The sequence below is a fragment of the Zea mays genome, chromosome 8 (genome assembly GCF_902167145.1).
Source record: "Zea mays cultivar B73 chromosome 8, Zm-B73-REFERENCE-NAM-5.0, whole genome shotgun sequence".
Lineage (NCBI taxonomy): Eukaryota > Viridiplantae > Streptophyta > Magnoliopsida > Poales > Poaceae > Zea > Zea mays.
The window spans coordinates 168,995,240-169,051,169 of record NC_050103.1 but is presented as its reverse complement, the minus strand read 5'-3'; the positions used below and the strand labels follow the sequence as shown (position 1 = coordinate 169,051,169).

Here is a 55,930-nt window from a genome sequence, read left to right as displayed (position 1 = left end):
GTGATCCCTAAGAAAGTGATACCGAATGGCTATGTGCTTAGTGCGACTATGCTCGACGGGATTGTCGGCCATCTTAATTGCACTCTCATTATCACATAGCAAAGGGACTTTGGTTAATTTGTAACCGTAGTCCCGCAGGGTTTGCCTCATCCAAAGCAATTGCGCGCAACAATGGCCTGCGGCAATGTACTCGGCTTCGGCGGTGGAAAGAGCAACCGAATTTTGCTTCTTTGAAGCCCAAGACACCAAGGATCTTCCCAAGAACTGGCAAGTCCCCGATGTGCTCTTCCTATTGATTTTGCACCTTGCCCAATCGGCATCCGAATAACCAATTAAATCAAATGTGGATCCCCTAGGATACCAAAGCCCAAACTTAGGAGTATAAGCCAAATATCTCAAGATTCGTTTTACGGCCGTAAGGTGGGATTCCTTAGGGTCGGATTGGAATCTTGCACACATGCATACGGAAAGCATAATATCCGGTCGAGATGCACATAAATAGAGTAGAGAACCTATCATTGACCGATATACCTTTTGATCCACGGACTTACCTCCCGTGTCGAGGTCGAGATGCCCATTAGTTCCCATGGGTGTCTTGATGGGTTTGGCGTCCTTCATTCCAAACTTGCTAAGAATATCTTGAGTGTACTTCGTTTGGCTTATGAAGGTGCCCTCTTGGAGTTATTTGACTTGGAATCCTAGAAAATACTTCAACTCCCCCATCATAGACATCTCGAATTTCTGTGTCATGATCCTACTAAACTCTTCACAAGTAGACTCGTTAGTAGACCCAAATATAATGTCATCAACATAAATTTGGCATACAAACAAGTCATTTTCAAGAGTTTTAGTAAAGAGTGTAGGATCGGCTTTACCGACTTTGAAGCCATTAGCAATAAGGAAATCTCTAAGGCATTCATACCATGCTCTTGGGGCTTGCTTGAGCCCATAAAGCGCCTTAGAGAGCTTATAGACATGGTTAGGATACTCACTGTCTTCAAAGCCGGGAGGTTGCTCAACATAGACCTCTTCTTTGATTGGTCCATTGAGGAAGGCACTTTTCACGTCCATTTGATAAAGCTTAAAGCCATGGTAAGTAGCATAGGCCAATAATATGCGAATTGACTCAAGCCTAGCTACGGGTGCATAGGTTTCACCAAAATCCAAACGTTCGACTTGGGAGTATCCCTTGGCCACAAGTCGAGCTTTGTTCCTTGTCACCACACCATGCTCATCTTGCTTGTTGCGGAAGACCCATTTGGTTCCTACAACATTTTGCTTAGGACGTGGAACTAAATGCCATACCTCATTCCTAGTGAAGTTGTTGAGCTCCTCTTGCATCGCCACCACCCAATCCGAATCTTGAAGTGCTTCCTCTACCCTGTGTGGCTCAATAGAGGAAACAAAAGAGTAATGTTCACAAAAATGAGCAACACGAGACCTAGTGGTTACCCCCTTATGAATATCGCCGAGGATGGTGTCGACGGGGTGATCTCGTTGGATTGCTTGGTGGACTCTTGGGTGTGGCGGTCTTTGCTCTTCATCCTCCTTGTCTTGATCATTTGCACCTCCCCCTTGATCTATGCCATCATCTTGAGGTGGCTCATTTGATTGATCTTCTTCTTCATCAACTTGAGCCTCTTCCTCATTTTGAGTTGGTGGAAATGCTTGCGTGGAGGAGGATGGTTGATCTTGTGCACTTGGAGGCTCTTCGGATTCCTTAGGACACACATCCCCAATGGACATGTTCCTTAGCGCAATGCATGGAGCCTCTTCTTCACCTATCTCATCAAGATCAACTTGCTCTACTTGAGAGCCGTTAGTTTCATCAAACACAACGTCACATGAGACTTCAACTAGTCCAGTTGACTTGTTAAAGACCCTATATGCCCTTGTGTTTGAGTCATAACCAAGTAAAAAGCCTTCTACAGTCTTAGGAGCAAATTTAGATTTTCTACCTCTTTTAACAAGAATAAAGCATTTGCTACCAAAGACTCTAAAATATGAAATGTTGGGCTTTTTACCGGTTAGGAGTTCATATGATGTCTTCTTGAGGATTCGGTGTAGATACAACCGGTTGATGGCGTAGCAAGCGGTGTTGACCGCCTCGGCCCAAAACCGATCCGAAGTCTTGTACTCATCAAGCATGGTCCTTGCCATGTCTAATAGAGTTCTATTCTTCCTCTCCACTACACCATTTTGTTGTGGCGTGTAGGGAGAAGAGAACTCATGCTTGATGCCCTCCTCCTCAAGGAAGCCTTCGATTTGAGAGTTCTTGAACTCCGTCCCGTTGTCGCTTCTTATTTTCTTGATCCTTAAGCCGAACTCATTTTGAGCCCGTCTCAAGAATCCCTTTAAGGTTTCTTGGGTTTGAGATTTTTCCTGCAAAAAGAATACCCAAGTGAAGCGAGAATAATCATCCACAATAACTAGACAGTACTTACTCCCGCCGATGCTTATGTAAGCAATCGGGCCGAATAGATCCATGTGTAGGAGCTCCAGTGGCCTGTCGGTCGTCATTATGTTCTTATGCGGATGATGAGTGCCAACTTGCTTCCCTGCTTGGCATGCGCTACAAATCCTGTCTTTCTCAAAATGAACATTTGTTAATCCTAAAATGTGTTCTCCCTTCAGAAGCTTGTGAAGATTCTTCATCCCAACATGTGCTAGTCGGCGATGCCAGAGCCAGCCCATGTTAGTCTTAGCAATTAAGCATGTGTCGAGTTCAGCTCTATTAAAATCTACTAAGTACAGCTGACCCTCTAACACACCCTTAAATGCTATTGAGTCATCACTTCTTCTAAAGACAGTGACACCTACATCAGTAAAAAGACAGTTGTAGCCCATTTGACATAATTGAGATACAGAAAGCAAGTTGTAATCTAAAGAATCAACAAGAAAAACATTGGAAATAGAGTGGTCAGGAGATATAGCAATTTTACCCAAACCTTTGACCAAACCTTGATTTCCATCCCCGAATGTAATCGCTCTTTGGGGATCTTGGTTTTTCTCATATGAGGAGAACATCTGTTTCTCCCCTGTCATGTGGTTTGTGCACCCGTTGTCGAGTATCCAACTTGAGCCCCCGGATGCATAAACCTACAAAACAAGTTTAGTTCTTGACTTTAGGTACCCAAATGGTTTTGGGTCCTTTGGCATTAGACACAAGAACTTTGGGTACCCAAACACAAGTCTTGGAGCCCTTGTGCTTGCCCCCAACATATTTGGCAACTACCTTGCCGGATTTGTTAGTCAAAACATAAGATGCATCAAAAGTTTTAAATGAAATATCATGATCATTTGATGCACTAGGAGTTTTCTTTCTAGGCAACTTAGCACGGGTTGGTTGCCTAGAACTAGATGTCTCACCCTTATACATAAAAGCATGGTTTGGGCCAGAGTGAGACTTCCTAGAGTGAATTCTCCTAATTTTGCTCTCGGGATAACCGGCAGGGTACAAAATGTAACCCTCGTTATCCTGAGGCATGGGAGCCTTGCCCTTTACAAAGTTGGACAATCTTTTAGGAGGGGCACTAATTTTGACATTGTCTCCCCTTTGGAAGCCAATGCCATCCTTAATGCCCGGGCGTCTCCCATTATAAAGCATGCTACGAGCAAATTTGAATTTCTCATTTTCTAAGTTGTGCTCGGCAATTTTAGCATCTAGTTTTGCTATATGATCATTTTGTTGTTTAATCAAAGCCATATGATCATGAATAGCATTGACATCAACATTTCTACATCTAGTACAAATAGAGACATGTTCAACAATAGATGTAGAGGGTTTGCAAGAATTAAGTTCAACAATCTTAGCATGAAGAATATCATTTTTATCTCTAAGATCGGAAATTGTAACTTTGCAAACATCAAAATCTTTAGCTTTAGCAATTAAATTTACATTTTCTATTCTAAGGCTAGCAAGAGAAATGTTTAACTCTTCAATCCTAGCAAGCAAATCATCATTATTATCTCTAGGATTGGGAATTGAAACATTACAAACATGTGAATCAACCTTAGCATTTAAACTAGCATTTTCATGTCTAAGGTTGTCAATCATCTCACGGCAAGTGCTTAGCTCACTAGATAATTTTTCACATTTCTCAATTTCTAAAGCATAAGCCTTTTTAACCTTAACATGTTTCTTGTTTTCTTTAATTAGACAATCCTCTTGGGAATCCAAAAGGTCATCCTTTTCATGAATAGCACTGACTAATTCATTTAATTTTTCCTTTTGAGCTATGTTAAGGTTGGCAAAAAGGGAACGCAAACTATCCTCCTCATCACTAGCATTATCATCACTAGAAGATTCATATTTAGTGGAGGAGTTAGATTTAACCTTTTTCCTTTTGCCGTCCTTTGCCATGAGGCACTTGTGGCCGACGTTGGGGAAGAGAAGTCCCTTGGTGACGGCGATGTTGGCGGCGTCCTCGTCGTCGGAGGAGTCGCTTGAGCTTTCGTCGGAATCCCATTCCCGACAAACATGGGCATCGCCGCCCTTCTTCTTGTAGTACCTCTTCTTCTCCTTTCTTCTCCCCTTCTTGTCGTCGCCTCGGTCACTGTCACTTGATATAGGACATTTAGCAATAAAATGACCGGGCTTACCACATTTGTAGCAAACCTTCTTGGAGCGGGACTTGTAGTCTTTCCCCCTCCTTTGCTTGAGGATTTGGCGGAAACTCTTGATGACGAGCGCCATTTCCTCATTGTCGAGCTTGGAGGCGTCTATTGGTTGTCGACTTGGTGTAGACTCCTCCTTCTTTTCTTCCGTCGCCTTGAATGCGACGGGTTGAACTTCGGATGTGGTGGGTTCGTCAAGCTCGTTGATCTTCCTCGAGCCTTCGATCATGCACTCAAAACTTACAAAATGCCCGATAACTTCCTCGGGGGTCATTTTAGTATATCTAGGATTACCACGAATTAATTGAACTTGAGTAGGGTTAAGGAAAATAAGAGATCTTAGAATAACCTTAACCACTTCATGGTCATCCCATTTTACGCTCCCGAGGTTGCGCACTTGGTTCACCAAGGTCTTGAGCCGGTTGTACATGTGTTGTGGCTCCTCTCCTTTGCGAAGCCGAAACAGACCGAGCTCCCCCTCGATCGTTTCCCGCTTGGTGATCTTTGTAAGCTCGTCTCCCTCGTGCGCGGTTTTGAGCACATCCCAAACCTCCTTGGCGCTCTTCAACCCTTGAACTTTGTTATACTCCTCTCTACTTAAAGAGGCGAGGAGTATTGTTGTCGCTTGAGAGTTGAAGTGCTCGATTTGGGCCACCTCATCCTCATCATAATCCTTATCCCCTACTGATGGTACCTCTGCACCAAACTCAACAACATCCCATATACTTTTGTGGAGTGAGGTTAGATGAAATCGCATTAAATCACTCCACCTAGCATAATCTTCACCATCAAAAGTTGGTGGTTTGCCTAACGGGACGGAAAGTAAAGGTGCATGTTTAGAAATGCGAGGGTAATGTAGGGGGATCTTACTAAACTTCTTACGCTCTTGGCGTTTAGAAGTTACGGAGGGTGCGTCGGAGCCGGAGGTTGATGTTGATGAAGTGTCGGTCTCGTAGTAGACCACTTTCCTCATCCTCTTTTGTTTGTCCCCACTCCGATGCGGTTTGTGGGAAGAAGATTTTTCCTTCTTCTCTTTGTGGTGAGAAGAAGATTTCTTCTCCTTCCCTTTGTTGGAGGAGCTCTTCTTCTTCTCCCTCCGTTTGGTGCGGGACTCTTCCGATGAAGTGCTCCCGTTGCTTGTAGTGGGCTTTTCGCCGGTCTCCATCTCCTTCTTGGCGTGATCTCCCGACATCACTTCGAGCGGTTAGGCTCTAATGAAGCACCGGGCTCCGATACCAATTGATAGTCGCCTAGAGGGGGGTGAATAGGGCGAAACTAAAATTTACAACTATAAACACAACTACAAGCCGGGTTAGCGTTAGTAATAAAGAAACGAGTCCGCGAGAGAGGGCGCAAAACAAATCCCAAGCGAATAAGCAAGTGAGACACAGAGATTTGTTTTACCGAGGTTCGGTTCTTGCAAACCTACTCCCCGTTGAGGAGGCCACAAAGGCCAGGTCTCTTTCAACCCTTCCCTCTCTCAAACGATCCACGGATCGAGTGAGCTTTTTCTTCTCAATCACTTGGAACACAAAGTTCCCGCAAGGACCACCACAAGATTGGTGTCTCTTGCCTCAATTACAAGTGAGTTTGATTGCAAAGAAAGGATCAAGAAAGAAGAAAGCAATCCAAGCGCAAGAGCTCGAAAGAACACAAGCAAATCACTCTCTCTAGTCACTATGGCGTTGTGTGGAATTTGGAGAGGATTTTGAAAGTCGCCTAGAGGGGGGGTGAATAGGGCGAAACTGAAATTTACAAATATAAACACAACTACAAGCCAAGGTTAGCGTTAGTAATAAGAAACGAGTCCGCAAGAGAGGGCGCAAAACAAATCCCAAGCGAATAAGCAAGTGAGACACGGAGATTTGTTTTACCGAGGTTCGGTTCTTGCAAACCTACTCCCCGTTGAGGAGGCCACAAAGGCCGGGTCCCTTTCAACTCTTCCCTCTCTCAAACGATCCACGGATCGAGTGAGCTTTCTCTTCTCAATCACTTGGAACACAAAGTTCCCACAAGGACCACCACAAGATTGGTGTCTCTTGCCTCAATTACAAGTGAGTTTGATTGCAAAGAAAGGATCAAGAAAGAAGAAAGCAATCCAAGCGCAAGAGCTCGAAAGAACATAAGCAAATCTCTCTCTCTAATCACTATGGCGTAGTGTGGAATTTGGAGAGGATTTGATCTCTTTGGTGTGTCTAGAATTGAATGCTAGAGCTCTTGTAGTAGTTAGGAAGTGGAAAACTTGGATGCAATGAATGGTGGGGTGGTTGGGGTATTTATAGCCCCAACCACCAAACTTGACCGTTGGCTGGGTTGTCTGTTCGATGGCGCACCGGACAGTCCGGTGCACACCGGACAGTCCGGTGCCCCTGCCACGTCATCACTGCCGTTGGATTCTAGCCGTTGAAGCTTCTGACTTGTGGGCCCGCTTGGGTGTCCGGTGCACACCGGACATCTACTGTTCCTTGTCCGGTGTGCCGGAGTGGGCGCGCCTGACATCTGCGCGTGCAGAGCGCGCATTAAATGCGCGGCAGAGAGCCGTTGGCGCGGAAATAGCCGTTGCTCTGGAGTCGCACCGGACAGTCCGGTGCACACCGGACAGTCCGGTGAATTATAGTGGACGAGCTGTTGGCTTTTCCCGAAGCTGGCGAGTTCCTGAGGCCGACCTCCCTTGGCGCACCGGACACTGTCCGGTGTACACCGGACAGTCCGGTGAATTATAGCCGAGTCGCCTCCGGAAATTCCCGAAGGTGGCGAGTTCGAGTCTGAGTCCCCCTGGAACACCGGACATGTCCGGTGGCACACCGGACAGTCCGGTGCGCCAGACCAGGGGTGCCTTCGGTTGCCCCTTTGCTCCTTTGTTGAATCCAGGACTTGGTCCTTTTATTGGCTGAGTGTGAACCTTTTACACCTGTATAATCTATACACTTGGGCAAACTAGTTAGTCCAATTATTTGTGTTGGGCAATTCAACCACCAAAATTAATTAGGGGCTAGGTGTAAGCCTAATTCCCTTTCAATCTCCCCCTTTTTGGTGATTGATGCCAACACAAACCAAAGCAAATATAGAAGTGTATAATTGAACTAGTTTGCATAATGTAAGTGTAAAGGTTGCTTGGAATTGAGCCAATATGAATACTTACAAGATATGCATGGATTGTTTCTTTATTTATATAACATTTTGGACCACGCTTGCACCACGAGTTTTGTTTTTGCAAATTATTTTGTAAATCCTTTTCAAAGTTCTTTTGCAAATAGTCAAAGGTAAATGAATATGATTTTTGCAAAGCATTCTCAAGATTTGAAATTTTCTCCCCCTGTTTCAAATGCTTTTCCTTTGACTTAAACAAGACTCCCCCTAAAAGAGATCCTCCTTTTAGTATTCAAGAGGGTTTTTGATATATCATTTTAAAATACTACTTTCTCCCCCTTTTGAACACAATAAGATACCAATTGAAAATAAGATACAAATTGAAAAATATTCAACACTAAGTTTTTGAAATTGGTGGTGGTGCGGTCCTTTTGCTTTGGGCTCATTTCTCCCCCTTTTTGGCATGAATCGCCAAAAACGGAATTATTAGAGCCCTCGAAGTGCTATTTTCCCTTTTGGTCATAAATAAATGAGTTAAGATTATACCAAAGACGAAGTCCGGTCCTTTGGCTTTGGGCTCATTTCTCCCCCAAAGTCCTTTTCTTTGATGCTCATGCTTATCTCCCCCGAGAACGGAGAGTTGCTTGAAGTGATGGCGAAGGATGAGGTACGGAGTGGAAGCCTTTGTCTTCGCCGAAAACTCCAATTCCCTTTCAATATACCTATGACTTGGTTTGAAATAGACTTGAAAACACATTAGTCATAGCATATAAAAGAGATATGATCAAAGGTATATAAAAGAGCAATGTGTGCAATTTAACAAAAGAGGTTCCTAGAATCAAGAATATTGAGCTCATGCCTAAGTTTGTTAAAAGATTGTTCATCAAGAGGCTTGGTAAAGATATCGGCTAATTGATCGTTAGTATTAATGTATGAAATCTCGATATCTCCCTTTTGTTGGTGATCCCTCAAAAAGTGATACCGAATGGCTATGTGCTTAGTGCGGCTATGCTCGACGGGATTGTCAGCCATTTTGATTGCACTCTCATTATCACATAGCAAAGGGACCTTGGTTAGTTTGTAACCATAGTCCCGCAGGGTTTGCCTCATCCAAAGCAGTTGCGCGCAACAGTGGCCTGTGGCAATATACTCGGCTTCGGCGGTGGAAAGAGCGACCGAATTTTGCTTCTTTGAAGCCCAAGACACCAAGGATCTTCCCAAGAACTGGCAAGTCCCGGATGTGCTCTTCCTATTGATTTTGCACCCTGCCCAATCGGCATCCGAATAACCAATCAAATCAAATGTGGATCCCCTAGGATACCAAAGCCCAAACTTAGGAGTATAAGCCAAATATCTCAAGATTCGTTTTACGGCCGTAAGGTGAGCTTCCTTAGGGTCGGCTTGGAATCTTGCACACATGCATACGGAAAGCATAATATCCGGTCGAGATGCACATAAATAGAGTAAAGAACCTATCATCGACCGGTATACCTTTTGATCCACGGACTTACCTCCCGTGTCGAGGTCGAGATGCCCATTAGTTCCCATGGGTGTCTTGATGGGCTTGGCATCCTTCATTCCAAACTTGCTTAGAATTTCTTGAGTGTATTTTGTTTGGCTAATGAAGGTGCCCTCTTGGAGTTGCTTGACTTGGAATCCTAGAAAATACTTCAACTCCCCCATCATAGACATCTCGAATTTCTGTGTCATGATCCTACTAAACTCTTCACAAGTGGACTCGTTAGTAGATCCAAATATAATATCATCAACATAAATTTGGCATACAAACAAGTCATTTTCAAGAGTTTTAGTAAAGAGTGTAGGATCGGCTTTACCGACTTTGAAGCCATTAGCAATAAGGAAATCTCTAAGGCATTCATACCATGCTCTTGGGGCTTGCTTGAGCCCATAAAGCGCCTTAGAGAGCTTATAGACATGATTAGGATACTCACTGTCTTCAAAGCCGGGAGGTTGCTCAACATAGACCTCTTCCTTGATTGGTCCATTGAGGAAGGCACTTTTCACGTCCATTTGATAAAGCTTAAAGCCATGGTAAGTAGCATAGGCTAATAATATGCGAATTGACTCAAGCCTAGCTACGGGTGCATAGGTTTCACCGAAATCCAAACCTTCGACTTGGGAGTATCCCTTGGCCACAAGTCGAGCTTTGTTCCTTGTCACCACACCATGCTCGTCTTGCTTGTTGCGGAAAACCCATTTGGTTCCTACAACATTTTGGTTAGGACGTGTAACTAAATGCCATACCTCATTCCTAGTGAAGTTGTTGAGCTCCTCTTGCATCGCCACCACCCAATCCGAATCTTGAAGTGCTTCCTCTAACCTGTGTGGCTCAATAGAGGAAACAAAAGAGTAATGTTCACAAAAATGAGCAACCCGAGATCTAGTAGTTACCCCCTTATGAATGTCGCCGAGGATGGTGTCGACGGGGTGGTCTCGTTGGATTGCTTGGTGGACTCTTGGGTGTGGCGGGCGTTGCTCTTCTTCCTCCTTGTCTTGATCATTTGCATCTCCCCCTTGATCTATGCCGTCATCTAGAGGTGGCTCATTTGATTGATCTTCTTCTTCATCAACTTGAGCTTCATCCTCATTTTGAGTCGGTGGAGATGCTTGCATGGAGGAGGACGGTTGATCTTGTGTATTTGGAGGCTCTTCGGATTCCTTAGGACACACATCCCCAATGGACATGTTCCTTAGCGCGATGCATGGAGCCTCTTCATCACCTATCTCATCAAGATCAACTTGCTCTACTTGAGAGCCGTTAGTTTCATCAAACACAACGTCACATGAGACTTCAACTAGTCCAGTGGACTTGTTAAAGACCCTATATGCCCTTGTGTTTGAGTCATAACCAAGTAAAAAGCCTTCTACAGTCTTAGGAGCAAATTTAGATTTTCTACCTCTTTTAACAAGAATAAAGCATTTGCTACCAAAAACTCTAAAATATGAAATATTGGGCTTTTTACCGGTGAGGAGTTCGTATGATGTCTTCTTGAGGATTCGGTGTAGATATAACCGGTTGATGGCGTAGCAAGCGGTGTTGACTGCCTCGGCCCAAAACCGATCCGAAGTTTTGTACTCATCAAGCATGGTTCTTGCCATGTCCAATAGAGTTCGATTCTTCCTCTCCACTACACCATTTTGTTGTGGCGTGTAGGGTGAAGAGAACTCATGCTTGATGCCCTCCTCCTCAAGAAAGCCTTCGATTTGAGAGTTCTTGAACTCCGTCCCGTTGTCGCTTCTAATTTTCTTGATCCTTAAGCCGAACTCATTTTGAGCCCGTCTTAAGAATCCCTTTAAGGTCTCTTGGGTTTGAGATTTTTCCTGTAAAAAGAATACCCAAGTGAAACGAGAATAATCATCCACAATAACTAGACAGTACTTACTCCCGCCGATGCTTATGTAAGCGATCGGGCCGAATAGATCCATGTGTAGGAGCTCCAGTGGCCTGTCGGTCGTCATTATGTTCTTATGCGGATGATGAGAGCCAACTTGCTTCCCTGCTTGGCATGCGCTACAAATCCTGTCTTTCTCAAAATAAACATTTGTCAATCCTAAAATGTGTTCTCCCTTTAGAAGCTTGTGAAGATTCTTCATCCCAACATGTGCAAGTCGGCGATGCCAGAGCCAACCCATGTTAGTCTTAGCAATTAAGCAAGTGTCGAGTTCAGCTCTATCGAAATCTACCAAGTATAGCTGACCCTCTAACACTCCTTTAAATGCTATTGAATCATCACTTCTTCTAAAGACAGTGACACCAACATCAGTAAAAAGACAGTTGTAGCCCATTTGACACAATTGGGATACGGAAAGCAAATTGTAATCTAAAGAATCTACAAGAAAAACATTGGAAATAGAATGGTCAGGAGATATAGCAATTTTACCCAATCCTTTGACCAAACCTTGATTTCCATCCCCGAATGTGATCGCTCTTTGGGGATCTTGGTTTTTCTCATATGAGCAGAACATCTTTTTCTCCCCAGTCATGTGGTTTGTGCACCCGCTGTCGAGTATCCAGCTTGAGCCCCCGGATGCATAAACCTACAAAATAATTTTAGTTCTTGATTTTAGGTACCCAAATGGTTTTGGGTCCTTTGGCATTAGACACAAGAACTTTGGGTACCCAAACACAAGTCTTGGAGCCCTTGTGCTTGCCCCCAACATATTTGGCAACTACCTTGCCGGATTTGTTAGTCAACACATAAGATGCATCAAAAGTTTTGAATGAAATGTCATGATCATTTGATGCACTAGGAGTTTTCTTTCTAGGCAACTTGGCACGGGTTGGTTGCCTAGAGCTAGATGTCTCACCCTTATACATAAAAGCATGATTAGGACCAGAGTGAGACTTCCTAGAATGAATTCTCCTAATTTTGTTCTCGGGATAACCGACAGGGTATAAAATGTAACCCTCGTTATCCTGAGGCATGGGAGCCTTGCCCTTAACAAAGTTGGACAATCTTTTAGGAGGGGCACTGATTTTGACATTGTTTCCCCTTTGGAAGCCAATGCCATCTTTAATGCTCGGGCGTCTCCCATTATAAAGCATGCTACGAGCAAATTTAAATTTCTCATTTTCTAAGTTGTGCTCGGCAATTTTAGCATCTAGTTTTGCTATATGATCATTTTGTTGTTTAATTAAGGTCATATGATCATGAATAGCATTAACATCAACATCTCTACATCTAGTACAAATAGATACATGCTCAACAGTAGATGTAGAGGGTTTGCAAGAATTAAGTTCAACAATCTTAGCATGAAGAATATCATTTTTATCCCTAAGATCGGAAATTGTAGTTTTGCAAACATCAAAATCTTTAGCCTTAGCAATTAAATTTTCATTTTCTGTTCTAAGGCTAGTAAGAGAAATTTTTAATTCTTCAATCCTAGCAAGCAAATCATCATTATTATCTTTAGAATTGGGAATTGAAACATTACAAACATGTGAATCAACCTTAGCATTTAAACTAGTATTTTCATGTCTAAGGTTGTCAATCATCTCATGGCAAGTGCTTAGCTCACTAGATAGTTTTTGACATTTTTCTACTTCTAGGGCGTAAGCATTTTTAACCTTAACATGTTTCTTGTTTTCCTTAATAAGACAATCCTCTTGGGAATCCAAAAGGTCATCTTTTTCATGAATAGCACTAATTAATTCATTTAATTTTTCCTTTTGTTCCATGTTAAGATTGGCAAAAAGGGTACGCAAGTTATCCTCCTCATCACTAGCATTTTCATCACTAGAGGTTTCATATTTAGTGGAGGATCTTGATTTTACCTTCTTCCTTTTGCCGTCCTTTGCCATGAGGCACTTGTGGCCGACGTTGGGGAAGAGGAGTCCCTTGGTGACGGCGATGTTGGTGGCGTCCTCGTCGTCGGAGGAGTCGCTTGAGCTTTCGTCGGAATCCCACTCCCGACAAACATGGGCATCGCCGCCCTTCTTCTTGTAGTACCTCTTCTCCTTTCTTCTCCCCTTCTTGTCGTCGCCACGGTCACTGTCACTAGATATGGGACATTTAGCAATAAAATGACCGGGCTTACCACATTTGTAGCAAACCTTCTTGGAGCGGGACTTGTAGTCTTTCCCCCTCCTTTGTTTGAGGATTTGGCGGAAGCTCTTGATGACGAGCGCCATTTCCTCATTGTCGAGCTTGGAGGCGTCTATTGGTTGTCGACTTGGTGTAGCCTCCTCCTTCTTTTCTTCCGTTGCCTTGAATGCGACGGGTTGAGCTTCGGATGTGGTGGGTTCGTCAAGCTCGTTGATCTTTCTCGAGCCTTCGATCATGCACTCAAAACTTACAAAATGCCCGATAACTTCCTCGGGGGTCATTTTAGTATATCTAGGATTACCACGAATTAATTGAACTTGAGTAGGGTTAAGGAAAATAAGTGATCTTAGAATAACCTTAACCACCTCGTGGTCGTCCCACTTTATGTTCCCGAGGTTGCGCACTTGGTTCACCAAGGTCTTGAGCCGGTTGTACATGTGTTGTGGCTCCTCCCCTTTGCGAAGCCGGAACCGACCGAGCTCCCCCTCGATCGTTTCCCGCTTGGTGATCTTTGTGAGCTCGTCTCCCTCGTGCGCGGTTTTGAGCACATCCCAAACCTCCTTGGCGCTCTTCAACCCTTGAACTTTGTTATACTCCTCTCTACTTAAAGAGGCGAGGAGTATTGTTGTCGCTTGAGAGTTGAAGTGCTCGATTTGGGCCACCTCATCCTCATCATAATCCTTATCCCCTACGGATGGTACCTGTGCACCAAACTCAACAACATCCCATATACTTTTGTGGAGTGAGGTTAGATGAAATCGCATTAAATCACTCCACCTAGCATAATCTTCACCATCAAAAGTTGGTGGTTTGCCTAATGGGACGGAAAGTAAAGGTGCATGTTTAGAAATGCGAGGGTAGTGTAGGGGGATCTTACTAAACTTCTTACGCTCTTGGCGTTTAGAAGTTACGGAGGGCGCGTCGGAGCCGGAGGTCGATGTTGATGAAGTGTCGGTCTCGTAGTAGACCACTTTCCTCATCTTCTTTTGTTTGTCCCCACTCCGATGCGGCTTGTGGGAAGAAGATTTTTCCTTCTTCTCTTTGTGGTGAGAAGAAGATTTCTTCTCCTTCCCTTTGTTGGAGGAGCTCTTCTTCTTCTCCCTCCGTTTGGTGCGGGACTCTTCCGATGAAGTGCTCCCGTTGCTTGTAGTGGGCTTTTCGCCGGTCTCCATCTCCTTCTTGGCGTGATCTCCCGACATCACTTCGAGCGGTTAGGCTCTAATGAAGCTCCGGCTCCGATACCAATTGAAAGTCGCCTAGAGGGGGGGTGAATAGGGCGAAACTGAAATTTACAAATATAAACACAACTACAAGCCGAGGTTAGCGTTAGTAATAAGAAACGAGTCCGCAAGAGAGGGCGCAAAACAAATCCCAAGCGAATAAGCAAGTGAGACACGGAGATTTGTTTTACCGAGGTTCGGTTCTTGCAAACCTACTCCCCGTTGAGGAGGCCACAAAGGCCGGGTCCCTTTCAACCCTTCCCTCTCTCAAACGATCCACGGATCGAGTGAGCTTTCTCTTCTCAATCACTTGGAACACAAAGTTCCCACAAGGACCACCACAAGATTGGTGTCTCTTGCCTCAATTACAAGTGAGTTTGATTGCAAAGAAAGGATCAAGAAAGAAGAAAGCAATCCAAGCGCAAGAGCTCGAAAGAACACAAGCAAATCTCTCTCTCTAATCACTATGGCGTAGTGTGGAATTTGGAGAGGATTTGATCTCTTTGGTGTGTCTAGAATTGAATGCTAGAGCTCTTGTAGTAGTTAGGAAGTGGAAAACTTGGATGCAATGAATGGTGGGGTGGTTGGGGTATTTATAGCCCCAACCACCAAACTTGACCGTTGGCTGGGTTGTCTGTTCGATGGCGCACCGGACAGTCCGGTGCACACCGGACAGTCCGGTGCCCCTGCCACGTCATCACTGCCGTTGGATTCTAGCCGTTGAAGCTTCTGACTTGTGGACCCGCCTGGGTGTCCGGTGCACACCGGACATCTACTGTTCCTTGTCCGGTGTGCCGGAGTGGGCGCGCCTGACATCTGCGCGCGCAGAGCGCGCATTAAATGCGCGGCAGAGAGCCGTTGGCGCGGAAATAGTCGTTGCTCTGGAGTCGCACCGGACAGTCCGGTGCACACCGGACAGTCCGGTGCACACCGGACAGTCCGGTGCACACCGGACAGTCCGGTGAATTATAGTGGACGAGCCGTTGGCTTTTCCCGAAGCTGGCGAGTTCCTGAGGCCGACCTCCCTTGGCGCACCGGACACTGTCCGGTGTACACCGGACAGTCCGGTGAATTATAGCCGAGTCGCCTCCGGAAATTCCCGAAGGTGGCGAGTTCGAGTCTGAGTCCCCCTGGAACACCGGACATGTCCGGTGGCACACCGGACAGTCCGGTGCGCCAGACCAGGGGTGCCTTCGGTTGCCCCTTTGCTCCTTTGTTGAATCCAGGACTTGGTCCTTTTATTGGCTGAGTGTGAACCTTTTACACCTGTATAATCTATACACTTGGGCAAACTAGTTAGTCCAATTATTTGTGTTGGGCAATTCAACCACCAAAATTAATTAGGGGCTAGGTGTAAGCCTAATTCCCTTTCAGATTTGATCTCTTTGGTGTGTCTAGAATTGAATGCTAGAGCTCTTGTAGTAGTTGAGAAGTGGAAAACTTGGATGCAATGAATGGTGGGGTGGTTGGGGTATTTATAGCCCCAACCACCAAAAGTGGCCGTTGGGAACCTGTCTGTTCGATGGCGCACCGGACAGTCCGGTGCACACCGGACAGTCCGGTGCCCCTGCCACGTCATCACTGCCGTTGGATTCTGACCGTTGGAGCTTCTGACTTGTGGGCCCGCCTGGGTGTCCGGTGCACACCGGACAGCTACTGTTCCTTGTCCGGTGTGCCAGTATGGGCGCGCCTGACTTCTGCGCGCGTAGAGCGCGCATTAAATGCGCGGCAGAGAGCCGTTGGCGCGGAGATAGCCGTTGCTCCGGAGTCGCACCGGACAGTCCGGTGCACACCGGACAGTCCGGTGAATTATAGTGGACTAGCCGTTAGCGTTTTCCCGAAGCTGGTGAGTTCCTGAGGCCGCTCTCCTTTGGTGCACCGGACACTGTCCGGTGTACACCGGACAGTCCGGTGAATTATAGCGCGAGTGCCTCTGGAAATTCCCGAAGGTGGCGAGTTTGAGCTGGAGTCCTCTGGTGCACCGGACACTGTTCGGTGTACACCGGACAGTGTGCTCCCAGACCAGAGGGCCTTCGGTTCCCACTTTGCTCTTTTGTTGAATCCAAAACTTGGTCTTTTTATTGGCTGAGAGTGAACCTTTTATACCTGTATAATCTATACACTTGGGCAAACTAGTTAGTCCAATAAATTTGTGTCGGGCAATTCAACCACCAAAATTAATTAGGAACTAGGTGTAAGCCTAATCCCCTTTCAACCTCCCTAGGTGCCAACGACGTCCCTGATTCCTCTGTTGCCGCTCTTGGTGCACACCAAGTACACGGCCAGGAATGGGTCATAGTCCGGCCAAACAGAGTGGCCACCGACTAGGGGTGAAAACGGGCGAATACGGAAAAATAGTAGCTCATCATGTATCCTACCCTAATGTATTTAAAACGAATTCGGGATTGGATATGGATAGTTAGAAATGAGACAGATACAGATACAGGGACCAGATATTTTTCCGGGCGGATAAGTGACGGATACGAATATTATTTGGTCGGATATCGGATACTTGTCAGATAATGCATTAGTTGGTTATCATAAAATATTCTTGTTCGACCACGAAATTGCAAGTAAATTATCAAGACTAATAAACATTTTATAAGAAGATAATCTCAAGTTCCCACATAAAAATGGTAAAGTGAAGTATTGATTATGTTGAAACTTGGATACTTAGAGTAAAATCACGTGTAACTCACGCAATAAGTGGAAATAAAATAGAAGAAACGTCTACATAAAATCATCAAAATATAATTAAATTCATAAAATACACTAGTTTTGATCCATAATTGCAAAAATGATAAGTGAAGTATTGATTATGTTGAAACTTTGATACATGAAGTGATTTTACGTGTAACTCACGCAATAAGTAAGAGTGGAATGGAAGAAACACTAGCATCTTGTGGATTTTATAGTCCAAATGTTTTTGAGAACTATATGTGGATATGTGTTGTGTCTCCGTAAAAAATTATGAATTGTTTGGGCTATTTGTGTATTATTATTATTTTCTATAGAAAATTATCAAAATGCACTTAAATTCATAAAATATTCTATTTTCACTCAAAAATTGCAAATAAGTTAAAAAAAACTAATAAATATTCTATACGAAAATAACTCAAGTCCTCACATGAAAATGATAAAGTAAAGTACTGATTATGTTGAAACTTTGGATACTTAGAGTGGTTTCACATGTAGATAACCTTGAGTTCTCACATGGAGATAACCTTGAGTCTCCACATGAAAATGATAAAACCTATTAATTTGAAATAAAATTGGACACTATTTCTTTGATTTTGACCTAAAGATGTGTTTAAATAAAAATGTGATGTACTACAAAGTTATAGATCTCTTCGAGCTCTATAATTTTCATATAAATTGTATTTTCATCTGATTTCATATGTAAAAGTTATGATTTTATAACTATATTATTATGCAGAAAAAGAAAAACAGGTACCCGAATTCCGGCCCGAATATTCAGGTATTTACCGGGTAGTATTAGCTCCGTATCCGACCCGAATCTGAAGCTGCACTATACGGGTATTACCCGTATCTGTCCCAAATATAAAAATATCTGTATCTGTATCCGAAAAAACGGGTATTTGCACTATCCGTATCCGGTACCCAGCGGGTATACCCGACCCGTTTTCACCCCTACCACCGACCCTTAATGAGAGGCTCCTCGCCGTGCCTCGGCCTAGCGGTGGTGTAACCAAGAGCTAGAGCACCGCTTCACCTTCGTCGTCTAGCTCTCCGACGGCATGATGATGGTGGTGTCCCCAAGGCCTTCCGACTTGCCGGTGATGGTGGCAGGCTCCCATGAGAAGACCATGGCGGTAGGTCGCTTCAGCACGACTGCTAATTTCTCCTACTGCCCCATCGTTGCTTCGCTTCGTGCCAAGTAATCCACCGATCAGTCGTCCTATTTGTATATATTGGAATGGATTGTCCTTGTGTGTTTCTTGGTGTGAGAAGACCAAGATGTAGATGGAGCATAGGAAAATATGGTGGTTGGCGCTCAAGGGAGAGCAGAGGAACGTTGCCTAGGTCCGTGTCATTTTTGTTCCTGTGAATCTGCTATTTGCTTGCAGTTTGTGCACCATGGTTAAGGCCAATTTATGGTGTTGCACGTTCTTCTGATGATGTTTTGTTTCGTACGATGTGTTGATTAGTTCTCTGTTCTTGTGATCTGATTAGTGTCTCATGCCCCAGCAAACAACACCTCCTATGCTCTCTAGGCCTGGAGCAGAAGCTCGTCTTCTCAGGTAATTAGAAACTTGTCATCAATAGTTCCGTATCCATGATAGTATGTTTACTAAGTGAATGTTTTGCATGCAGCACAAAGCCGACAGTGATAGATGTTATCGATATTGATCTAGGCACAATAATCTGTAGTAGATTTCGTGCTTTTGTATATATTGAGAAAAAAGATACTAGGGGTGTTCTTGGCCCAGGTTGGCTTAAACTTATCCTCCGGTCCTGCATAATGATGAGCCAAACATATTCTACATCTGACATACCCGGTGTATAAGTATAACACAACATATTTTTACACCTCAATCCTCTGTTTTATAGGCTAATGATCCCACCATTGAACGTATTATGCCTTTAGGACAAATAGCATAATATTTAGCGTATGAATGTGGGAAGCTGCTTTCAGAACTGATAAAATCTGTAGAACCCCTCCCACTCCTCATGATGAAATGTGTGCTGGAATGAGTTATTTCCCTGAAACTATATGGAAGGGTGTCAAAATTTCTTGTGGCATATTGACACTTCTCTGAAAAATATTGGGATCAATGAACGTACAATGCTCCACTTATTCAGTTCTCTTCCTCAATGGGTGGTGGTCGTGATGGTTACTTCTTGCTTTCATATGCCATTGTATACAAGGCGTTTGTCTAAAAAAATATAATACTCTGTTGAATAGTTAGTACAAAAAATGTTTGAATAGTTCTAAAATGTTCCAGGCTCTGGTTGCATGTGTAACAAGAAATTATTGATATTGGCATTAAGATTCCCTTTTTGCACTCAAAACTATATTACAGATCCAAATATTTTGGGTACAACCTTATTGTTGTTTTGTTGACCAACTATAGAAAGAAAAGCTAAAACTTTCCATGTTGTATTGATTTTGTAGGAAATCCAAGAGTAATACCAAAGGTTACATGATATGTATGCTTGTTGGTGAGAATTATGGCTGCTAACTTGTACTTCTCTCATATCAAAGATCTAATGTTTCAGGTACTGCAATATAGGTACTTCCTTACATGTTAAGAACCGCGATATTGTTTGTTCTCTGGTGCTAAAACACAATATTCTATTCTAGCTCTCTATGTGGCACTGCAGTGATGAACTTTGGATCCGTGTTGATGAATCACATTGCTATTCAAGAAAAGCTGCAAAACACTATATAGGTAATAAAGTTGTAATCTAAGAAGGAAATTTGTATGAAACTACATATCTATTGATTACCTTATTATTATTATCTTTTTTTTGCTTTGGCCATGTGAAGTTAATCACTTAAATGGGAGTTCTGATCTAAAAACTTTATAAACAATTAACTAAGGATGCCATTTCTATGCCTATGCAAATAATAACCTTTAAAGTGTGTCATTTTGGTATTTTTATTCTTATTGTCCATGGTTCACCATAGGATTATGTATCTTCTGCAGCTGTTCGCAACCTTCAAACTGTTTTGTCAAGAGCTTAATTTATGAAGGGTATAACTTACTGCCAACTTCATTTTGGCCAGTTTAGTTATTGGACGTGCTATGCTAAATATTTCTCTTATATATAAATGTTATTTGTTTTCCTAACAGCTATTGTACTAACATATACTACCTTTTCCCCTGAAAGCAGTAATCCAAAAGTTCAGTGTAAATCTATCAAACCGAGGACAATTTTTTGGCCTCATTTATATGTTGTTCAACTATATATTGGGACTTTTGGTCATGGAAAGTATGATATGGTTTAAATTGAAACTGCAGTTGAGCTCCCCAAAAGGTGCGTGAACTACTTCTTAATTCTGTCAGACTAAATGTGGTTGAACTTTGTACTGCATTTTTTGTTTAAATTACAACAAATGTTTAAACAAATGAACTTATTTACAACGTCTGTTTACATAGACTGTTTAAATTACAACGACTGTTTTTGTTTGCAACGACTGTTGAAACAGACTGTTTAAAAACGACTGTTTACATAGACTGTTTAAATTACAACGATTGTTTTTGTTTAAAAACAGTAAACGACCAGGTGCACAAATGAACTTTGTCCTGCAACTCAAATGAACTTTGGCACAAATGAACTTTGGCACCTGGTAATGCAGTTTCTGTTTTACTGATAGTAACTCCTATTAGTATACGAATCAGTGACCAAAACATGTGAATTAAGAAGTCTGAAACATACAATCAGATTATCCCAATGGGAAAATTGAATTCATTTGATTGTATGCGAAGCAATGCTGATCTGTATTTTCCTGACCAAGTATGTGTAATTTTCCTTTCCATTGAGGTCGACTGTTCTGTATTTTCCTGACCAAGTATGGCACAAAACAGTATGTGTACTCTGTCAACAATTTCTGATTGTATGTGTTTTATAATATTAACTCCGTAGAATGTCTTGATCGAGAGGTCATCTTCCTTTCCATCGGCCCTTGTTTTTATTCAATTACTTTTGTTTCAATGACTAAAATGTATAGCAGCTAGCGATTCAATTTTTATTATTTCTTTATTCCAAATATGTTTGAAACATATAATACTGTTTTGTGCCATATGAATTGATTTGGGAATCATATCATGCATAAATTGATTTGTGAATCCTTTTGTTAGCCGAAGCATAAAGTTTTCTTTTGGATCTTGTCAAACCTAGACTTAGCACTAGAAACATTATGAGAAGAAGGCATATGAATTGGAATCCTATGACTGTTTTGTGCCAAAAACGCCCAAACGAAAATTTGGACCATATGTTCTTCCAGTGCCCCTCTGTTTCCTCAACTTCGCTAAGCATCTAATTGTCCTATAATTGTTTCTCTACATTTTCCATCTCGCAATTTCAGTTGTGTTGATTTGGAGCTGCTGGAGGAGCACGTCGTCACAGCGCTTTCAGTGGAGAGCTACTACAGGTACGAACTCCTGTAAAAGACCGGATTAGCTTGATTCACCAGTTTTGAGATTTTTTATGCCACATCTCAAATTAAAGTTACACTATGCACAACAGTAATCCAGTTTTTATGCCATTTTTATGTTACAACGACTGTTTTTGTTTGCAACGACTGTTTACACAGACTGTTTAAATTACAACGATTGTTTTTATTTGACGTTTTTGTTTAAAAACAGTAAACGACCAGGTGCACAAATGAACTTTGTCCTGTAACTCAAATGAACTTTGGCACCTGGTAATGCAGTTTCTGTTTTACTTATAGCAACTCCTGTTAGTATACGAATCAGTGACCAAAACATGTGAAAATTGAATTCATTTGATTGTATGCGAAGCAATGCTGATATGTATTTTCCTGACCAAGTATGTGTAATTTTCCTTTCCATTGAGGTTGACTGATTGAATTCATTGGATTGTATGCGAAGCAATGCTGATCTGTATTTTCCTGACCAAGTATGTGTAATTTTCCTTTCCATTGAGGTCGACTGATCTGTATTTTCCTGACCAAGTATGGCACAAAACAGTATGTGTACTCTGTCATCAATTTCTGATTGTATGTGTTTTATAATATTAACTCCGTAGAATGTCTTGATCGATAGGTCATCTTCCTTTCCATCGGCGCAAGATGGGGTACTGATGCTTTTTTTGCGCTGCCCAGGGAGATGACAGATAATGTTTTGATAGGTACTGAACCGAAGAAGAAGCATTACGTCCGGAGCCTGAATACGACGAGTACTTGATTCTGGCATGGATGCTCCTGATCCACCAGGCTGGATTCGTTCGCTGCGTTTAGATCCACTCCGTTTGAATTGACGTTGTCTCCGCCATTATTCTTGGTTCTCCGTTCTCCCTCTTCGCTTCCTTCTATTCTTTGTTTTCTCTGTTGAAAAGGGTTCCTTTTTTTTTCATTTCTATTTTACAAGAGGCTAGCTAGTAGAGGACTGGAGCCTAGAGGAGCATTTTGTACTTTAAAATGCTTGTTCAGGTTATGAACTAGTAATTTTGTTAGTAAATGGTTATCAATTTTGACATCTGAAGTATGAATGACCCCTATTCAAGTGCATAACTAATTGGTTGACCTATTGCTACAATGAATCTAAGAGACACACATGGATGTCAGACAGAAAATCCATATCAATCTGTTGTATTTTGGGTGCATAAGACGCCTACATCAAGCCATACTTGAGCCTCATGCACCAAGGTTGACGTTACTACAGCACTGAACCCATGGTCCACAAGCACCTATGTAGCTTGTTAGTGTTCATCATTGTTAACTCTGTTAAGATATAAGATTAAATTTCTAAGCTTGAGCATGCTTCTGTACAAGTAGCAAAGAGGACAGACCATTTCGATGTCTGACTCATGCTAGATTGACTAAAAAAATAGGATGCCAAGTCTAAGTACTCGTGCTGATGGTCAGCTAGTCAGGACTATACGCTTACAACAGACAGGCAATTTAGAAAGCAGACACTTTTCTGTTTTGAAGCCAAAGAACCCAAACAAGACATATTACAGAGTCTCAAATTATCAACTGTTATTCCCAGTATCAGGCATTTTTCATTTTGTAATCAGAAAACAAGAACACAGCTACAAAATGAAATGCAGAAAGTAGACAGAAGTAAGAAGCAGCATACAATCTTGAAATCTTCATTCTGAAATCTGAACTTCATGTATCTTCACTCTGATGAAGTGATGAAATAAAGAACAACGTACATAAGTGCAGACAGTTCTCAGTTAGAACTAAACCTGTTCTTCAAAGGCCAAAACCACTTTTAAATCCCACAATCCACAAGTGGCTACTCCACTGCACGATGCGTTTGAAAACTGACTAAAAGGAGTAAACAACTGCAGCCAAAAGTGTAAAGCCACCTACATTCACAAAACCCTCTGAGACCAAGCCAGCATGTGTGCAAAGCAGTCAGGATGGCAATTACACTAAGATCATCCACTGTAACCCTTTCTGCCTCCTTTGGATGAAACAGCATGACAGCATCCAGACCATAACCATGAGTTGCATGTCCAACAATAATCACATTCCAAGTGACCACACTCCTCTCAGCCATGCTTCCAAAGGCCAACATGGCAAGATCCAAGCGCCCACATTTCATGTACATGTCTATCAAAGCTGTCTGCGCCACAACACCAGATCTTCCTTGCTCCAAAGCACCCAGCTGAGCACAAGTAGTGACAACCCCCACCGCAGCGACCGCCACCGCCGCCGCATACTTTGAAAATACTCCAAACCAAAGCCTCATTGGCCTCCCCACACTTGACATGCCCTTCAATGAAAATGGTCCACAAGATCACTGTTTCCTCAAACAGCGGCCTCCCTTAATGCATCCTTCCTTGTCCGGCATCACCATCGATCATCAAGTTCCAGCACACGAAATTCCTCTTGGGCATTTGATCAGACAACTCGCGTGCACGGTCCACACCAGCACCACCTTGCTTCCAACCATACCCATCGATCGAGACTCCCAAGAGAACGCGTCTCTCTGTGGCATTTCGTCGAACAGCTCCTGCACGAGCCCCATCTCCCGGCACCCGACGTACCCAGCGACTATGCAGTTCCATGAGACCCCGCCTGCCTCGTAGAACACGTTGTCTCCCCAAGCGGTAGTCCAGGATCCTACAGTAGAAGCTGATGAGCGCGTTCACAGCGAAGACTGAAGGGGTCCGCGCCCAGACCTCCTCACGGCCTCGGCGTGAACCAGGAGTCCGGCGCTGCAGCCAGGGGCGCGGCCGCATGCCTTGGGGACAGCGAGGAACGTGTAGGCGTCCGGCCACACGCCGCAATGGCGCATCCGCGCGAAGTAGAGCAGCGCGACGCGGGAGCGTGGAGGCGGACCTACGTGTTCCAGGGGAATGGGTCGCGGGCGGTGGGCTCCGGGAGGCGCGCGAAGACGGCGCAAGCGAGCGCGGCGGCGCCGGGAGGGACGCGAGGCCGATGAGGTTGGAGAGCCGCAGCGCGGCAGCGGGGAGGCGGCGCGGTGGCCCGAATTGAGGAGGTGGGCGTGGGCGCGTGGCACAGGAACGCGTGGGAGGTGGACCTGCAGGCGCGGAGGAGGAGAGGGGCGTCCGCAGGCAGGGCGAAGGCGGGACGAAGAGGCCGCATCAATCAGGCCCGACGGATTCTTAGGTGGGCTAGCTATTGATGGGCCTTGGCGAGCACATTTCCACAGCGGTCCGCTGCCAAAATACTAGTAGTTCGCGACGTGCCTGCGCGTGTGCGTGGTGGTGACCGGTGAGTGGAGCTGGAGCGCGTCTCAGTTTAGTGCCACCCCGGAGGCTGTGGGCGAGTGGAGCCAGAGGAGGCTTATAAAAGAAGAAGCTGGACGCCTTAGCAAATCATACCTTTCTCGGCCTTTTGGCTAAGATCAAGTGTAGTATCTGTTCTTATCAGTTTAATATCTGATATGTGGACCATGTGTTCACTTTGATATTAAATTTATTTTTTGTGGGGGAGGGCTCACTACAGTAGCTTGCTACTGGGGTCCTCACGTGTCGCTTGGGCGTTGCACTATAGTCCAAGCCTGGCGCACCCCAACCCAAGTCAAAATTAAATTTTGCTACTGGGTTCCTTAAGTGTCGGTTGGGCCTTGCACTACAGCCCAATCGTTGCGCACCCCAACCAAGTCTAAATTATTTTTTTATCTTGTTTTGTTGATGGGCCTTGAAATGGTGTCTGAAATAATTTATACCTACAAATGATAAAGTCCGAGCACGTCAATCACACCCAAGTTGAAAATCTGTTTATCAGTTATAGAAAATATTATGCGGTGATTTATGTATAAAAAAATATTTGTAGAGCTAGTTTGAACCTCTATTTTCGTTTTCTATTTTTCCCACAGAAAGAAAATGAATTAATTTAGAAAATAGGTTGCCAAACTAGCCCTGTAGAATATGAAATTCCATACAGTTGTAGAAGATGAAACTCCATAGTAAGAATATGAAACTCCATACAGTTGTAGAAGATGAAACTCCATAGTAAGAATTTTTTGTGTCGCTTCTTTTCATTTGAGGTACCCTCACTTGGACATGTATAGAGTTCATTTAGACATGTATAGCGATAAAAATACTTATAATACTGGTAGTGCGTTCACTTGGACATGTATAGCGATAAAAAATACTTCTAATACTGGTAGTGCATGCCTACAACCCATCCTCGACACAGAGCGGAACTGCTTAACTAGAAATCTCGCAACACAACAACAAAACGACATAGCTAACGGCAATAAAAAAATCTGAACATATTTCTTTCTAAAGTTCTCCTAAAATTATAGAGCAAATGATAATAATAATAATAAAATTAAGATTTGAGCCGACCAAAAATGTCGGTCATGTCTGAAATTACTTAGGACGTGTTTGGGAACATATTATTTTCTTAGTCCCAAAACAATACCACGATATTTGAACATTCTATGGTATTTTAGGTTAAGAGCCGTTTGGGAGCACATCTAAAAACTCTATATTTAAACCATAGTTTTACTAATACCATGCTATTTTTGAGGTCAAAAAAAATTCTGGTCTAGATCACAGTTTTTTGTTTGCACATACCTGTAGTCTTATCTTCTACACTATAACTAAAATATTGTGTCTCCAAACAGGTGTTAGATTGGACTGATGTAAAATATACCATAGGTATGTCATGACATACAATAAACTATGGTTTTGAGAAACATAGTTCCCAATCAGGCCCTTATAGGTGAAGCATAGTTTTTATTACAAAGAAACATAATGCGAATTCGAGTACTGAAAATTCCATTGCATTTCCATCTAGCGTGACAATGTAAAACAAAAAACTTGTTAAAAGTGGATGTGATGTAGTTTGGTATTTAGAAACTCCACAATAAACCACCCATCCATAACTATAATAAAACTTGCATAAGCACCCGAGACGAGGTGGGCCTGCATGACACTCGAACGCATGCGAGGCGGTCCTACATGTGTAGAGGTGGGAAAGGAGCGTTTAAGGGATGATTAGGCATGGGCAAAAAGAACCGGAACCGAGGAACCGAACCGAAATAACCGAGAACCGAAACCGAACTAACCGAACCGAAGGAACCGTTATGAAATTCGGTTCTGGTTTTTTGAGAACCGAAATAAATAAGATATTTTCGGTTCTACACTCCAAAGAACCGAAAGAACCAAAAGTATTAGATTCAATTTGTTACATGTATTTGTAACTTCGGATGTTGTTTTATCGACTTATGTTGAACCTCTAATCATCCATGTATTATCTATGAAATTATGATCATTGTGCACTTGTGGTTGTTTGTGGGGAGATGTTGCTGAAATTTCTCACAAAAGTTGTCGTTATTCAGAATTTTAGAGTGGCTGTTACAGTTCGGTTAGAACCGAGGAACCGAACCGAAGAACCGAGAACCAGACTAGTCGGTTCTAGTTTCTTTATCTTGCTATTTCGGTTCTAGTTTTCGAATAACCGATTTTCTACAAGAACCGAGGAACCGAACCGAAGAACCGAACGCCCAGTCCTAGGGATGATGGCGGGACAAGGAGGCCACATCGATCAAGCATGGTCGCTTCAAACTCTAGCGAAGCCAAGTGTAGTAGGAAATTGAGTAAATTTCAGACATAAGGGATTCTTTGGTGGGCTAGCCATTGATGGACGTTGTGAGCGATTTTTTCAATGGTGTGGCTAGCACCGACGCCTTGATACCAAATAGAACATGTTGTGCCTACATTAGGGAGTTTGAACGAGCAGAGCCAAAAAGAACGTTATAATAAAAAAACCATGGGCATAAGTGTATCTCATACCTTTCTCGGCCTTTTAACTAAGATTAAGTGTATTATCTATTCTTATCTAATCTTTTCTATATTAAATTTATTTTTAGTAGGAAAAGGCTTAATACAACAACTTACTATTGAGGTTCTCGTGTGTCGACCGAAGTGTTGCACCGCTGCCCAATTCTTGTGCATCCCAACCGAATGAGAATAATAGTATCCTACATTTGAGATAAATAATCTTTACTACTCCTTAAGACCCTACCGTAGGCGTCCACAGTGATTTTGGTGCACGGATCTGCCCAGTCTGTCGCGCCGCGGATCCCCCCCTCTTCTCCTCTGCTCCCCGCCATCAACGCTGATCCGCCCTCCGCCCTCCCCCCTCCCGCCGGCCATCCATTCCGCCATCCTTGCTCTGCCTCCATCACAAATTCCTGGTTCTTTCCTCCTTCTTCCCCGTGTGTTTCGTGCACAGCGGAAACCGCTCCCTTCCCCTCGCCATCACCTGATCCTGGCTCCACCCCCACCGCCGCTCGCGCCCTCCCCCATGTCCTAGGGCCTAGGATCCCCACCGCTGCATCTCCCTCTTGCTCAACTGCTCCCACCCCGACCGTTCCTACTTGCTAGCCTTCGTCGACGCTGCCCACTTGAACCAGATCTAGCCCAGCTTGACCTCCCTAGGTGCCAACGACGTCCCTGATTCCTCTGTTGCCGCTCTTGGTGCACACCAAGTACACGACCAGGAATGGGTCATAGTCCGGCCAAACAGAGTGGCCACAGACTAGGGGTGAAAACGGGCGAATACGGAAAAATAGTAGCTCATCCTGTATCCTACCCTAATGTATTTAAAACGAATTCGGGATTGGATATGGATAGTTAGAAATGAGACAGATACAGATACAGGGACCGGATATTTTTCCGGGCGGATAAGTGACGGATACGAATATTATTTGGTCGGATATCGGATACTTGTCAGATAATGCATTAGTTGGTTATCATAAAATATTCTTGTTCGACCACGAAATTGCAAGTAAATTATCAAGACTAATAAACATTTTATAAGAAGATAATCTCAAGTTCCCACATAAAAATGGTAAAGTGAAGTATTGATTATGTTGAAACTTGGATACTTAGAGTAAAATCACGTGTAACTCACGCAATAAGTGGAAATAAAATAGAAGAAACGTCTACCTAAAATCATCAAAATATAATTAAATTCATAAAATACACTAGTTTTGATCCATAATTGCAAAAATGATAAGTGAAGTATTGATTATGTTGAAACTTTGATACATGAAGTGATTTTACGTGTAACTCACGCAATAAGTAAGAGTGGAATGGAAGAAACACTAGCATCTTGTGGATTTTATAGTCCAAATGTTTTTGAGAACTATATGTGGATATGTATTGTGTCTCCGTAAAAAATTATGAATTGTTTGGGCTATTTGTGTATTATTATTATTTTCTATAGAAAATTATCAAAATGCACTTAAATTCATAAAATATTCTATTTTCACTCAAAAATTGCAAATAAGTTAAAAAAACTAATAAATATTCTATACGAAAATAACTCAAGTCCTCACATGAAAATGATAAAGTAAAGTACTGATTATGTTGAAACTTTGGATACTTAGAGTGGTTTCACATGTAGATAACCTTGAGTTCTCACATGGAGATAACCTTGAGTCTCCACATGAAAATGATAAAACCTATTAATTTGAAATAAAATTGGACACTATTTCATTGATTTTGACCTAAAGATGTGTTTAAATAAAAATGTGATGTACTACAAAGTTATAGATCTCTTCGAGCTCTATAATTTTCATATAAATTGTATTTTCATCTGATTTCATATGTAAAAGTTATGATTTTATAACTATATTATTATGCAGAAAAAGAAAAACAGGTACCCGAATTCCGGCCCGAATATTCAGGTATTTACCGGGTAGTATTAGCTCCGTATCCGACCCGAATCTGAAGCTGCACTATACGGGTATTACCCGTATCTGTCCCAAATATAAAAATATCTGTATCCGTATCCGAAAAAACGGGTATTTGCACTATCCGTATCCGGTACCCAGCGGGTATACCCGACCTGTTTTCACCCCTACCACCGACCCTTAATGAGAGGCTCCTCGCCGCGCCTCGGCCTAGCGGTGGTGTAACCAAGAGCTAGAGCACCGCTTCACCTTCGTCGTCTAGCTCTCCGACGGCATGATGATGGTGGTGTCCCCAAGGCCTTCCGACTTGCCGGTGATGGTGGCAGGCTCCCATGAGAATACCATGGCGGTAGGTCGCTTCAGCACGACTGCTAATTTCTCCTACTGCCCCATCGTTGCTTCGCTTCGTGCCAAGTAATCCACCGATCAGTCGTCCTATTTGTATATATTGGAATGGATTGTCCTTGTGTGTTTCTTGGTGTGAGAAGACCAAGATGTAGATGGAGCATAGGAAAATATGGTGGTTGGCGCTCAAGGGAGAGCAGAGGAACGTTGCCTAGGTCAGTGTCATTTTTGTTCCTGTGAATCTGCTATTTGCTTGCAGTTTGTGCACAATGGTTAAGGCCAATTTATGGTGTTGCACGTTCTTCTGATGATGTTTTGTTTCGTACGATGTGTTGATTAGTTCTCTGTTCTTGTGATCTGATTAGTGTCTCATGCCCCAGCAAACAACACCTCCTATGCTCTCTAGGCCTGGAGCAGAAGCTCGTCTTCTCAGGTAATTAGAAACTTGTCATCAATAGTTCCGTATCCATGATAGTATGTTTACTAAGTGAATGTTTTGCATGCAGCACAAAGCCGACAGTGATAGATGTTATCGATATTGATCTAGGCACAATAATTTGTAGTAGATTTCGTGCTTTTGTATATATTGAGAAAAAAGATACTAGGGGTGTTCTTGGCCCAGGTTGGCTTAAACTTATCCTCCGGTCCTGCATAATGATGAGCCAAACATATTCTACATCTGACATACCCGGTGTATAAGTATAACACAACATATTTTTACACCTCAATCCTCTGTTTTATAGGCTAATGATCCCACCATTGAACGTATTATGCCTTTAGGACAAATAGCAGAATATTTAGCGTATGAATGTGGGAAGCTGCTTTCAGAACTGATAAAATCTGTAGAACCCCTCCCACTCCTCATGATGAAATGTGTGCTGGAATGAGTTATTTCCCTGAAACTATATGGAAGGGTGTCAAAATTTCTTGTGGCATATTGACACTTCTCTGAAAAATATTGGGATCAATGAACGTACAATGCTCCACTTATTCAGTTCTCTTCCTCAATGGGTGGTGGTCGTGATGGTTACTTCTTGCTTTCATATGCCATTGTATACAAGGCGTTTGTCTAAAAAATATAATACTCTGTTGAATAGTTAGTACAAAAAATGTTTGAATAGTTCTAAAATGTTCCAGGCTCTGGTTGCATGTGTAACAAGAAATTATTGATATTGGCATTAAGATTCCCTTTTTGCACTCAAAACTATATTACAGATCCAAATATTTTGGGTACAACCTTATTGTTGTTTTGTTGACCAACTATAGAAAGAAAAGCTAAAACTTTCCATGTTGTATTGATTTTGTAGGAAATCCAAGAGTAATACCAAAGGTTACATGATATGTATGCTTGTTGGTGAGAATTATGGCTGCTAACTTGTACTTCTCTCATATCAAAGATCTAATGTTTCAGGTACTGCAATATAAGTACTTCCTTACATGTTAAGAACCACGATATTGTTTGTTCTCTGGTGCTAAAACACAATATTCTATTCTAGCTCTCTATGTGGCACTGCAGTGATGAACTTTGGATCCGTGTTGATGAATCACATTGCTATTCAAGAAAAGCTGCAAAACACTATATAGGTAATAAAGTTGTAATCTAAGAAGGAAATTTGTATGAAACTACATATCTATTGATTACCTTATTATTATTATCTTTATTTTTTTGCTTTGGCCATGTGAAGTTAATCACTTAAATGGGAGTTCTGATCTAAAAACTTTATAAACAATTAACTAAGGATGCCATTTCTATGCCTATGCAAATAATAACCTTTAAAGTGTGTCATTTTGGTATTTTTATTCTTATTGTCCATGGTTCACCATAGGATTATGTATCTTCTGCAGCTGTTCGCAACCTTCAAACTGTTTTGTCAAGAGCTTAATTTATGAAGGGTATAACTTACTGCCAACTTCATTTTGGCCAGTTTAGTTATTGGACGTGCTATGCTAAATATTTCTCTTATATATAAATGTTATTTGTTTTCCTAACAGCTATTATACTAACATATACTACCTTTTCCCCTGAAAGCAGTAATCCAAAAGTTCAGTGTAAATCTATCAAACCGAGGACAATTTTTTGGCCTCATTTATATGTTGTTCAACTATATATTGGGACTTTTGGTCATGGAAAGTATGATATGGTTTAAATTGAAACTGCAGTTGAGCTCCCCAAAAGGTGCGTGAACTACTTCTTAATTCTGTCAGACTAAATGTGGTTGAACTTTGTACTGCATTTTTTGTTTAAATTACAACAAATGTTTAAACAAATGAACTTATTTACAACGTCTGTTTACATAGACTGTTTAAATTACAACGACTGTTTTTGTTTGCAACGACTGTTGACACAGACTGTTTAAAAACGACTGTTTACATAGACTGTTTAAATTACAACGATTGTTTTTGTTTAAAAACAGTAAACGACCAGGTGCACAAATGAACTTTGTCCTGCAACTCAAATGAACTTTGGCACAAATGAACTTTGGCACCTGGTAATGCAGTTTCTGTTTTACTGATAGTAACTCCTATTAGTATACGAATCAGTGACCAAAACATGTGAATTAAGAAGTCTGAAACATACAATCAGATTATCCCAATGGGAAAATTGAATTCATTTGATTGTATGCGAAGCAATGCTGATATGTATTTTCCTGACCAAGTATGTGTAATTTTCCTTTCCATTGAGGTTGACTGATTGAATTCATTGGATTGTATGCGAAGCAATGCTGATCTGTATTTTCCTGACCAAGTATGTGTAATTTTCCTTTCCATTGAGGTCGACTGATCTGTATTTTCCTGACCAAGTATGGCACAAAACAGTATGTGTACTCTGTCATCAATTTCTGATTGTATGTGTTTTATAATATTAACTCTGTAGAATGTCTTGATCGAGAGGTCATCTTCCTTTCCATCGGCGCAGGATGGGGTACTGATGCTTTTTTTGCGCTGCCCAGGGAGATGACAGATGATGTTTTGATAGGTACTGAACCGAAGAAGAAGCATTACGTCCGGAGCCTGAATACGACGAGTACTTGATTCTGGCATGGATGCTCCTGATCCACCAGGCTGGATTCGTTCGCTGCATTTAGATCCACTCCGTTTGAATTGACGTTGTCTCCGCCATTATTCTTGGTTCTCCGTTCTCCCTCTTCGCTTCCTTCTATTCTTTGTTTTCTGTGTTGAAAAGGGTTCCTTTTTTTTCATTTCTATTTTACAAGAGGCTAGCTAGTAGAGGACTGGAGCCTAGAGGAGCATTTTGTACTTTAAAATGCTTGTTCAGGTTATGAACTAGTAATTTTGTTAGTAAATGGTTATCAATTTTGACATCTGAAGTATGAATGACCCCTATTCAAGTGCATAACTAATTGGTTGACCTATTGCTACAATGAATCTAAGAGACACACATGGATGTCAGACAGAAAATCCATATCAATCTGTTGTATTTTGGGTGCATAAGACGCCTACATCAAGCCATACTTGAGCCTCATGCACCAAGGTTGACGTTACTACAGCACTGAACCCATGGTCCACAAGCACCTATGTAGCTTGTTAGTGTTCATCATTGTTAACTCTGTTAAGATATAAGATTAAATTTCTAAGCTTGAGCATGCTTCTGTACAAGTAGCAAAGAGGACAGACCATTTCGATGTCTGACTCATGCTAGATTGACTAAAAAAAATAGGATGCCAAGTCTAAGTACTCGTGCTGATGGTCAGCTAGTCAGGACTATACGCTTACAACAGACAGGCAATTTAGAAAGCAGACACTTTTCTGTTTTGAAGCCAAAGAACCCAAACAAGACATATTACAGAGTCTCAAATTATCAACTGTTATTCCCAGTATCAGGCATTTTTCATTTTGTAATCAGAAAACAAGAACACAGCTACAAAATGAAATGCAGAAAGTAGACAGAAGTAAGAAGCAGCATACAATCTTGAAATCTTCATTCTGAAATCTGAACTTCATGTATCTTCACTCTGATGAAGTGATGAAATAAAGAACAACGTACATAAGTGCAGACAGTTCTCAGTTAGAACTAAACCTGTTCTTCAAAGGCCAAAACCACTTTTAAATCCCACAATCCACAAGTGGCTACTCCACTGCACGATGCATTTGAAAACTGACTAAAAGGAGTAAACAACTGCAGCCAAAAGTGTAAAGCCACCTACATTCACAAAACCCTCTGAGACCAAGCCAGCATGTGTGCAAAGCAGTCAGGATGGCAATTACACTAAGATCATCCACTGTAACCCTTTCTGCCTCCTTTGGATGAAACAGCATGACAGCATCCAGACCATAACCATGAGTTGCATGTCCAACAATAATCACATTCCAAGTGACCACACTCCTCTCAGCCATGCTTCCAAAGGCCAACATGGCAAGATCCAAGCGCCCACATTTCATGTACATGTCTATCAAAGCTGTCTGCGCCACAACACCAGATCTTCCTTGCTCCAAAGCACCCAGCTGAGCACAAGTAGTGACAACCCCCACCGCAGCGACCGCCACCGCCGCCGCATACTTTGAAAATACTCCAAACCAAAGCCTCATTGGCCTCCCCACACTTGACATGCCCTTCAATGAAAATGGTCCACAAGATCACTGTTTCCTCAAACAGCGGCCTCCCTTAATGCATCCTTCCTTGTCCGGCATCACCATCGATCATCAAGTTCCAGCACACGAAATTCCTCTTGGGCATTTGATCAGACAACTCGCGTGCACGGTCCACACCAGCACCACCTTGCTTCCAACCATACCCATCGATCGAGACTCCCAAGAGAACGCGTCTCTCTGTGGCATTTCGTCGAACAGCTCCTGCACGAGCCCCATCTCCCGGCACCCGACGTACCCAGCGACTATGCAGTTCCATGAGACCCCGCCTGCCTCGTAGAACACGTTGTCTCCCCAAGCGGTAGTCCAGGATCCTACAGTAGAAGCTGATGAGCGCGTTCACAGCGAAGACTGAAGGGGTCCGCGCCCAGACCTCCTCACGGCCTCGGCGTGAACCAGGAGTCCGGCGCTGCAGCCAGGGGCGCGGCCGCATGCCTTGGGGACAGCGAGGAACGTGTAGGCGTCCGGCCACACGCCGCAATGGCGCATCCGCGCGAAGTAGAGCAGCGCGACGCGGGAGCGTGGAGGCGGACCTACGTGTTCCAGGGGAATGGGTCGCGGGCGGTGGGCTCCGGGAGGCGCGCGAAGACGGCGCAAGCGAGCGCGGCGGCGCCGGGAGGGACGCGAGGCCGATGAGGTTGGAGAGCCGCAGCGCGGCAGCGGGGAGGCGGCGCGGTGGCCCGAATTGAGGAGGTGGGCGTGGGCGCGTGGCACAGGAACGCGTGGGAGGTGGACCTGCAGGCGCGGAGGAGGAGAGGGGCGTCCGCAGGCAGGGCGAAGGCGGGACGAAGAGGCCGCATCAATCAGGCCCGACGGATTCTTAGGTGGGCTAGCTATTGATGGGCCTTGGCGAGCACATTTCCACAGCGGTCCGCTGCCAAAATACTAGTAGTTCGCGACGTGCCTGCGCGTGTGCGTGGTGGTGACCGGTGAGTGGAGCTGGAGCGCGTCTCAGTTTAGTGCCACCCCGGAGGCTGTGGGCGAGTGGAGCCAGAGGAGGCTTATAAAAGAAGAAGCTGGACGCCTTAGCAAATCATACCTTTCTCGGCCTTTTGGCTAAGATCAAGTGTAGTATCTGTTCTTATCAGTTTAATATCTGATATGTGGACCATGTGTTCACTTTGATATTAAATTTATTTTTTGTGGGGGAGGGCTCACTACAGTAGCTTGCTACTGGGGTCCTCACGTGTCGCTTGGGCGTTGCACTATAGTTCAAGCCTGGCGCACCCCAACCCAAGTCAAAATTAAATTTTGCTACTGGGTTCCTTAAGTGTCGGTTGGGCCTTGCACTACAGCCCAATCGTTGCGCACCCCAACCAAGTCTAAATTATTTTTTTATCTTGTTTTGTTGATGGGCCTTGAAATGGTGTCTGAAATAATTTATACCTACAAATGATAAAGTCCGAGCACGTCAATCACACCCAAGTTGAAAATCTGTTTATCAGTTATAGAAAATATTATGCGGTGATTTATGTATAAAAAAATATTTGTAGAGCTAGTTTGAACCTCTATTTTCGTTTTCTATTTTTCCCACAGAAAGAAAATGAATTAATTTAGAAAATAGGTTGCCAAACTAGCCCTGTAGAATATGAAATTCCATACAGTTGTAGAAGATGAAACTCCATAGTAAGAATATGAAACTCCATACAGTTGTAGAAGATGAAACTCCATAGTAAGAATTTTTTGTGTCGCTTCTTTTCATTTGAGGTACCCTCACTTGGACATGTATAGAGTTCATTTAGACATGTATAGCGATAAAAATACTTATAATACTGGTAGTGCGTTCACTTGGACATGTATAGCGATAAAAAATACTTATAATACTGGTAGTGCGTGCCTACAACCCATCCTCGACACAGAGCGGAACTGCTTAACTAGAAATCTCGCAACACAACAACAAAACGACATAGCTAACGACAATAAAAAAATCTGAACATATTTCTTTCTAAAGTTCTCCTAAAATTATAGAGCAAATGATAATAATAATAATAAAATTAAGATTTGAGCCGACCAAAAATGTCGGTCATGTCTGAAATTACTTAGGACGTGTTTGGGAACATATTATTTTCTTAGTCCCAAAACAATACCACGATATTTGAACATTCTATGATATTTTAGGTTAAGAGCCGTTTGGGAGCACATCTAAAAACTCTATATTTAAACCATAGTTTTACTAATACCATGCTATTTTTGAGGTCAAAAAAAATTCTGGTCTAGATCACAGTTTTTTGTTTGCACATACCTGCAGTCTTCTCTTCTACACTATAACTAAAATATTGTGTCTCCAAACAGGTGTTAGATTGGACTGATGTAAAATATACCATAGGTATGTCATGACATACAATAAACTATGGTTTTGAGAAACATAGTTCCCAATCAGGCCCTTATAGGTGAAGCATAGTTTTTATTACAAAGAAACATAATGCGAATTCGAGTACTGAAAATTCCATTGCATTTCCATCTAGCGTGACAATGTAAAACAAAAAACTTGTTAAAAGTGGATGTGATGTAGTTTGGTATTTAGAAACTCCACAATAAACCACTCATCCATAACTATAATAAAACTTGCATAAGCACCCGAGACGAGGAGGTGGGCCTGCATGACACTCGAACGCATGCGAGGCGGTCCTACATGTGTAGAGGTGGGAAAGGAGCGTTTAAGGGATGATTAGGCATGGGCAAAAAGAACCGGAACCGAGGAACCGAACCGAAATAACCGAGAACCGAAACCGAACTAACCGAACCGAAGGAACCGTTATGAAATTCGGTTCTGGTTTTTTGAGAACCGAAATAAATAAGATATTTTCGGTTCTACACTCCAAAGAACCGAAAGAACCAAAAGTATTAGATTCAATTTGTTACATGTATTTGTAACTTCGGATGTTGTTTTATCGACTTATGTTGAACCTCTAATCATCCATGTATTATCTATGAAATTATGGTCATTGTGCACTTGTGGTTGTTTGTGGGGAGATGTTGCTGAAATTTCTCACAAAAGTTGTCGTTATTCAGAATTTTAGAGTGGCTGTTACAGTTCGGTTAGAACCGAGGAACCGAACCGAAGAACCGAGAACCAGACTAGTCGGTTCTAGTTTCTTTATCTTGCTATTTCGGTTCTAGTTTTCGAATAACCGATTTTCTACAAGAACCGAGGAACCGAACCGAAGAACCGAACGCCCAGTCCTAAGGATGATGGCGGGACAAGGAGGCCACATCGATCAAGCATGGTCGTTTCAAACTCTAGCGAAGCCAAGTGTAGTAGGAAATTGAGTAAATTCCAGACATAAGGGATTCTTTGGTGGGCTAGCCATTGATGGGCGTTGTGAGCGATTTTTTCAATGGTGTGGCTAGCACCGACGCCTTGATACCAAATAGAACATGTTGTGCCTACATCAGGGAGTTTGAACGAGCAGAGCCAAAAAGAACATTGTAATAAAAAACCTTGGGCATAAGTGTATCTCATACTGTTGGAGAGGAAATCTCCGTCCGGGTGGCGGAGTGCACCCGCCCTAAATCCTAAGATGAGGAGGGGCCTAAGCGTTTTGCTTGTTAGTTGGAAAATGGGAAGAACACAAGAACACACAAGGATTTAGAGTGGTTCGGGCCGCTGGAGCCTAACACCCTACTCCACTGTGTGATGTATTGCTTGAGAGCTTGTATAAACTCGTGAGCGTCTAAGTGTGTCTAAAAAGGTCCTATTGTAATGTCGCGTGCCTCCCCTTTTATAGCCAAAGGGGGCATGCACAAAGGTACTGAGCCCCGACATATGGGCCCAGGGACATAACGTATGTAGCACTTGGAGCTACAAATGTTCGCCACTTGAGCAATCTTCTCGTGCCCTGACATCTGAGATCTGCGTATCCTCGGCGTGCAGAGGAAGCTTCTCGTATAAGGGATGGTGAGTACAATGGGCCGCATGGCACGGGCACACTGTTTGCTGTCAGACTGGACAAGCGCGCCGTCTGCAGGATGACCCTGACGCCATCTGCCAGCGGAGTGGATAGGACACATTAAATGCTGATAGGGCACATTGTCCGTCAGCGCGTGGTGGCAGGCAGTGTGTCCTCTCTGCAATAAATGCAGAGGCTACGTGACTTTAGAGGCCATACGTCACGCTCCGCCCGTTGGCTTATGTCACGGGCCACAAGCCACGCGGCAGCAGCGGGTCTCCTCCTGAGCGGGGAGCGCAGGGCAAGGCCTAGACACATGCCAACACCGTACCCTTACTCATGCCGGGGTTCTCCCCGTCCCGGGGCCTTGCCGTGGTCTGGACCTTACTTGAAGGGTCCTGAGGCCCATCCGAGGGACTCGACATGCCTTCTTGGGAGCTCCGGACTGTACACACAGGGGTCTGGTGTCCCTCTGTGGAGGTTCGGATCCAATGATGCATCCTGGGGTGTATTATCTTTCCTCGCCACGTGGTGCCCTTTGACCTGCCCATGTGGTGGGGTCGGGTGCCGTTCTCCGTGTGGCCAAGAGACGTCGTACGTGTACAACGTCTTCATACTGTTGAAGAGGGTACCCCTGATTCATGGTACCGACAGTGGCCCCGGGCCCGCCTCAGGGGAGGATGCGAGCCTGCAGGTGGGGCCAGAGTCTGATTGGCGATTCGCCCGCTGCTCCTGCGCGCCTGTTGATGCATTTACTGTCGGCCTGCCTATGGCCGTGCCGACTGCCACACTTATTCCCACGGTTGACTGGCCCGTGACCTTCGTACTTAATGTCACTGTTGGGCCATGCGTGGGGTGCCTCGGGTCGCTGCACTGGTTCTGAAAACTTATCTTTTCAGTCTTCCGCGACGGCCCCGAGGAGACATGGTATTGGCGCGAGTGGCGGTGTGATTTTTCTGCACCCAGTAACCGGCGCGTCGGTTGCATGACAAGTGGGCCTGGGCCCCCATGTTGGACCGCCGGTTGCAGCGAAGCTGAGGGGGCGCACAACCGCGGGATGGTTGTACGCTTCCTGCGCGGCGATTCGCCTTCTCGACCGCTGGTTTCGGCGAAGATGAAGGGGCGCATAACCGCGGGGCGGTTGCATGCTCCTTGTGCGGCGGTTCGCCTTCTCGACCGCTGGTTTCGGTGAAGATGAATGGGCGCATAACCGCGGGGCGGTTGCATGTTCCTTGTGCAGCGGTTTTCCTTCTTTGCGCTTTGGGTCAGCCTGTATGACATGTGGGGCCTGGCCCCCGTGTCATAGGGCGGGAACCCTGGTGCACGTCGGAGGAGACTTTGCCCGTGACGCTTCGGGGTGTTAGTGGGGGGAAATCCGCCTTTAAAAAAAGGGTCCATTCCCCGGGCAGTAACCATGCCTCGCTCCTCTTGCATTCATCGCGTCCTTCCAACTTCTGGGCCTCTGGATGGGGCGCGATGGTGTTCAATGGAAGGATCTGCGTCGGGGCCACCCCCTCCGGTGGTCTCACCGCCGGGGAGCACGCGCTCATGGTGGTGCCACCGATCTTGTCTTCTTCTTGCTGCTGTTAGAGGAGCGCAACCTCGTGGGGGTTGGCGCTCTTCTTCCATCGCTCGGCTTCAAGGATTTTCATCATGCAGCCCGGCCACAACCTCCCGCCGGTGGTCATCCACAAGGATGACTACCAGCCTTGTGGTGGAGAGAAGCGAGCCGGGCTACGACCTCCTCCCCGCCCACAGCTTCAAGGATGTTCATCATCCTTGTTGGGGTGGAAGGCGAGCTGAGTTGGGGTCCTGCCTTTCGCATGGGTTGGCGACCCGCTTCTTCCTCCAGCATACAGGGGAGAAGGGCGTTCACCAGCCTTGCGGAGGAGGCGAACTTCGGCTACGCGGGGCCGGCCGGCTGCAGGTGTCGTCAGCTGCCGCGTGTCTGGCTCCTTGGCCTGGATGGCTTTGGTGCCGCCTCCGGCGCTGCCTCCTGCCGCTTGGTCGGGGCGTGGCTGTCCGTCCACCACACGGGCGACGGTCGCGCCGTGCGTAGGTCCGCCACATCCATGGCTTCTCCCACGTCGCCGACCGCACTGTTCCGCCACCGTCCGGGGGGTCGTACAAGACGTCGTACGCCACGGGGGGTGGCGGCCGCGTTCTTGGATGGTCTTGTCCTCACTCCCGTGGGGGGACGAGAGCGAGGACCTCTTCGCGCGCGCTGAGGCGGCCGCCATCGCCGGTAAGCCACTGGTGCGGAGGTGGCCGCTGTCGTCGGTGCTGAGGTGGTCGCCGCCGCTGGTGAGGCTGCCCACTGCAGAGGTGGTTGCCTCCGCTGGCGAGACCGTCAGTGCCACTTGCCGCCGGGCCTCCGACTCTTTGGCTTTAATGGCCTCGTTGTCGCCCCCCGCAGGAGGATGGGGGTGAGGACCTCTTCGTAATGGCGCACGCATTGAGGCGGCCATCACCGTTGTTACGCCGTCTTGAGGGATTCCGCAAGGTCAGTGGCCGTAGCCTTTCTAGCGTGACCCTGCTAGCGTCGGGTAGTTTATACCTGCAGAGTAGAGATGGAACTAGGGCTCCGCTTGGAAGCAGATGTAATACTTTTGCGTTTTGTAAGGTACTTTTGAGTACTATAAGCAGTATTAGCACTTATCTGTGTACCGACATGCTCTTGCTGTGTGTTGTGATGTTATGTTGTTGATTCCTCCCTGGTATCTGGCCCCCCCGCCTGGGATGCAGGCTTGATGTGTCGAGGCTGGATATCAACGTATCTGAAAGGGTCATCAACAACTCTCGGGAGACAGCCTCGCCGGGATCTGGATCTGTACACAACTTCAGCTAGGGAGCGTTAGTAGTACACGCATAGGGTCCCCTGTCTGACATTAGCCATCCTTTGATACATGCTCGGGACTCGCAGGGTTCAGTCTGGGTGGCCAATTTGCGTGTCCGGACCTCCTTGGGTCGCGGCTCAAGATACTAGGACATTTGTTGTAGAGTGGTGGAGTGTGCAGGCCCACGGTACGGGACCAGGCTGAGCGACTACACGGGCTCCGGACCACCCCAGGAGACAAGTGACCATTCTCTAGTTCCGGACCCGAGGTTGTCGGACCCACAGGACTTATAGTTCCAAATACTAGGTACTCGTCACGGAGTGGAGTGTGCAGGCTTTCGGGTACGGAACCAGGCTAAGCGACCACACAGGCTCCGGACCACCCCATGGAACGGGGTCCCATTCTCTAGAGCCGGCTCCCAGGCTTTCGGACCTCCCAACTTTCGTATCGGGGGCCCTAAACTGCAAGCCTGGCTGATCAATTCGTATGTCGTCATGTCAGGACAGATGGGAACCGTGCAGGTGGGTTAGATAAAAGGTATTATCTGAAATACTGCAAGGCCAGACTATAGAGCAGTAAGATGGGACTATCATAGGGGCACAGCTGAGGGGGTAGCTTTTCTTTACAACTTATCATGCATGGGTGCAGACCAACAGGCCGAGTTTACGTGGTCGGACCCCACCGGGCTGGCGTACACGTATGCGTTACCTAGTTACAAAAGGGAAACAAATTCGACCCCTCAGACTTGCTCTATGGATAGAACTTACAGAGATGTTCTGGCACCGGGGGGAGGCACTCCTTCAGTCGTAGCTAGATGGTTGCCCCTGGGTCGGCGCATTCCTGTTACCTTGAAGGGCCCTTCCCAGCTGGGGGAGAGTTGCGGAGCCCTTCTTGGTTTGGTACTCACCGTAAGACTAGGTCCCGACCCTGGGTCCCCATCTGCTTTTGACACGGGAGCCCTTGCCTTTGGCTGTGGCCAATCCTACATATACCTGTCGGAAGCCTGGACCCGTGGGGAATCCAGAAGGGTTTCCGAAGGAAGGCAAGCTTCAGCTCCATAGACCGGGAAGCACGGGGTCCCTCTGGGGTCCGTCTAGTTGTCTCCACCGGAATAGGAGCCTCCGGCGAAGACATCCTTCAGGTCCCCTTCGGGTGACTGATACCCGAGGTCCCGTTCAGCCGCGGCCACCTCACCATCGTCCACCTTTTCTTTGCCGGGTCAGCGACGAGGTGGGGAGCCATCTTTGTAAGACTGCTCGCGCCGCTCGCTGATGCGTTTCGCGAGGTCAATGATCTCGCTACACTCCGCGGTGTTGTGGCGTCCGTTGGGTGCACAGGGCGTGGGCCGCTGTTACCCCTCTGCGGTCGTGGACGTTTGTTGCGGTCGCCCCGGCCCCCGGTCGCGGCTGCAACGACCAGCGCGGTGGACCGCGACTTCTGATAGTCGCGGTCCTTCTTCTTTTTCTTCTTACCGTCCCGGGGAACGGCACCTGAGCCACCCGACTGGGCAGCCCCGGTTTGTGGGGCTTTGTGCCATGCACGACCCTCGGTGGCTCTGGCGCATTTGTCGGCCAGGGCGAAGAGTGTGGGGACAGTTTCCACATCGTGCGTGTCCAACTTCTCCAACATTTTGTCATCACGTACTCCCTGACGGAAGGCCGTGATGATGGAAACATCGGAAATGCGAGGTATAGTACCTCGCACCTTGGTGAAGCGGGAGATAAACGTCCGAAGAGTCTCCCCGGGCTCTTGCCTCACCACATGGAGGTGGGCCTCCACACCATGCTGCTGGTAAGCACTAGCGAAGTTCGCAACGAACCTTGCACAGAGCTCTTCCCAGGAATAGACTGACCCTGAGACGAGGTTCATGAGCCAAGTCTGGGCAGGCCTAGATAAGGCGACATGAAAATATGTTGCCATCACAGCGGTGTTTCCGCCTGCTGCCGTGATGGCAGTGACGTACACATGTAGGAACTCCGACGGGTTTGTCGTTCCGTCGTACTTTTCCGGCAGGTGCGGCCGAAACTTGGGCGACCACGACGCTGCGCGGAGATGATCCGCGAGAGCGGCGCAACCTACGCCGGCCAAGGGGACACCCATTGGGGACCGGGTGCCCATTGTTGTCTGCGGTGCCGCCGCAGCGAAGTCTTGATCGAGGTTTCGACCCTCGATGTTTTGGCGGCGCTCGCGCGCCCTCTCCAAAGAGACCATGGTGTCCTCTCCCGCACGCCTGCGGTCGAGTTCTGCTCGAACGTCTTTGGCCTGTGCGCCCCTCACTGAGGGTGAGCGCACAGACGCCGACGCCTCATGTTGGTGTCGAGATGATCGTGGCCTCGACCTGGTCGAGGTAGAATGTGACATGCCGGGCAACCGGTCGACGTCGTCCCGCCATTGCTTCATGGCCCCTGGTGAGGCTGTGGAGCTTGGAGGGTGTCGCAGCAACTCCCTGGCTACTGACAATGCTCCCGGAGTCACCCTCGACGGAGTCCGGGATGTCTGTGCAGCCGTATGCTGCCGTGCGGTGTGCACAGCAGCGGTGCTCAGCACAGGGCGGTTGGGAACCAGTGGTGTGGAAGAAGCAACTTCTTCCTCCACCTCGAAATCTATTGAAGTCTCGGCGCGGTGCTCAACAATACGCACCATCATGCTGAGCGAGGAAACAAGCAAAAACCTAAAGCCTATGCCCCTACCTGGCGCGCCAAATGTCGGAGAGGAAATCTTCGTCCAGGTGGCGGAGTGCACCCGCCCTAAATCCTAAGATGAGTAGGGGCCTAAGCATTTTGCTTCTTAGTTGGAAAATGGGAAGAACACAAGAACACACAAGGATTTAGAGTGGTTCGGGCCGCCGGAGCGTAACACCTTACTCCACTGTGTGATGTATTGCTTGAGAGCTTGTATGAACTCGTGAGTGTCTAAGTGTGTCTAAAAAGGTCCTTTTGTAACGTCGCATGCCTCCCATTTTATAGCCGAAGGGGGGCATGCACAAAGGTACCGAGCCCCGACATATGGGCCCAGGGACATAACGGATGTAGCACTTGGAGCTACAAATGTTCGCATTGGAGCAATCTTCTCGTGCCCTGACATCCGAGATCTGCGTATCCTCGGCATGCAGGGGAAGCTTCTCGTATAAGGGATGGTGAGTACAGTGGGCCGCTTGGCACGGGCGCACTGTTTGCTGTCAGACTGGACAAGCGCGCCGTCTGCAGGATGACCCTTACGCCGTCTGCCAGCGGAGTGGACAGGACGCATTAAATGCTGAGAGGGCACATCGTCCATCAGCGTGGTGGCAGGCGGCACGTCCTCTCTGCAATAAATGCAGAGGCTTCGTGACTTTAAAGGCCATACGTCACGCTCCGCCCGTTGGCTTATGTCACGAGCCACAAGCCACGCGGCAGCAGCGGGTCTCCTCCTGAGCGGGGAGCGCAGGGCAAGGCCTGGACATGTGCCAGCACCAGACCCTTACTCATGCCAGGGTTCTCCCCGTCTCAGGGCCTTGCCGTGGTCCGGACCTTACTCGGAGGGACCTGGGGCCCATCCGAGGGACCCGACATGCCTTATTGGGAGCTCCGGACTGTACGCACAGGGGTCCGGTGTCCCTCTGTGGAGGTCCAGACCCAATGATGCATCCTGGAGTGTATTATCTTTCCTCGCCACATGGTGCCCTTTGACATGCCCATGTGGTGGGGTCGGGTGCCGTTCTCTGTGTGGCCTGGAGACGTCGTACGTGTAAAGCGTCTTCATACTGTAGAAGAGGGTACCCCTGATTCAGGGTACCGACACATACCTTTCTCGGCCTTTTGACTAAGATTAAGTGTATTATCTATTCTTATCTAATAATTTCTATATTAAATTTATTTTTAGTAGGAAAAGCTTAATACAACAACTTACTATTGAGGTTCTCGTGTGTCGACCGAAGTGTTGCACCGCTGCCCAATTCTTGTGCATCCCAACCGAATGAGAATAACTTTATCCTACATTTGAGATGATAATAATATATCATTTGTGTGTATTTCCATTTCGAGTTCATGTCTCTTTCTTTCTTGAGGCATATTTTGGGCTGGGCTTGATCTTGCATGATTTAGTCAAAAAGGCAATGGAAAATATTTGAAATTAGTATGGAAAAATCAATAAAAGTTGTATTTTGAAAACATTCTCACCACTGTAGTAGAAGCATTGACCGTGAAGTGCAATAGAAGGAACAAATCATGATTTTCCCTAGGTTAAGTTTCAAATATAAATTTGATCAATGATTAGTTTTGATATTTCTCACATGCGCAAGATGTATAGAATTTATATGCAATGTTTCCAAAAGCAGTAATACCGAATGAAAAAAGAACCTCGATATTTATGGGATATGATGCTACCCATCTCCTGTTAGCAAATAATGCAGAATATGGATCAAACACGAGACACACGACTTTATATTAAAAACTCTTATAGAAAAAACACGAGTGCCAACCAACAATCTTTACAACACGAGAAGAGTTTACAGAATGCGGGTAATACAATAAGTTGTCTATCTTTCAGTGTGATTTACAAGATGTATATATAGGGCAAACAAACTACAGTGTAGTATGAAATAAATTCGCTAATTGACATAACCCAAACCATGAATCTTCAAGCATTCTCGCATTACTCACATTAGAATTGAATCATATTACAACAAACTCCACCTTGTAGCAAATGAAGTATCATCAGTCAACTTGCTTTAATAATAAATAAGCACCGACACGAAGTCACCGAGACTTAAACTGTGCTACCAACTAAGACTATACATTGCTCAAACTTAGCTCCAAAAATTTGTTTTGTCAACATATCAATAGGATTATAACAACTACATATCTTGTGTACCTTAACCTCGAATAAAGTGATATCTCAAACCAATATGTTTTGTTCTTACATGAAACATATGGTTTGTAATCACACAAATAGCAATATAGTTATCACAATGTATATTAATGCAAGAAGTAACCCCACAAAGTTCAGAGTACAAACCTCTAAACCAAATACTTCCTTACAAACTTAAAAAACAACCATATATTTAGCTTATGTAGTAGACATAGCTAAAGTACCTTGCAAACTTGCTTTGTTAGTGAAGTCCTCCATGATGCTAAGATTAGGTACCCTAAGATGCATAAGTTGCTCTATAGGGTCCTTATTGTGTCTTAAAAGCTCAAACACTATTTCTAGGTGTATTTAATCTTAGTGGTTACACCTTTTTTTACTAATAGTGATGATACACAATCAAGATGCTACCGAATGCATTGCAAAGCAGGTGGCTAATTTCCCCACTAGGTGAACACATCTATTTGTATGACTACATCTATTCTCTACTAGTCATAACATGGCTGATTATGAAGTGCTTATAGTAGACCTATAAATCGCTATGTATCTTGAGGTTCACCAACTATTAATCAACGATGATTCATAGCTAGTGATTATCAAGGTTTGTAGGCTTTGTGCGTGTAACAATACACAACTGGTAGCCTATGTCATCGTAGTAAAAAATAGAGCTTTCGTACGATGTTGTGCGCTATTGACATATTCCTAGGACAAAAAACATGATAGCTCATAATCTTCCTACACTAGCTTCGATAAAACACAAGCGATGAGACCTTAATGTATGGCTTTGGTGATTGAGACAACTTGTGAACTAATTGTTAGTCTAAGTGTTGTGAATGAAACATGTTAAGTTCACACAAAAAGGTTGAGCAAGGTGAAAAACTTGAAAATGATGATGATGGTCATAAGGTAAACAAGTGCTCAACATGGAAGGTGAAAAAGCAAAATACAAAGTCTAAAGGGTAGGGTATAAACTAAGACATTTTGTTTTATCGGTCAAGACACAATAGAGAGTGTGATCGGATTTAGGATTAGTCGTACAATAAAAAGGGAGTCCAAGTTTTGAAACGGTTACTACGTTCCACTAGGTGAGATGATTGATTATACAAACACAAAGGGTCACATGAATGCCTTGTAAGGACCTTAATTGGTTTTTGTAATTGATTGACAACTTAGGTGGACTAATAAGCGTTTATGTTGAGATACACATGTGATTAGTCCATAGGGACGCTAGTGTGAGCTATGAAAGCATCTAGGCTTCTGGTTGGTTTTAGTGATTAATGACAACATAAGATTATATGTGACTAATGTGTGTTTTGCAGATCAAATGGTAAGTTAGGTCGCATTACAGGAAGTTGTGTTGTAACAGTGAAAATAATCCCTGAGATGAGAACTGGAAGCGACGACTGAAAAAGGCGAATCAAAAGATAAAGGTCTTCATATTCCGAGTGTCGAAGGAGTTGCGAACACTTGGTATAGAATTAGGTCTTCTATTCTTATTTTAGTCGTACTATAAAGAGGGGTTGTGGATGAGTAGTTTGACCAAGAGATTTCTAGTATAGTGTTGGTGCATATTCACACTCACATCTAGTGTTAGGTGTCACTCTATAACACTCACAAGTTAGAACGAAAACAATTTATAAAAACCTAAGGAATAGATTTTTGGGTTGTTGTCTTAGGGGCATCGGACTGTCTGGTGCACCCTCTGACAGTGGGACTAGCCATTCTGGGGCAGCGCCTCTGCCCCCAACAAACCCGAGAGCAACGAGTTCATGAAATTGATTTTTAGCGGTCACACCGGACTGTCCGGTGTGCACCAGACAACCACTGTTCACTGTCCGGTGCACTGTCAATCCAACGACTAGCTGTAGAAATAGCCGTTGGAGCCGACCGTTGGCGCACCGGACTGTCCGGTGCACCCATGCGCAGTGAACTACAACTACAGCTAGTTTGGTGGTTGGGGCTATTTATACCCCCTCCACCTACCTCATTTAGTGTCTTGCTGCCCACATTCAAGTCCATTCATTGCTAGAGCATTGCAAGCCCCACAAAGCCTAGTGAGGTGAATAGAAAATCATAATCCCGTGTTAGATCCTCATTAGTGCAAGTGAGAGCCACCTAGAGCACACACCACATGCATTAGGCTTCTCTTAGTCAAGTAAAAGTCTATGGCTTGTTACTCTTGGTGATCGGCATCACCTAGACGACTTGGTGACGATTGGAGCGCGGTGATCACCCCGGAGGATTTGTTGGCGACCCGGCTCAAGTTTGTACGCGGTCGTGAGGGATCCACCGCGTCGGAGTGGCAAAGGATCACCTCATAGTGAGAACTTGGTTCTTTCGAGGACCAAGGGGAGTGATACCCTTGCGTGGGTGCTCCAACGAGGACTAGGGAAGAGTGCCGACTCTTCTATACCTCGGCAAAAAATGGAGGAGTCTTCTTAACCTTGTTTTACATTCCGCATTTAATTTGAACGTTTCACTTTGTTCAATTGCTTAGCATGTATTTGAAGTAATGACTTAGGGTTGTTGTTTTTCTAGTAGTATTTATTTATTGCTAGTAGTTGGGTGAAGTTGGGCTCTTGCTTAGGGTTTAATATTTATGGAATTTTTAGAAAAGCCCAATTCACCCCCCTCTTGGGCATCGTGATCCTTTCAAGCTACTTTAGCCATGATGGTGAAGTGGTTTGATTATATTGATATGTTCAACGAGTGTGACAAAGGAGCTCATTGCACATGAGACATGACATGGTGTCATATGACTAGATGGAGAGACATGGCTTGGCTACGATGGATCGTGCGGTGGTGAAGTAAGAGCAAGGACTTAGCACCGATGGACTAAATGCAACGGTGAAGAGCAAGCTAAGTTGAGATTGATGAACCAAGAAGGCCATGTGATGACAAGAAGTGGATCATATCATTAAAGTGATATCAAGCCAAATGTTGATTTGGGTTGTTAATATTGATGAAGGATGATAGACGAGCTTCATGGTATGAACAACGATGAAAGGCATCATGGTTGGCTACACTATGGATGATCATTGTTCGTCATTTAAAGAAAGTTGATGGATGAACTTGATGTTATTAACATTTAACAATAATCAAAGGTAGTGTGACTAGCTACATTATGTATGATCATTGTACATCAGTTTATGAAGGATGTCAGAGAAACTTAACGATATGAACAATGACCAAAGGTAGCATGGTTAAGAAGTTGGTTGCACTATGGATGACCATTGTTCATCATTTGATAAAGGTTAATAGAGGAATTTTATGCAATGTGTAACAATCAAAGCACCATAATTTGAGGAAATGGAATGGAATGCACAAGGCAAATGTATGACAATAGTTTTTTGTTTTACCGACAAGAGGTGTTTAGAGATTGAAAATGGATTGGGTTAGTACTTAGTAGGCTAGATAGACGTACTATCAAGACGAGTCAAATGTCTTACTTAATGGGTCTCTGGGGCCTCTTTGCTCATATGGCTGCTACATTCATACGAGGGCTAACAATGTTGTGATTTTCAAGGAAATCAGATGAAAATTATCTTTGAAAATGAATGCTAAAAATTTGTACTGTGGATAGTATGCACCTAGGGTGTGCACAGTCCACCCTTATAAAGAGGACTGGAAATTTGTACGGTGGACAGTCTGCACTAGGGCATGGATAGTTTGTCCTTATAATGAGGGATAACATTTTGTACTGCAATTAGTCCATGCTTGGGGCCCATACAATTCACCATTATAAATAGTGAAAGTGGGCAGAACTTGTGCAAAATTGTTGTGGTCTTGTGTACCTCAAAAGTATACATCAAACTGTTCGCACCTAGGGCGTGGATTGTTCGTCGTTGTGAGCATGTAGCTAGGCAGAAACTAGACAACTTGTATTGGGTTCTCTGGTGGATGTCGAACTGTCCAAGCTTGAATGGCAGACTATCCACCACTCATTTTTGGTTGCTCTAACATGTTTATACTCATTGGGATTCTTGTCCAAACCGTTCGGGCTTATACCATGGGCTATCCAGGAATGCCCAATATGCTAAAAAGCGATCATAGCAGCTAGTTTTAGAGAGGGGGGCTATATATACTTGGTGCATGGGGTTGTACATTTGAAGTAGGCCTTTGGAACACTTGTGAGCATGTTTGAACTTTCTTTCTCATTTCTCTCACTCACTTTGTTTAGTGGTTGAGCTTTAGTGAGATTGAGAGCATTCTAGTGCATTGATCAATCGGTTGAGCTTTGCGGCACTAGGGAGATCATCAAGCAAGATTGTTGGCTAGTTACTATTGGAGGTTGTTATCTCCTAGATGGATTATTAGTGCAACATTGTTGAGATCTTCAAGGAGATTGTGAAGAAGCTTGATGTTTGATTGTGAGAGGCTTTGAACTTGTATCGTCGGAGTGGTGAAAATCATCTCTAGTGGAATCAATGTTTAGAGATGTTCTTTGATCCAAGATGGCTCATAAACCAAGTGGACTCCTGGTAGAGGAGCAGTTGGAAGTCATTGAATCCACCTCAACATGGACTAGAGGTGATCGACAAGTCATTTGAGAGCATCTAGAGGGGGGGGGGTGAATAGGTGATCCAGTACAAATCAAACACTAATAGCCACAAAACTTAGTTATGAGTGTTAGTACGGCTAAGTAGCTTGAAGCGAGTTCTTGTGAACACAAACAATCACAGAGAGATCAATACAAGACACACGATTTTTATCTCGTGGTTCGGCCAAGTAACACTTGACTACTTCCACGTTGTGGCGTCCCAATGGACGAGGGTTGCACTCAACCCCTTTCAAGTGATCCGATGATCAACTTGAATACCACGATATTTTCCTTAGAGTATTTTCCCGTTTGCGAGGAATCTCCACAACTTGGAGTCTCTCGCCCTTACAATGATGATCACAAAAGAAGGCACATAGTAAGGTTGGGAGAAGCAACACACGCAAGACTCAAATACGCATCACACCCACGCACACAAGTGAAGACTCGAGCTCAAATGACAACACAGGGAGTTCACGTCTCGTATGGAGCTCAAATCTCTAACACATCAAAAAGCAATCAAAATAAGTGCAACCCACGCACACAAGTGAAGACTTGCACATAAGAACTTAATTAAACATGTTGGGCACTTAATCACCAAAACATTATAGAAATTGCCCAAGGGCACATTTCCCTTTCAATCTCCCCCTTTTTGGTGATTTATGCCAACACATCAAAAAGCAATCAAAATAAGTGCAACATCAATGCAAATGAGGACCAAATCATTTTTGCACAAGTTTTGACATATTTGGATCATTCTTTGCCACCACTTGGTTTGTTTTTGTAAATCAAATCCTCTTTCCTATCTCTAAGTCAAACACACTTGTTTGGGCACATAAAGAGTTATTCCAAGAGTAAAATTGATCAAGTGTCAAAAGCTCCCCCTTTTTCCCATAATCAAACCAAATTTTGCAATAAGCTCCCCCACAAGAGACCAAATTTTGCAATAATAGTATTTTGGACAAATCAAAAGTTCTAACTCTATTGTTTTCAAAGTTCACAAGTGGTAGATGATCCATTTGCTTTGGCCTTAATTTCTCCCCTTTTGGCATTAAGCACCAAAACGAGATCATTATTGGCCCTTTAACCCCATTGCCTCACCAAAAATGTCAATTAAGAGCAAAAAGGCAATGAGAGCATAAGTATGAACTTGGAAGTAATTACACTAATACCGGAGTGAGTGGAAGTCTTTGCATTGTCCAAGTCCACATTTCTCTTTCAATGCACCTTTGAGACTACATCAAGTATACTCAAGCAAACAAGTTAGTCTCAAAGGGTCAAGTTGTAGCACATCTCCCCCTAAATATGTGCATCATTCACACATGGACTTGTGAGGTCCAGGGATCCCTTGCACAACTTGAGCACCATAAATAAGCAACAAATCACATAAATGCATGAAGTAACATGATCAAGGGCATAGAACACATGTATGCTATAGATCAATCCAAGTTACGTGAATCTAAGACATTTAGCTCACTACGTAACCTGCAAAAGGTTTTCTCATCCAACGGCTTGGTGAAGATATCGGCTAGCTGGTTCTCGGTGCTAACATGGTACACTTCGATATCTCCCTTTTGCTGGTGGTCCCTCAGAAAGTGATGCCGGATGTCTATGTGCTTAGTGCGGCTGTGTTCAACAGGATTATCCACCATGTGGATTGCACTCTCATTGTCACATAGGAGTGGGACTTTGCTCAGATTGTAGCCAAAGTCCCTGAGGGTTTGCCTCATCCAAAGTAGTTGCGCGCAACACTGTCCTGCGGCAACATACTCGGCCTCAGCGGTGGATAGGGCAACAGATGTTTGTTTCTTTGAACTCCAAGACACTAGGGACCTTCCTAGGAATTGGCACGTCCCCGATGTGCTCTTCCTATCAACCTTGCATCTGGCATAACCGGAGTCTGAGTATCCAATCAAGTCAAAGGTAGACCCCTTTGGATACCAGATCTCGAAGAAAGGCGTAGCAACTAAATACCTAAGAATTCGCTTAACGGCCACCAGGTGACATTCCTTGGGGTCGGATTGATATCTAGCACACATGCATACACTTAGCATGATGTTCGGTCTACTAGCACATAAATAAAGCAAGAAACCTATCATAGACCGGTATGCCTTTTGATCAATGGACTTACCTCCTTTGTTGAGGTCGACATGCCCGTCGGTTCCCATCGGTGTCTTCGCGGGCTTGGCGTCCTTCATCCGAAACCTCTTGAGAAAATCTTGAGTATACTTCGTTTGGGAGAGGAAGGTGCCGTCCTTGAGTTGCTTCACTTGGAACCCAAGGAAGTAGGTCAACTCGCACGACTTTTGATTAGTAGAACCAAACATTATGTCATCGACATAAATTTGGCACACAAAAAGATCACCATCACAAGTCTTAGTGAAAAGAGTGGGGTCGACTTTCCCAACCTTGAAAGCATTAGCAATTAAGAAATCTCTAAGGCATTCATACCATGCTCTTGGGGCTTGCTTAAGTCCATAGAGTGCCTTAGAGAGCTTGAACACATGGTCGGGGTACCTGTCATCCTCAAAGCCAGGGGGTTGTTCCACGTATACCTCCTCCTTGATTGGCCCGTTGAGGAAAACACTCTTCACATCCATTTGAAAAAACCTGAAAGAGTGGTGAGCGGCATAGGCTAATAATATTCGAATAGACTCTAGCCTAGCCACAGGAGCAAAAGTCTCATCGAAATCCAAACCTGCGACTTGGGCATAACCTTTTGCCACAAGTCGAGCCTTGTTTCTTGTCACCAACCCGTGCTCGTCTTGCTTGTTGCGGAACACCCACTTGGTTCCCACAACATTTTGCTTGGGACATGGCACCAGGCTCCAAACTTCATTTCTCTTGAAGTTGTTGAGCTCTTCCTGCATGGCCAACACCCAATCCGGATCCTGCAAGGCCTCTTCTACCCTGAAAGGATCAATAGAAGAGAAAAACGAGTAATGCTCACAAAAATTAGCTAAACGTGAGCGAGTTGTTACTCCCTTGCTTATGTCACCCAGAATCTGGTCAACGGGGTGATGTCGTTGGATCGTTGCTCGTACTTGAGTTGGAGGAGCCTGTGGTGCTTCTGCCTCCATCACTTGTTCTTCCTGTGCTCCCCCTTGATCTTGTCCCTCTTCTTGAGGTACCTGTTCACCGTCTTGAGTTAGGGGATGCACCAGCGTCGAGGAAGAAGGTTGATCCTCCTGTTGTTCCAGTGGTCGCACATCACCAATCGCCATCGTGCACATTGCGGCCGTTGGAACATCATCTTCATCTATGTCATCAAGATCAACTTGCTCTCTTGGAGAGCCATTAGTCTCATCAAATACAACGTCGCTAGAGACTTCAACCAAACCCGATGATTTGTTGAAGACTCTATACGCCTTTGTATTTGAGTCATACCCTAGTAAAAACCCTTCTACCGCTTTGGGAGCAAATTTAGAATGTCTACATTTCTTCACCAGAATGTAACATTTGCTCCTAAATACACGAAAGTAAGAAACGTTGGGTTTGTTACCGGTAAGGAGTTCGTAGGAGGTCTTCTTGAGAAGGCGATGCAAATAGAGCCGGTTTATGGCGTGGCAAGCTGTGTTCACAGCTTCCGACCAAAATCGCTCGGACGTCTTGAACTCTCCAAGCATCGTCCTCGTCATGTCGATAAGCGTCCTGTTCTTCCTCTCTACCACACCGTTTTGCTATGGTGTGTAGGGAGCGAAGAACTCGTGCTTGATGCCTTCCTCCTCAAGATACTCCTCAACTTGTAGGTTCTTGAACTCAGACCCGTTGTCGCTCCTTATCTTTTTCACCTTTAGATCAAATTTGTTTTGAGCCCTCCTTAGAAAGCGCTTTAGGGTCCCCTGGGTTTCTAATTTATCCTGCAAAAAGAACACCCAAGTGAAGCGGGAAAAATCATCAACAATTACAAGACCATACTTACTTCCCCCGATGCTAAGGTAGGCGACGGGTCCGAAGAGGTCCATGTGAAGAAGCTCCAGTGGTCTTGATGTTGTCATTACATTCTTGTTGTGATGAGTGCTTCCCACCTGTTTCCCCGCCTGACAAGCTGCACAAGGTATATCTTTCTCGAAACAAACATTGGTTAGTCCTAACACATGTTCTCCCTTTAGAAGCTTATGAAGGTTCTTCATCCCAACATGTGCTAGACAACGATGCCACAACCAGCCCATACTAGTCTTAGCTATTAAGCATGCATATAGATCGGCCTCCTCTTTCGAAAAATCAACTAAGTAGAGTTTGCCGTCTAATACACCCTTAAAAGCTAATGAACCATCACTCCTTCTAAAGACAGATAATCAACGTTTCTAAAAAGACAATTGTAACCCATGTGACACAATTGACTTACAGACAGAAGGTTGTAACCAAGCGACTCTACTAGAAATACATTTGATATGGAGTGCTCGTTGGTGATGGCTATCTTTACCAAACCCTTGACCTTGCCTTGATTCTCATCTCCAAAGATAATCGTATCCTGGGAATCCTTGTTCTTGACGTAGGAGGTGAACATCTTCTTCTCCCCCGTCATGTGGTTTGTGCATCCGCTGTCGATAATCCAGCTTGAGCCCCCAGATGCATAAACCTGCAAGGAATTTAAGCTTGGGTTTTAGGTACCCAACTCTTGTTGGGTCCTACAAGGTTAGTCAAAACAGTCTTTGGAACCCATATGAAAGTCTTGTCTCCCTTGCATTTGGATCCCAATTTCCTAGCCACTACTTTTGCATTCTTACATGAGAGAACAAAAGAAGTATTGCAAGCATGGAAAATAGTAGTAGATTCATTGCACATTTTCCTAGGTACATGATGCATAACATGATTTCTCCTAGGCCTACTTCTACCATGAACACAAGTAGAACTAGAGGCATACATAACATGTGAATTAAAAGCATCATGATCATAACTCCTATTATAATGAGCATGATTAGCAATTTTCCTATCATAAATGAAGGCATGGCTCCTTTGAGGATTACTAACCATAGGTGCCTTCCCTTTCTCCTTGTTGGGAATGGGAGCCCTTTGGCTTGTTAAGTTCTTGGTTTCCCTTCGAAAACCAAGTCCATCCTTAATTGAGGGGTCTCCACCAACAGTGTAGGCATCCCTAGCAAACTTTAATTTATCAAAATCATTTTTGCAAGTCTTAAGTTGAGCATTAAGACTTGCCACTTCATCATTCAATTTAGTAATAGCAATAAGTGATAGTCGCCTAGAGGGGGGGGGTGAATAGGGCGAAACTGAAATTTACAAATATAAACACAACTACAAGCCGGGTTAGCGTTAGAAATAAAGAAACGAGTCCGCGAGAGAGGGCGCAAAACAAATCGCAAGCAAATGAAGAGTGTGACACGCGGATTTGTTTTACCGAGGTTCGGTTTTTGCAAACCTAGTCCCCGTTGAGGAGGCCACAAAGGCCGGGTCTCTTTCAACCCTTCCCTCTCTCAAACGATCCCTCGGATCGAGTGAGCTTTCTCTTCTCAATCACTTGGAACACAAAGTTCCGACAAGGACCACCACAAGTTTGGTGTCTCTTGCCTCAA

General features: G+C 44.5%; 2 non-coding genes and 3 pseudogenes across 2 annotated transcripts; 3 read left to right on the top strand and 2 right to left on the bottom strand.

The window, feature by feature from the left end:
• Window positions 1-23,104: 23,104 nt before the first annotated feature.
• On the bottom strand, window positions 23,105-24,910 carry LOC109941655 (pentatricopeptide repeat-containing protein At4g02750-like; annotated as a pseudogene).
• Window positions 24,911-24,999: 89 nt separating this feature from the next.
• On the top strand, window positions 25,000-25,196 carry LOC111590024 (U2 spliceosomal RNA). The gene has a single exon (XR_004852316.1). It is a non-coding gene; the product is annotated as a U2 spliceosomal RNA (small nuclear RNA).
• An 8,231-nt stretch (window positions 25,197-33,427) lies between these two features.
• LOC109941651 (pentatricopeptide repeat-containing protein At4g02750-like) lies at window positions 33,428-35,695 on the bottom strand (annotated as a pseudogene).
• On the top strand, window positions 35,323-35,519 carry LOC111590046 (U2 spliceosomal RNA). The gene has a single exon (XR_004852334.1). It is a non-coding gene; the product is annotated as a U2 spliceosomal RNA (small nuclear RNA).
• A 9,099-nt stretch (window positions 35,696-44,794) lies between the features above and the next one.
• On the top strand, window positions 44,795-44,964 carry LOC111590077 (uncharacterized; annotated as a pseudogene).
• Window positions 44,965-55,930: the final 10,966 nt, after the last annotated feature.